The sequence below is a fragment of the Peromyscus eremicus genome, chromosome 15 (genome assembly GCF_949786415.1).
Source record: "Peromyscus eremicus chromosome 15, PerEre_H2_v1, whole genome shotgun sequence".
In the NCBI taxonomy this organism is placed as follows: Eukaryota; Metazoa; Chordata; class Mammalia; order Rodentia; family Cricetidae; genus Peromyscus; species Peromyscus eremicus.
Genome location: NC_081431.1, coordinates 53,954,608 through 54,026,696, shown reverse-complemented (window position 1 = coordinate 54,026,696; position 72,089 = coordinate 53,954,608). Strand labels below are relative to the sequence as shown.

Genomic DNA, 72,089 nt, shown 5'->3' with positions numbered 1-72,089 from the left:
CGGCCCGGGGCGTGGCTGAGACAGGGACCCCTTAAGACCTGGGATGAGTAGTGCTCGCTCTCTCTTGGCTACCTCGTAGTCTTAGATGCTGGTGATGCGGATCAAGGCAGAGTTCTCCAGAGAATCATGTGGATCGCGCCCCACCCCTCCTGGATTTCGCGACCAACTCCTTTATGCTCGTTGTGAGTTAACCCCGAATAAATTCCTCTGATTATCAGATAGACTCCATGGGATTTCCTCATTATCAGTCATCCTGTTTAAGATGGTTACTTTATCCCCTTTGTCTCCAGGCACATTGTCTACATCCTTTCCTCTGACCTATCGCTCTGTCTGCCTCTCACATATTTGTACATCCTACCTTGCCCTGGTAATTCAACGGTTTAATCCTTAAGCTCCAATTGTTTCTTTTCTTTACATGAGTTTTATGGTGTGTGTGTGTGTGTGTGTGTGTGTGTGTGTGTGTGTGTGTGTGTGCAGGTGCATGAGCACATGTGCATGAACGTGTCTGGAGGCCTAAGATTGATACTTAGGCCTTCCTCATTCTCCACCTTTATTCTTTTTGAGACATCTCTCAGTCAAACCCAAAGCTTGCCCATATGGCTAGTCTTACTACCCAGCTTGCTCCAGGGATTATGTGCCTCTGTCTTCTGCGGACAGTGTCAGGTGGGCCAGTACATCTACTACATGCACTCTAAGGATCTGAATGCTGGCCTTCTTACCCAAGTGGCCAGCACTTTTAAGTCCCGAGCCATCTCCCTAGTCCTGCTAAGTCTCCTTTCAGACCTACTTTATAGCCCCTAAACTCCTAATTATTCCATCTGAAATGATATTTCTTTTCCTCAAAAACCAGTAGCAACTGTTGACCATAATATTGATACATCAGTCAATAGCATGCACCAAGAATAGCCAAGAGTGTGTGCCTCGTCTTCTCTAAGTATAGTTCCCTCAATGTTTAAATATTATTTTTTAAAATTTGTCTCATCTATGATTTTCATCCAGAGTACAATTGTAAGTTTCTTGATAAGGGCAGTCATCATCTGTCCAATTCCCCAAAGCAATGGCTCTCCATCCCCATCCCTGGACTCGCAATGTCAGCATTACCTTGGAACATGTTAGAAATGTAAATTTTTATGTGACTCCTAAGACCTACTGATCAGAAATTCTGGTTGAGGCCCAACAATCTGTGCTTTAACAAGCCTTTGGGTGATCTGGTTGTTAAAGTTTGGGGACCAATGCCCTAGGGCATCTAAAACAATCTCTTGAATATTTATTCATTCCACATCCATTCAATAAATATGTATGGGTTGCCTACTACCTGCCTGGCATGAGGTTAGGTACCTAGCATAAGAACACAGGCCCTGCTCCCATGCATTTGTAGGCTAGTGGAGAGACAGATATTATTAAGCAATCTCATGAATAAATATAAAATGGCAGCTGTCAAGAGCTGTACACAGAAAGACACATGAAAACACACCATGCTATGAAACCTTATGGAGTGATCATGTCTGAGATATGCCTCTGAAAAAGAGTGCCACTTCAGCTACAAATGAAGGATGACTGTGTATTAGCATGTGATGAGGGACCAAGGCTCTTTCCTGACTGGGAGAAACACCTGTGCAAAGGCCTGTGTTATTGGAGGCTGTGACCGGAGAGGCCAGAGCTCAGCAAGTCAGGAAGAACCTAATTAAAGGTGAATTTCCACTATACATGGGAAAAAACGGGAGCATGGGTGAGTTTAGGGGTGCCGTGACTATAGCTATGTTTGGAACAGGTGTCAATGTGAAAGTGAATCACACAGGGGAGGAGAGGGTTTGGGAAGGTGTTAACTTCTGCTGCAATGCAGAAAAAGGAAGATGCCTGCCTAGACCATAAACAGGACGAAGAAGGAAGTAGATTGGGTGGCGGGGGGAGTAAAAATTGGCAGAATTGATGGTTGATGGATATCACAAAGAAAACCAAGTGTCAAGCATGATTCTAGGGTTTCTCTGGTTTGAATGATGAAAGAATGGTGGTACCATTCTCAAAAGTAATAAGCACTGGAGGGAAAGAGAGAGTGGGCTTCGGGACAACCAGTAGATCAGTTGGCAGAAGATATAGAAATAGAAGGTGAGTGAAGTGTGTAAGGCTCCTGGAAACACTAGAGAATGTAGGGCACCAATGAAAAGACTTAATCAGAATGGCAGACCTTTTTCCATGAAAGAACAAAGAAAGACTGACGTCCCTAGGCTGAGATGTTTTAGAAGAAAGTTGAAGTAGTCCCATCTAACAGATCCCGGACTTCCAGGGAATAAACAATGTGATCTGCTTAGAGATGGATGCAGGGTTCAGTGGTAGCTTGGGAATGAATGGAGAATAGCTAAAAAGCTGTTTGCAGGGGGTGAGATTAATTTCATCAGAGAAATACGATGGACAGGAAATATTGAGGTTAGTTAGTATTTTGAACTCCTCACAATACCTATCTTACTCATTATGCAAATTTCTCTCATGGATCCTGTTGTTGTACCATGATCATGGAGATAGTGAATGTATGTACACTAACTGAATTTCAATTTTTATCATTCAAATGTGATGAAAGGCTGGAGAGGGCCTTGGAACCTAACAGACATATGTAGATAGCTTAGTGAATGATGAGTGATGAATGGATTCTATAAACTGTTTTAATTTGTTCATGTATGAAAATAATCATAACTAGACCATTTTACATATGATTGCATATCATAGCAATGTTACACTAATTCTAACCTTGCTTCAAGGCAGTCCTAGAGTAACTATTCCAGCATTTGCTCAAAATTTTGGCTGTCACTTCCTCTCTTTACATGTTCCATTTGATGAGCCCAAATAGCATTGGGCTCAACTATAACGTCAGGGGCTAACCTCAGGGAAAGGTTCCAGGATCTCATTACTGGTGACCTGATTAGGAACGAAGGGGCCTGAGTTCTGCCTGTGGCATTGATGAAAAGTCTCTGTGTCCTCTCCCAACTCCTGTTCCATGGCAGGGTCAAGCACAGCCTGGCTCTGCCTCGCCTAGGTGATAGCATTTTCACTCTGAGTCAGGACAGAGCCCTGGCAGTTTCTAAAAGGGAAGGTGGGTAGAGATGGAGAGCTCCAAAGGCCAGAAATCTAGAATTCACTTGGAGATGACATAAAAGTGAAAACTTCTGATTCTTTGTATTCTCTGTCCTCCCTTTTCCGTTCTCTTCTGATGTCTGAATTGTGAAGGTTCAAGAGGACAATCATTTCGGAGAGAGAAAAAGTATCTTCTAAGTCATCTTCCAGTGAACAAAGGTCCCTGGGAGAGAGGGGATGCTCATATTCCCCTCATAGCTTTCAGACTCTACAGCAGCCATTATAAACTGAGTCTGGGAGGCTTTAGAGATGCCTCAGTGGGTAAAGACGACCTGAATTTGATCTCTGGAACCCACATGAGAGTGGAAGAAGAACACTGAGTCAACAAACTTATCCTTTGATGGCCAGCTGTTTCATGGCATGTACATACACACTACACACCATGCACACACAACACACACACACAAACACAACACAACATACACATCACACTCACACAACACACACAAACACACACACACAACACACACACCCCACATGCCACAAACACACGCACACACCCCACATGCCACAAACACACACACACACACCCCACATGCCACACACACACCACACACAACACAACATACACATCACACCCACACAACACACACAAACACACACACACACACCACATGCCACAAACACACACCACACACAACACAACATACACATCACACCCACACAACACACACAAACACACACACACACACACCACATGCCACAAACACACACCACACACACACTGCACACAACACAACATACACATCACACCCACACAACACACACAAACACATGCACACCTACACAACACACACACACACACAGACACACTTCCCTCACACTACACATGCACCACACACACCACACACACACCACATACACACCACACACCACACACCACACACACACACACACACACTCCCATACTCCCACACACCACACACCACATACCACACACCCTGAAACACAAGTGCACACATACAAATAAGTAGTTATCCAAAGACTATTACAGGATAATTGCTTTTCAAGTTGCTGATGACTATTCCTTCACGGGAGCAAACGAGGACAGAGCAGTGGAGGAAAGTAGCAGCAGTAAGTGGCCTGCAGGAGAAGGAAGTCTGGCGGCCGTGGTAACTTTTGAAGCATGTGTTCTTAAAAGTTTTGATCTCAGGCCCCCTTCACCTCCTTAGTATTTCCAGAGGATCCCACATCTGGCAGTTATTTCTAATCTGTTATGTTATTTTTAATAAAAATTATAAAGAAAAATTTGATCTCAGAGGGATGGACATTTGGGGAAGGAAAACACCTTGTAGCAAGCTCTCAAAAGATTATGAATAGAGCTAGGGATATTGGGCAGAGAGCTTGCCTAGCATGTAGGAAGTTCAGTCTCCAGTACCACAAGAACACGGTGGTATGTTGATGAAAGAAACCAGATAATTATGTTTCTTATTTTGTACTGCATCAACTGCACACATGCACACTCATGCACAGACTGGACAACTACATCTTCTTAAAGGACAGTGGAAGTATGATCAACTGCACACATGCCCATACACACACACACACACACACACACACACACACACACACACACACACACGCTGGACAACTACATCTTCTTAAAGGATAGTGGAAGTATGATCAACTGCACACATGCACACACACACACAGACTGGACGACTACATCTTCTTAAAGGACAGTTGAAGTATGATAGAATCTGGAAATGTAACATGAAATTCATATTCTGCACATTCATCTGAAAATGGCAAATCATATCTTAGAATTAGGGAGAAATAATTTGATGGGGGGACTGCATATCCTGGGAACCTCTTGCATCTCACAGCAGCACTTGGGAGAACACTGTCTTAGAATCTTCATGAGGAACTTGAATGACTCTAATATGGATGGATACATTCAACAAAAAGGTAATAAGCTACATAGCGACACCTCTACCTCTTACAACTATCTTTCCAGTGACTGGAAACGATGACGGAAGAGGGCAGTGTCAAAGCTGAAATCCGCATTGGTGTGACTAATCTAAGTTCTTGTTTTTTAGAGGAAGAAATGAACACTAAACAAGGCCAAGGCTACAATGGAAACGATCTTGCTAATTAGAAAGTCAGACTTGGAGTCATCTTATTGGTGGGTTTTACAGTACTGGGATCCTTTCGTTGGTGGGTTATACAATACTGGGATCCTTTCATTGGTGGTTTGTAAAATACTGGAATCCTTTCATTGGTGGTTTGTAAAACACTGGGATTCATAACATATGTAGTATTTTTAGTACTTTGATTATTTTTTAATATTTATTTTTATTTACATGTATGTGTGTCTGTGTGAGTGAATTATATAGGTGAACAGGTATCTTCAGAGGCAAGAAAGGGGCATTGAATCCTCTGGAGCCAGAGTTTCAGCTGACTGTGATCCACCTGATATGGGTGCTGGAAACCAAACTGAGGTCTCTGCAAGAGTAGTGGACATTCTTAACTGCTGAGCCATCTCTCCAGGCCCTCTGTTATTCTTCTCAACACACAGACCAACAAGAAAATTAAATCATTCCTAGCATGAAAAGACTCCTCCAAAGCCTCAAAGAACACGTACCTTTTTTTTCCCCATCCATGCCATTTTCCCACTGGACTACTGGCATATATCTGCCCTTAAAAGTGAACATCTTAGAGGTCCAAATGGCAGACAACCTTAGAAACTGAGAGAATAAAACAAGAGAAACAGCTTCCTGAAGACATTATAGTTTCTGAGAATAATACCCGTGGCTTTGTGCAAGGCACAACCTATGCAGCTATGGGCAGCACTCCTGGCCACGCTTCCAACAGTGGGAGAATGACCTTATAGATTTTCTTAGTTACTTCTCTTTCGTTCCACTGTTATAATATCTTAATAAAACATTTGTATTTCTGGAACCATTTACTCATTTATATAATATACATGGCATGGCAAACAAAAAGAAGAAAACAGAGATAGTTTCCCTACAAAACGCTTAAAAATATCTTGTTAATTTATGACATTCATCTGTTGCCCAGTCTCTGGCATTTTTTATACAATGTTTTAAAAAATGAAAGCCTCATCAACATGTAGAAGGCTGCAAATAGATCCATATCTATCACCGTGCACAAAACTTAAGTCCAAGTGGATCAAGGACCTCAACATAAATCCAGCTACTCTGAACCTGCTAGAAGAGAAAGTAGGAAGTAGTGTTGAACACATTGGCATAGGAGACCACTTCCTAAATAGAACACCAGTAGCACAGACACTGAGAGAAACAATCAATCAATGGGACCTCTTGAAACTGAGAAGCTTTTGTAGAGCAAAGGATACAGTCAACAAGGCAAAGCGACAGCCTACAGAATGGGAAAAGATCTTCACCAACCCCACATCTGACAGAGGACTGATATCCAGAATATATAAGGAACTCAAGAAATTAGACATCAAAATGCCCAACAGTCCAATTAAGAAATGGGCTATAGAACTAAACAAAGAATTCTCAACAGAGGAAACTCAAATGCCTGAAAGACATTTAAGGAATTGCTCAACATCCCTAATCATCAGGGAAATACAAATCAAAACAACTCTGAGATACCACCTTATACCTGTCAGAATGGCTAAGATCAAAAACACTGAAGACACCTTATGCTGGAGAGGATGTGGAGCTAGGGGAACTCTCCTCCACTGCTGGTGGGAATGCAAGCTTGTACAACCACTATGGAAATCAATATGGCGCTTTCTTAGAAAATTCGGAATCCATCTCCCCCAAGATCCAGCTATACCACTCTTGGGCATATACCCAAGGAATGCTCAATCATACCACAAGAGCACTTGTTCAGCTATGTTCATATCAGCATTGTTTGTAATAGCCAGAACATGGAAACAACCTAGATGCCCTTCAACTGAAGAATGGATAAATAAAATGTGGTACATATACACAATGGAATACTACTCAGCAGAGAAAAACAATGACATCATGAGGTTTGCAGACAAATGGATGGATCTAGAAAAAATCATCCTGAGTGAGGTAACCCAGACTCAGAAAGACAAACATGGTATGTACTCACTCATAGCAGGATACTAGATGTGGAACAAGGATGACTGGACTGCTACTCATATCACCAGGGAGGCTACCTGGAAAACAGGACCCCAAGAAAGACACGGGGATCGCCCAATGACGGAGAAATGGAAGAGATCTACATGAACAGCCTGGACATGAGTGGGGGTAATGAAGGGCGAGGGTCGAGGGAAAGAGAGCTTGGAGGAGCGGGAGATCCCAGCTGGATCAACAACAGAGAGGGAGAACAAGGAATAGCAGACTATGGTAAATGAACACCACATGAGAATAGGAAGAAGCAAAGTGCTAGAGAGGCCCACAGAAATCCACAAAGATACCCCCACAACAGACTGCTGGCAATGGTCTAGAGACAGCCCGAACTGACCTACTCTGGTGATGGGATGGCCAAACACCCTAATTGTCATGCTAGAAACCCCATCCAACTACTGAGGGATCTGGATGCAGAGATCCACGGCTAGGCCCCAAGTGTATCTCTGGGAGTCCAATTAGCGAGAATGAGGAGGGTTTATATGAGTGAGAATTGTTGAGACCAAGGTTGGATAAAGCACAGGGACAAATAGTCAAACAAATGGAAACACATGAACTATGAACCAATGGCTGAGGGGTCCCCAACTGGATCAGGCCCTCTGAATGGGTGAGACAGTTGATTGGCTTGATCTGTTTGGGAGGCATCCAGGCAGTGGGACCGGGTCCTGTGCTCATTGCATGAGTTGGCTGTTTGAAACCTGGGGCCTATGAAGGATCGTTTGGCTCGGCCTGGGAGGAGGGGACTGGACCTACCTGGACTGAGTCTACCAGGTTGACCTCAGTCCGCGGGAGAGGCTTTGCCCTGGAGGAGGTGGGAATGGGGGGTGGTCTAGGGGGAAGGTGATGGGGGGCCAGAGGCGGGAGAACAAGGGAATCCATGGCTGATATGTAGAACTGAATTGTATTGCAAAATAAAAAAAAAAATTTAAAAAAAGCCTCATATAAAAATAGTCATTTTCTTTGTACTGGTGGGCTTTCAAATTAAATACCTGGATGTTCTATTTATCAATGTATATTACATAGAAATGGTTACATTAAATATTTAGATTAAACCTTGAGAGACCAGTTTTTGAATGGATGTTCTACCTTAAGTTTCATGAATACCTTTAAATGTACACATTCTGTGGGTATAAAAGTTTCTTTAAAAATTACATTCCAATTTAATTTTTAAAAGCCTTCTATATTTTATTTTTAATACCACTGTGACTTCTTGTAACCTATTCTCTAGGTACACTTACTTAGTTTTTTTTTAATTGCTGTGAAGAGACATCATGGCCAAGGCAACTTATAGGACAAAGGCTTTATAGGGGCTTACATTTCCAGATGGTTAGAGTTCATGGCCATCATGGCAGGGAGCATGGCAGCAGGCAGGCAGGTGTTACATGGGAGCTGTAGCTGAGGGCTTGTATCTATCTCATCCCTAAGCACAAGGGAGAGAAAGATAATAATATAAATAAAGATGGTAATAGGGATTGGCATGGGCTTTTGAAAACTCCATCCCCAGTGACCCACCTCCTCCAACAAGGCCACACTTCCTAATCCTTCCCAAACAGTTCCACCAACTGGGAACCAAGTTTTCAAACATATGAGCCTATAGGGCTATTCTCATTCAAACCACTACAGTGGTATATCTGTGTTACGGTATGATTTAAGCTATTACAAACAATAATTACATAGCAGGGGGATGCCAATGATACAATCATAAAATGTTAATGGAAACATAAAGTAGTAACTTTCAGGTGATCACGATGTTATAAAAATACTGTAACTGTGTAGCTGTCCTGGAGGGATTACCTTTCCCAGTCTCATTATCCTATGGACTTGACCAAATAAAGTATCATATTCAGGACAACAGCTACATCACACCACTGCTTTGTATTGAGTCTACCCTTGACTCAAATTTGTCAGTGTTTTTTTCCAGTATGCTCTTGTTTCTGTGTGATTGTCCCTTGTTTCTTCTTATTTTCCCTCCTTCCTCCAACTCAGAGCCTAAGAGTTTCCAGGCTGTTTCACAGATCCACCACAGAGTCATAGAGAGAGATGAGGGGAAGGACAGGTCTCCCCATTGTCTCTCTCCTACAGCAACAACAGCAGATTTTTTCTTATATATGAAAATACTGGCTGGGTGGTGGTGGCACACGCCTTTAATCCCAGCACTGGGAGGCAGGGCCAGGCAGATCTCTGTGAGTTCAAGGCCAGCGTGGTCTACAGAGCAAGATCCAGAACAGGCACCAAAACTACACAGAGGAACCCTGTCTCGAAAAAAGAAAAGAAAAGAAAATACTGACAACAGCTCATGTGTTGAAGCATTCCATGGTAAAGTGGTTCAATATCACTGCCATAGCTCATATCTGAGCAAGGAGAACCTTGGGTCTACATGAAGCTGTCCGTTTTCTTCCTTCCCTATCTTATCTCACAGGTTCAAATCAGCATTCTGATAACTAGTATCATTTCTATTCTGATTTTTTGCCATCCCTGCATTTTCTATTCCTCCCAGCTTTTGTGCCATCTGTAGGGGTGAGTCATTTGACAGCTCTGTCCTTAAACTAACTCAGTAATAAAAACGTTGAAAATAATTCAGTCCTTGAGTGAGCCCTTAGACACCTCCCACAGGGGTATTCATTCATTAACTGGCACTCTGGGATTGACTGTCCAAATTAGTTATCCGCCAACAGAACTATGCACACTGGCCCTCTTTCGTGGAGCCTGAAATTGAGATGCAAGTATGTCTGGCCAAATGGACCAGCCTGAGAAGAGTAAATGTGCAGGAGGCAGCTGTTGGGGGACGACTTCTGGCTGGAGTTTGAATGAGTTGCTTTCTTCTTGCTGTGACCAAAACACCTGTCCAGAAGCAAGCCAGGTGAAGAAGAGCTTATCTTGACTCACAGTTAGAGAGGAGACAGCCATCATGGAGGGAAAGCCATCATGGCGGGAGAGGAAGCATGCAGCCGGCAACTGTATGGTGAAGGAGTATGTATGCAGGACTCCTCACAGACCGTGGCCAGGAGGTGGTACCCACCTACAAAGCACCAGTGACCTACTTCCTCCAGTGAGGATCCTTCTCCTAAAGGTTCTATAACCTTAAGAAATCAGCCAGGGTCCAAGTGTTGAAACGCATTTCACATTTAAACCACAGCAGGGATGATGAAGGACACTGTACACAGATGCCTGGCATAAAAGAGACCAGAGACCGGATGGTAGAACAACAGCTTTCTTCTCTTCACACCCTCTTATTTCCATCAAAACAGCCCTATTCTCATCTTTTATATATTCTCTCCGTGAAAAAGTTCACCAAGCAAGCTTTCCTGCTTTTAAAAAAAAAATTTTGAGAGCAAGAATTTTAAAATATTCCTATCTTCAAGCCTGGTTATATTTTAAAAGTTCACCTGTCTAAAAAAAAAAATTGCTTCAGAGCCTCTTATTTTAAAGTTCATTCCCTGCTCGTTCATTCCCACAGCTAGTAACATCCTCACATATTTATCTAAAGGTCATATTTATTCTATTAATGTAGAGGTGACCAATTAGATTGGTCACCACGTATCTCACAGAGGTCATGCTTAATAAGGACTATTAGCATCAATTTGGGGAAGGAAATTAATGCCTGTTTTCTCATGTGAATACTGCACAAATCAACAGCGATCCTTGGGAGACAATGGGTTGTACGAGAAATGAGCTGCAGCAAGGGTGGAGAAGGGCCCAAGAGGCCCCTGCCCAAGCACAGAGGTTCTCAGCTAGGATGGCACAGCTGGCAGAGACACTGCAGGTACCTCACAGCTGTGCTTGCACACCTTCAGGTTTGATGTCAATGTTCAGTCCATGTGTAAGATTCATATTTTTTTCTGTGTTATATACTGACATGCCAATGCAGTTGGTAGGAGGTTGTGTGGCATCAGCTAACACTTGCTGTGAGTCGGGGAGGGTTAAATAGAGCTTAACACTAATCTGGCACCCAAGAAACATTTACGCTTACTGAAATGGGAGACTCTGCTTTTTGAATATATAGGAAAGTCTACTCCGGGAAGCCCCAAATCTTACTCAAACCAATGCTCGTGAATGAAGGACAGAGATGCCAACAGATAACTACTAAATGCCTCTGTCATTGGTGGCAGGCATGGTGACTCAGTAGTAGGGAATGTCTTGCCACCATCTGTGACTTAGTTAATGTTTCTTTGAGTCTTTGACTTTTTCCCAGTGTGCCGCCAAAAGCTCTACAGAGGTTAGAATTCATAAAAATGGAAAGAATTACCAGGTAATACAAACTCTTAAGATTTAAGACAGGGAGATCTTGCCTCTCCTGTAAGGATACTAGGACTAATCACTGGAATGTGATAATGTCACTGTATGCTGTAAGTGTAAAAATGGTAAGCATTCTTCCTTCCACCCATGAAGGTTAGCACAATGAAGCACTTATTGGCATCAGAGACATCATAAAGAAGGATAAGCGACATCACATCCTCTGCCTCAAGAAAGCTATAGGGCTAGGGATGTAGCTCAGTTAGCACAGTGCTTGCCTAGCATCCCTGAATCCCTGAGTTAGCATCCCAGTATCACCTGGATGTGCTGGTGCACAACTGTAATCAGAGCAAGACAGGTAGAGGCATGATGAACATGCATGATGAACACTTGAGATTCCAAGTCAATTTGCATTGATTGCATGTTTAGCTGCAGTTACCAGACTATAAGCTTTAACAAAATGACCAGGATTTTATTGAGTTAGAACTTGGAAAATTTATATGGATAATAGATAATGGTTTGGAGGTTGGGGATGTTAATTCTTTCATCATTAACATCCCATATGCAACATGTAATGAAAAAAATAATTTGGAATCGGGCATGACGGTAGAACCCTAGAATCCTTGGGACACTAAGGAAGGAGGATCATGAATTCTGTTGGGCTATACAGTGAGCTCCAGCCATCTGAGCTACACAGCAACAGCCTGACAGAGAATGATAGAAAGAAGAAAAAGAATTTACAAGATAGATTTAGATATATGAAAAAGTAATCTAAAGCGTTTTGTAATGAGAGAAGATATTGTGTATAAAAACAGGACAGTGAGAATCAGTGTGATGTGATGTGAACAATGAGAGTTAATGCTGAGAAAGAATACACAATGAACTGGAAAGGCAAGCTAGTAATAAAACAAGAACCCTGGAAGTCTCAGAAAGAGGTTTCTGTTTAATGACACCTACAAAGGCAAAGAGTCATCAGAGAAAGATCAAGGAGTTAATTCATCAGGAAGATGTAAGAATTATAAATCTACCGAATATCAGGGCACCCAATTTTATAAACACAAATGTCATTAAACCTATAGGAAGACAGAGGCTCTTGCAGTGGATATTTCAAACCCCTATTCTCATCAACAGACAAGTCACTCAAACAAAAAATAATATCGAACCATCAGGATCAAACTGTACCATGGAGCTAATGGGATCAACAGGCATTTACAGAATGTTTTCAACAGCTGCAGAATACACATTCTTTTACCAGAACTTGGAACTTTCTCCATAATATAGCACATATGAGGCTACAAACTACCCTTAATAAGTTAAAACACATCATATTCTTTGTCTTTTCTGGTCACATTGGGATGAAACTGGACATCAACAACAAAAGAAACTGGAAAGCACACAAACAAATAAGACTACAGCATGCTTTTCAATGAAAAGGTGAATCACTGGAGAAGTCAGAGAAAATCTTTTAATTGTCTCAAAACAGATGAAATGGGAAAAACAACATGTCAAAAACTTAGGGGCAAAGCAAAATCAGTAGTTGGCTAGAGATGAAAATAATGCCTCATTCTGTGCCTCACATCTGAAAAACAGAAAGAATGGGCAGAAGAGATGGCTCCATGGTTAAGGGCAGATACTGCTCTTCCAGAGGACCTGATTAGGTTCCCAAGCATGAAAGTCTAGCAGCTTACAACCAACTGCCTGTAATTCCAGCTCCCAGATGATCAGATATGTCTAACCTCTGAAGTACCAACAATCATGTTTACACACACACACACACACACACACACACACAGAGTAAATATTTTAAAAGAAAAATGGAAATATATTTCAAATAAACAACCAACAATGTATCTCAAGGCATTAGAAAAGCAAGAATGAACCAAACCTAAAATTAGAAGAAAAGAAAAAATAATCATCAAAGCAGAAATAAACTGATAAAAGGCCTCCACACACACACACCAAAAAAACCTGAAGCCACACAAAAGATCAATGAGGCAAAGAGCTGGCTCTTTGAAAACATAAAATGAACATATTTAACTGATCTATGAAAAAAGAAAATGCCCAAGTAAACAAACTTAGCAATAAAAAATGAAACTTTAAATACCACAAAAATTGAAAAAAATTAGGGATTGTTTTGGATAAATATATGCTGATAAATTATAAAATCTAAGAGAAATGAACAAATGTCAACTTAGAAGATATGGAAAATACAGATAGATGAGTTACAAGTGGTTCAACTGAATTTGTTATAAAAAATGTTCCAAGGAACAGCCCAAAACTTTCCTGAAATTTAACAAATTTTTAAATGCTTAATATGATAATGTTTTCACTACAGCCCTTAGCCAAGAGAAGGAAGAGGTGTACAAATGGGGATAGGGGGGCTGGAGAGATGGCTCAGGGGTTAAGAGCACTGACTGCTCTTCCAGAGGTCCCGAGTTCAATTCCCAGCAACCACATGGTGGCTCACAACCATCTGTAATGAGATCTGGTGCCCTCTTCTGGCCTGCAGTCATACATGTTGTATACATAATAAATAAATAAATCTTTAAAAAAAAAACCAACCAAATAAATTATAATCTATTTAAAAAAAAACAAATGGGGATAGGAAAATAAATTATTACAATTTGCAAGTGATGCATTTCTAACATAGAAAAAGCTAAATACCTAACCAAAGGACCATTAGAACAGAGAAATTCAGGAATGATACAAAATAAACATGCAGAAATCATGGCTTTTCTACACAATAACAAATTTACTAAGAAATCTTGAGAGAAACCTCATTCCCAATGTTAATTTTACTATTACCTAATAATAGGTTTAACTGAGGAGGTAAAGGAATTTCAGAACAAAAAGTTATACATATTGAATCTGATAGAAGAGAAAGTAGGAAGTAGTCTTGAACACATTGGCACAGGAGACTACTTCCTAAATATAATACCAGTAGCACAGACACTGACAGCAACAATTAATAAATGGTACCTCCTGAAACTGAGAAGCTTCTGTAAGGCAAAGGACACAGTAAATAGGACAAAACAACAGCCTACAGAATGGGAAAAGATCTTCACCTACCCCACATCTGACAAAGGGCTGATCTCCAAAATATATAAAGAATTCAAGAAAATAGACATCAAAATACTGAACAATCCAATTTAAAAAATGGGATACAGAGCCAAACAGAAGATTCTCAAATGGCTGAAAGACTTTTAAGGAATTGCTCAACACCCTTAGGCATCAGGGAAATGAAAATCATAACAACTCTGAGATACCATCTTACATCTGTCAGAATGGCTAAGATCAAAAACATTGAAAACAGCTTATGTTGGAGAGGATGTGGAGCAAGGGGAACACTCCTACACTGTTGGTGGGAGTGCAAACTTATACAGCCACTTTGGAAATCAGTATGGCAGTCTCTCAGAAAATTGGGAATCAATCTTTCTCAAGACCCAGCTATACTGCTCTTGGGCATATACCCAAGGAATGCTCAATCGAAAGATGCATGCTCAACTATGTTCATAGCAGCATTATTCATAATAGCCAGAACCTGGAAACAACCTAGATGCCCCTCAACCAAAGAATGGATTAAGAAAATGTGGTACATATACACAATGGAGTACTACTCAGCAGTGAAAAACAATGACATCATGAACTTTACAGGCAAATGGATGGAACTAGAAAATATCATCCTGAGTGAGGTAACCCAGACTCAGAAAGACAAACATGGCATGTACCCACTCATAAGTGGATACTAGATGTAAAGCAAAGGATAACCAGACAACAACCCACAGATCTAGAGAAGCTAGCTAACAGGGAGGACCCTAAGAGGGATGCATGGATCACCCTGGGAAAGGGAAAGAGATGAGATCTCCATGAGTAAACTGGGAATGAGGGGTGGGCAATAGAGGGTAGGGGATGGGGGAATGAGAACATAAGGAAACAAGATGGTCAAACTGGACCAGGGATGGAGTGGGAGAGCAATGAAAGAGATACTGTGATAGAGAGAGACATCATGGGGATAGGGAGAAACTGGGTGCTAGGGAAGTTCTCAGGAATCCCCAAGGATGACCCTAGCTTAGTCTACTAAAATAGTGGAGAGGGTGCCTGAACTGGCTTACCCCAGTAATCAGATTGGTGAATACCCTAGCTGTCATCATAGAGCCTTTCTCTAGTAACTGACGGAAGCAGATGCAGAGATCCACAGCCAAGCACCAGGCCAAGCTCCAAGAGTCTAGTCAAAGAGAGAGAAGAGGGATTCTGTGATTAAGGGCATCAAGATCATGATGGGAAAACCTACAGAGACAACCAAACCAAACTAGTGGAAACTCATGAAATTTAGATCAACAGCTGTAGAGCCTGCATGGGACTGGACTAGGCCTTCTGCATAGTGAGACAGTTGGGAAGCTTCATCTGCTTAAGGGGCTCCCTGGCAGTAGGATCAGAACTCATCCCTGGTGCATGAGCAGGCTTTTTGGAGCCCACTACTTATGATGGGACACCTTGCACAACCTTGAGGCAGGGGGAGGGGCTTGGACCTGCCTCTACTAAATATACCTCCCCATGCGAGGCCTTACCTTCTTGTAGGAGGGAATGGGGAGTGGGTTAGGAGGAGGAGGCTGGAGCAGCTGGAGGAGGGAAGAGGGGGATCTTTGGTTGGTATGTAAAATGAGTAAAAAAATTAATTAAAAAAAATAAATAAAATACCATCACCAAAGTGGGGGAGGGGAAGAAATCTTGAGAGCAATCTCATTCACAATAGTTAACAAAAAATTTACAATACCTAATAACAGGTTTAACTAAGGAGGTAAAGGAATTCCAGAATGCCAAGTTGTACACACTGATGAAAGAAATTGAGGAAGATGCTGAGCACAGTACAATTGCCTCATGGGGTGATTCCACCCCCACAAAGCTGCTGCCTGATGAAGGAAATGGTCCACAGTGAGCAGGCATCCTACCAAATGGGGAAAGTATTTACCAGCTCTCCTGACAGGGGGTTTGCGTCTCAGTTTAGGTTTCTACTACAATGATAAACATCATGACCAAAATCAACTTGGTGACGAAAGGGATTGTTTGGCTTACCTGTGTAGATCACAGTCCGTCATGGTGAGAAATAGGACAGGAACTCAAGGCCGGAAACCAGAGGCGGAACTGAAGCAGAGACCATGGAGAGAAATGCTGTCTTCCGACTTGTTTAGTTTGCTTTTGGTGTGTGTGTGTGTGTGTGTGTGTGTGTGTGTGTGTGTGTGTGTGTGTGTGTATGTGTTTGAAATAGGGTCACACTATGTAGTCCTGTTTGCCCAGCTATGCAGACCATGCTGGCCTTAAACTCACAGAGATCCTCCAGCCTCTGCCTCCTGAGTACTGAGTTTAAAGGCATGTGCTACCATTCCCAGCACAGCTTGCTTGCTTACACACCCCAGGACCACCTCTCCAGAGGGCATCACCCGCAGTGGGCTGGGCCTTTCTGCATCAATCATTAATCAAATGCCCCACAGAATTGCATACAGGCCAATCTAATGGAGGCGTTCCTCAAATCAGGTTCCCTCCTATCAGATAAACATGATTTATGTCAAGTTAACACACACACACACACACACACACACACACACGCACACACACATACACAAAATAGTTCTTATCCAGACTATCTAACAAACTCAGTAACTTAGAAAATGAATCCAATTAAAAATTGGAAAAGAATTTGAATAGGTACTTCTCAAGATGGCTAATTAGTATGTGGAAATGCTCAGTATCATTAGCTATCATGGAAATGCAAATTAAAACTATATTGTGAGACTGTCAACTCAGTCAGAATGACTACTATCAAAAATAAATAAATGACAAATGTTGGCAGGGTAAGGGAGAGCCAGAAGAGAGCCTGATATGAGTGTGATGGGCAGAAGAAGGCTTGCACCAGAACCTCTGTGAGAGAGGGAGACTGTGAACCGAGATCTGTCTCTCCAAAGCTCACGAGTTCTCTTCATAGAGTCTGCCACAGATGGATAGAACCAGAAACAACCTTGGTCTTACTTTACTTGTTCTCTATCTTCTCCACAGCAGTCATCTTAAAAACCTGGGGCACACTTCTAGGAGATCCATATGTGACCCAAAACTTCCCTGAAGTTTAACTTTATGATTCAAGCAGTCCCTGTATTCTATTGCACTGTGTATTTGCCTTGGTTGTGATATGAATTCTTTGTTAATTGTCTTTTGGCTTATGCTATTTTGATTATACATAGATTTGGAAAGCTTTCCTGGTTTTCCAGCTTAATGAAAGTGAAGTTTCTTTTCAATACCTGAAGACAAGGCTCACCATCTCCGGCATTACATAATACTACATCATAAAAGAAGGTATTCAATATCCCTTACATGTAACCTATTAAAAAATCTCTAGCCTTGGTTGTGCTGTCATGGAGAAGCAGAAAGTGAGGATGTGGAGCAACATCTGAACAAACCATACAGCTTCCTAATGAGAATATCTTCCCACCAGCTGGAGAAAGCTCAGCCCTGGTGAGTAAGATGGCGGCAGGTACTGTGTCCCTCATGGATCCAGGGACCGACCTAACTTGAACACTGGTGGGATGAAGAAATGACAAACACATGGACACACATAAAAGGTGGGATCAGGTGGTCTAGGCTCTCTGATGGGGAAGCCATGGCACCCCAGAAGTTCAACGTGTTCCATACAGTTGAACAAGGAAGAAGATGTGGTTATCACATACAGCTGAGCAAGGAGGCAGGTTTAGCTAATCTAGGTAGGAGCAGTCCCGGAAGGGGAGCCATCTTCAGGCTGTAATCATCTAGGGGAAAAGCTATAGTGATCATTTTCTACAACATTCACACTCAGACCCAAGGGCAGCTTTGAGCCTCACTCTGAGCCTCACCCAGGAAAGGGTTTGCCACTCTCATGGGACTAAGGCATATGGCTGTGTTGATGCCAAACAGTATACATCACTCAGGACTTCACTTGCTTCCTCCAAAGAGGAATGGCAAGACACAGGTAGAATATGCCCTAGGCCAAAGACATTGGGTAGAGATAATAGGACATGAAATAGTTTTAAAAGGAAAAAGGAGGAGGAGAAAGTTATGAGTAAATTCCTTACTCCTACTTTGGATGATCACAGGGAGCTTCAGAAATGCCATCAACAGAATGAAAAAGTCTGGACATTTTCTGAAGGGAAAACGTGAGTTGAGTTTCACCCTTCAAGCAATAGCAGAGACATTAGATGGAAATGTCCCAAGAAATATATTTGGAATCATTACTGAAAGTTGAACCTTTAGGGAAGGATGTGGTTTCCAGGGATGCTCCTAGGCCTGACTGGTGGGCTGGATCTGAGTCAGCAGAGCTGCAGGGGGAAGCAGCAGGTGCAAGGCCTGCAGGAAAGAAGTTCTCAAGAGAAGCAAGTCATGGGGAAGTAAAAACTGGCACAAGAGATAATGTGAATAAAGAGAGGGAAAATGCTGTAAGTGAGTAACCATCACTTACTCTAAGGAAGGTGGGTTTTATAGCACAATAGAATAGAAGCTAAAAGCCAGACCAAAGAATTTAGGAGGAAATAGTGATAATTGACGTGCTGGATAAAGGCTGTAGAAAATTCTATGGTATGATAGCCACCTACATTTCATAATGATCATAATCCTCCCAAACAGAATGCAACACTTCAGAGCAATGAGGAAGAGGTACTAGCATTTGCCATGCTGCTACAATTCACCAGCAATGAAAGAAGACTATATCGGCAGAAACTGAACAGAAACTTCTGACATGAATGTTCCTCCAAAGAAGACCCTGACTAAAGGTCGGTCCTGTGGTTCAGTGGTAGAGCACTTGCCTAGCATACCTGAGATCCTAGGTTCAATGCCTGACACAAAACAAAACAGACAGCCATGGTGTCTAAGCTAGAAACAATATACAACTATCTTTGTAATTTCTCCTTCAGGAAATGAGAGAATGGACCGAGCTTCAGCTACACTGGTGTGTGCTTGCATAGCATGTACAGGCCCTGAGTTCAGTCTCCAGCTCTGCATACGTAATATCTATGTCTTAGTTAGAGTTTCTATTGCTGTGAAGAGACATCATGACCAAGGCAACTCTTATAAAGGAAAACATTTAATTTGCTGCCTTACAGAGTAAGAGGTTTGGTCCGTTATCATCATGGCAGAACATGGTAGTGTGCAGACAGACATGGTGCTTGAGAAGGAGCTGAGAGTTCTACATCTTGATCTGCAGGCAACATGAAGTGAACTATGTCCCACACTGGGCATAGCTTGAGCACAGGAAACCTCAAAGCCCACCCCCACAGTGGCACACTGCCTCCGACAAGGCCACACCTACTCCAACAAAACCACATCTCCTAATAATGCCACTCCCTTTGCAGGCCACTTTATTTCAAACCACCATAACCTGCAACTGGGTCACAAGCCTGTATTTCCAGCACTCTGAGAGCAAAGGTAAGAGGATCTCATGATCAGGGTACTCCTTAGCTACATTTCACTTTTGAGGCCACACTAGAATATATGAGACCATGCCTCAGAGAGAAAGGAAGGATGAAAGGAAGAAGGGAAGGAAGGAACAAAGGAAAGAAAGAAGGAAGGAGTAGAAAGGAGAAGGGGGAAGGAATGGGAGGAGGAGAAGAGGGAGGGGAAATTGTGATTGGTATGTAAAATAAATTTTTAAAGAATTAATAATAATAAAAAAAGAAAGAAGGAAGGAGGGAGAGAGGAAGGGAGGAAGAGAAGGAATTTGAGCCAATCTAGTAAGGTTCCTTCCAATACACGGAATAATTCTATAAATTTATGCATATCTGAGTAAAAAAAGTAAATACATAAACACAAGTCAAGTCTCTAGTAAGAATTTGGTTGGAAAATACTAAAGAAAGAAAACTACCAGTGTTTATATCAAGCACCTCCTAGTCCATTGTGTGCTAGGTATTTCTAATATTAAAGTTGCGTATGTGTGACTGTCTCTTGGCTAGCCTTTGGATCTGGCTCTCCTGCATAGCATGCATATTTAGCATGCCATAGTGAATATTTCTGGGTCTATATACATGCACAAGTCAATAAATTTGTGTTTCGTATTTAATAATGAACTCACTGATGTCTAAACACCTTAATATACTAATAATGCCAGTTTTAAATCAAAATATTCTCTTGGCATTGTGAAAGAACTTTTTTCTCTACTGTCCTCTTTTATAGGTTAAGTCAATTAAACCGTCCCTTCCAATAAAAAATACCTTTTGTTATTAATATTGAATGCATACATTGGTCAAACTTAGTTGAATATAATAGTTCAAAATAGAAATCCCAATTAAAAGAAAAGTTATGACCAAGCTGAAAGAAGGAGGTAACCTGCACAGAACGCAGAAAATTACTGTCACCAAATGTGTAAGAAGAACATAAGCACGTGTTACTTAATGAAAAGTATGCTTGTCACTGTACCTGAAACAAATAATTGCCATTATTTACCTGTTTGTTTTGCATTTAATTAACAGCTGGTTAATTAATAGGTGATAGGAATAAAATAGTCAACATGTACACATGCACACAACAGGATAATACTGTTGAATTTAAGAGAAAAAATATAATAAATATAATAAATAAAAATCAGTACCACTGGAAGTATAAACATATTCTTATCACTGAAGTGTGCAAATGTGCATACAAAAAATAAGGCAACTTTGTGATCATATTTTATAGAATGAGCTATCCCAATTTTTGGTATAGATAAATGTCATCGTTTCATTATTTACCTCATAACATTTTTGTAGCTCTTTAAAAATTGTCTCCAGTCTCCAGTTCACTTGGGTAAAATGCTATGAATATTACATTTAAAATAATTTCCCACAGTTTTTCTTTTAAGGAACTATTCTTGCTTTCAGAATTCAAACAACTGTTTGAAATCCTGAAATACCTCTGTGCTTTTCAAAAATCAGACTTCATAAAGGGCATTTATTCTATAGAATTAAAGTTTACTGAGTAACAAATCTAATGTTAAGTGGTACAGGCTCTCAAAAGCCTTGAATGTCAAAGTCAATGCTAACAGCTCATCATCATTTTTCCTCCTTTGGAAAAGGAGAAGAAAATGAAAATGATAAAGGCAATCTCACCTTTGAATTTCTTCATTTTTATATATTTGCCATAAACAACAACTTAAATGTCCTCAAGTGTTAACGTTTTCTGTTTCTATGTGAAAGTATGAAAAAAATTAATACATTCATGCATGATATGAAGCAACAGAGACCAGAGTGTCTTATTTGTAGCAAATTTTATTTTCAAATAACCATAAAAGGTATCCAGGTACTCTTCAGAGTAATTTATGAGATCATGCACGGTGTAAACAGAAAAAGTCCAAAGGAAAGAAACATTCCTGACGCTTCTAACAAGTGACCTGAAGGGACACAGAAACAGACACCAGAATTTTCTAGCCACAGCTGATGCCTGGATCTTTATCCTTGCCTGTTTTTGTCATTTCAGCACAAGACAAAATGTAACACAGAGAAGCAAAAATCAACAATCCAAGAAACCAGAAACTTGCCAATGGGATACATGTTTGGAGTGGTTACTTTTTTTTAATTACTGTTCACAGAGAAATGTAGCAAGCAGGGGGATAGTTTCTGATAGAAACACTTATTTTGAAACATAGTTAACAAGGAAATGAACCCTGGCAATCATATTACTGCTTACATCCTATTCAGGGACTTCCTTGAACATCATGCACAGTTCTAAACTTTCTCTTTTTGCTGTGAAGTCCAGGAAAACACAATGGGAATGTTCCCAGCAGGCAGTAAAAAGAATATTTTAATTTGGGACTTTATTTTGAAAATAAGGGAAGCCATATTAATTTGAAAAATATTACAAAGACAAAATAGGTATGACCAAAAGAGACACAAATCAGTAGCAAAATCTAAAGAGACTAAGTTCCAATTTTTTGACATTGTCTGTAAAGCAAAGAATTGTACACCAGAGGTTTATTGTTTTATTATGATTTTTCATTTGTCTTCAGAATTGACTTCTCATTACTAGAAATAGAAAATAGATTCACCCACAGGCCAATACAGACCTTCTCGATATGAAAATTTCAAAGAAGATGCAACATTATTTATTTAGTCTAGACTAAGCCCCAGTGTTCTTATTGTCCCCTGACGGCTAGTGACCATAAAGTATAAAAGGTATTGAATCTCCTTCACAGTTCATAATCTTCCTATTAGTGAAGCTACTGTGCTAGGAACACAGTGAAAAATGGAATAACAAAACTCTATTCAAAACTTCATATTTTTATAACAACAGCATTATCTCTTGAATTTCCTTATAAGCCTAAAATGATAGAATGCCATGTTTTTGTCCCAGCACTTCCCATTTCTGATGCCTCACACCACAGTGTTCTCTGCAGGCATACTGCAATAGAAAATGATACGATCTTATATGTGGCTAATAAAAGAGGCTTTCACTCTGAAAACCGTACAGTAAATTCAACTGGGATTCTGCTAAGTAAAGCTATTGGCATTTTAGGTAATGAAAATCACCAGGCTTTAAGAGCTGTGTGCTTTGGTTTCTGTGTTATGAAATTTTACTCTATTCGAAGTATCAAAAGCCTACCTACTATGTAAGTCAATATTACAATGGTATTCAACCAAAGTTCACAGATATTGTCGGTAAGAGTTTGTGTTCCTAGGATCAATTTGCCAGAAATTAGATTCATCTAGGTATTTGGGGAGGTAGAAGCTATAAAATTTGGTGCCTGCACCTGTCTAAAATGTCCTCAGTCTTCTAATCTATGCCCAACAATAAATGTGCAGTTGCCCAGACAGAAGACTGTCGTACATCATAAGAAAGTGTGTTAGACCTTCCAAGCCTGCATCACGTGATTTTTCCACTTCCCACTCACATAATTAGTGTTCTTTTCCTCTTCTAAAAAAAAATGCCTGTTTCAAATTTGTATTATTTTTTTCAGATGTCTAATTTCAGCTACGTTCCTTCTCTCTTTGGTCTCTTCCCGCGTTTCACATACCAGACAAATAGTTAAAAGTCTGCAAAACCAGGCGAACTTCCAAAATATTTCAAAATGAAACTGCCCTAGGTGACAGAACAAGGAAAGAAGGCAGAGCCTGCAGGACCAAGATTTCAGCACACTGGCTGAAAATGTGTTGGAAAATCCATTCAGGTTGCCAGCAGCACTATGGATGAGATTTCGATGAGGCATAAACATCCAAGTGACTGACAAAACCAACATGTTCCATGATCACTCAAAGCAGTTCACTTGTCGCGGTGCATTCTGGGTGCACTGTTAGTTAAATTGATACCTGCCCTTTAATCATTGTTTTTCCTGGTTTAGCATTCAGGAAATGAAAGTGTTTGAGAAAATATCCAAAGTTCTGAGAATAAATATAAGTGAGTTTTTTTTGTATGTCTATCATTTGTAAAACTTACATCTTTTACATAGGGTTTATTTGTACATAATAAAAAATTTCATAAGGAATTTTTTTTCTGGAAAGTATTCTATATGCTAATTTGTTTAACATGTGCTTTGGATGTAGAGCTAAGTAAGAGTAGCTTTACGAAATTCTTCCTTCAAGTATTCCCTTTAACGATGAAAAGAAAGCTCATTCCTAAATATTTGTTCTTCTTTCCCATTGATCCTTTGTTTCTGATAACTTGTGCAACCTGAACTATACAAAGAACAAAATGTCAGAGTTCAGAATATACTCATATACTTCAATAAATTTGCTCATTGCATAGTGAACATGTAAACTCACAGAGAATCTATAAATGTCACCCTATAATCTAAAAAAGGTTGCTGAAATTTTACATCATAATTTATTCTGATGTTTACTTTGTTGTAATTTGGGCTTACTATTTTATTTTTATCCATGTGTCAACTAAATACAATAAATGAAAATAAGCCATAAAAGTTAAAAATCAAAGAAAATAATTTCACCTAGTTCTCTAGTCTATATTTCCCACCTTGGGCATAACAGGCTGCAAGTGTACTGTCCTGACTCTTTAAGACAGTGTTCAAAATTAATTTCAACAATGTGTGCTTAACATAAAGTTAACTATGTTTGCATCAAATAAAATGTTTATTAATGAAAGCTATTTATCATACAGGAAACAGCAAAGTCAGCATTACAGAGATGTACACTAGAGGTGATAGATGCAAAAGTGCATGCAGAGCCTTCTGTTTAGAAAGGAAGGACAGACAATAACACTAAAATCACTGGGTTTGATCCCTATGCTCTCGTGAATGAGTAAAAGTTACTCTTTGAATTTACAATTGGAAAATAACATTAAGAGATAGGACTGATACACCTTAGCAAGCAGATGAGATGGATGTTTTTGGACTTTATTTTACAGTCATATTGTGCTTGACAGATGTGTGGAATTGTTTCAATAATAATTTCCTCCGAATGTGGGGCGGGCGTATTACTGCCAGGTTGCTCTGGTTGGTTTTCTACGTGGTTTATCTTGCTCTTTTATTAAACCACATGAGGTTAAGCCTTCATTTGTGTGAGACATCATAAAGAACAGAAGTTTTGTTAACATTCAATAAATGACACTTAAGTCAATCTCTCTCAATCTCTCTCTCTCTCTCTCTCTCTCTCTCTCTCTCTCTCTCTCTCTCTCTCTCTTTTGGTTCAATAAATTTTTAAATGTATGATTATCATAACCTAATAGTGTCTTTGTCTTCACTGCAGTGGATTTCCGATCAAACTTTTCCCCTTCTTTTAATACTTTAGGGAATTTTCAAACGTCGGGATGTTTGGCTGTAATGCCCCAAGATTTGTTCTCCCTGAAAAAAAATCATAGTGACAATTTATTAACTACAGAGCAACTTGGCTTTTAGGGGTCTGCAATTTCTATTTAGATTTACAAATATCCACTTGTGCTCAATAGACCTGATGTTAAATCTTAATCATCTCTAAGGTTTCTTTTCATGCACCTATGGGTCTGCTCATTTATTTTTATTCTAAAAATTGAATTGAGTCAAATCAGTGGGGCATTACTTTTATTACAAACAAGGATATTTAAGGGTAATTCAAGATTGAATCACATCTTATATACAATGGTGTGTGTATTTAACATGAGTCACAAATTTGGAAACCTAAGAACTATTCGTCTGTTTGAATTTTTTAATTGCGCTGCCATGTCTTATCTTTTACACATAGATAGTGGAAGCATACTAATACAAGTAAAACTGATGGGAAATAAAACTCCTTAGATTCAAAATGGTTTATTCACACAAATTTAATAGGATATATCACAATTGTTTGGTCCATAAATATTTAGGGGAAATAGTTTCTATACAATGCATTTATCAATAAACAAAGGAACATGGACAATTTTGCTAGACCACTTACTGTACTATAAACACGAAGCTCAATATATAAGATTATTGAATTTATCAACTATATTTGAAAGAGTGCACAACTGCTTTCTATGACATGTTTGTCCCCTCTAACAGGATACACCATAAAAAGAGTTTCAGAAATAAGAGGTAAAACAGTACAAAACTAGTGAGGTGTCAAAGGGCTTGAAACAGTTAATTTAACAAACAACACATATATCCTGATTTTTCACAAACTTATTTCCAAGTTATATCATAAGGCACATAGGAGAACTGAGTTATAATTAGTCTACTTAATAAAGTAGGTCTGTAGTACCATATATTGTTCTGTCAAAGAACAAAATTTCTAAGTATCGATATTTTTACCTGTAAAAGTGTGTTAATAAAGATCTCAGCCTTAACAAGGTTGTTTGGTCTGGTTAGTGGTAAATGCCCAAAATGTAAGAGAAATATGAAAAGTCAAGATTTAAGCTCCATAGAAGATGACCACACTTGCTAAATATATAATGGCGATCACACTCTTCTTCTGTTACAGTGTTAGCTTCTCTTCCATCATCTTTTTTTTTAAAAAATAAGCTACTTTCTGTGCTAATTTTCTAAAGACCCTGAGCAAAAGTTACAATAATGCACTTTAATGTGGGCAGTGAACTGTCGATATGTAACCACACATTTATACAGCCAGAAGGGCACCTTTAAAATCTATTAAATAGCCACTTCGACCACCAGAGGAGATTTAAGGGGTGCAAAAAAGTGGACAGTATGTGCAAAGTCATTCTTAACAATCCACTAAAGCAAGACATAGATCTTGACTTCTTCTTTATTATTTTAGGAAATCCACAATCTAGTTGGTTTTTTTTTAACTACAACAGAAGCAGATAGATGAACATTCACCACTGCCCAGACCATTAAGATTTCACCTTAAATTAAAAGAAAAAAATGCTGCTGTAAACTAGAAAGTATATTCAGATCAGCATCCACAAGGCTTCTGAGTTTATCTGCTTTAAGACTCATAACTTCACATCTGTGATATTAAAAAGATTTTTATACATAAATCAACCCGTGCCAAAATAAAATAAAGAAAAACCAAATAATTCTCATTGTTGGTATTAGTTTACTAAGTTGCTTTAAAAAAAAAAAAAAGACATTATGTAGAATGCCAGATACAATATCATGGTACAGCTGAAGCCAATTAATTATTAATTAAATTATGCCAATTTTTTACTTCTTAAAAAATTGTATTTTGCTTATTTCCATTTCTCTAGGGAGAAAAGGTTAAGTAAATAGAATAGTTTCAGAGACTGGCTAAAAAAAAGTTTTCTTTTTTTCTCTTTTTTTTTTTTTAATGTGGGAGGTTAAAAGTACAGAATTTCAAATTTTAAGTGTAATTTCCATGGATACACAAGGAGTTTAAGTTTTTTTTTTAATTTTGAAAAACAGTAAAAAGTGGAGGGGGGAGTATACAGTCCTAACAACAGGAAAAGTTACATTCCTGAGTTAGACTTCCCACCCAGTTAATCATTACTCCTTAAAATTGATGTTAATACTTTTGTTTAACTATATCCCTCACTTGAATTAATAGTTCAGGTTAAAAATAGCAGTAATAATACATTTATTTTTAAATTTTTTTAACATGAAAAATTTTAATTGTAAGATTTTAAAAAGCAACTAATTGCCTGGTTCCTTAATAACTTGATCACAGAAACAGGAATATGATTTGCCCATCGTAATACCATCCATTTTTTTTCCCTTCGAGATTCTGGAAATAAGTAACATACAATTTTAAGAGGCACTTAATAGAATGATTCAAAATCTCCCCTTACCAACTGAAAAAAAAAAAAAAACCTAATTAAAGAAAAAAAGATCAAATACACCTTGTAGACAAAATACGTTCACTTAAAAGCGACAATACTGTAAACTCATAGCCAAGTGGTGTAGATGCTACACACCAAGCTGCTACTTTATTCCCCAAATATCTTGTGGGTTAGGAGAAGGAAAAAAAAAATGTCTCGTAAATAATAAAATAATAATATTAGAATAATAATAAAAAGAGGAAGAATCCTTTTTAAAAAAGAAAAAGAAAAAAAAAAAACCAATGTTAGAAAAGGTTCGTTAAGGTAGTTTGTGAGGGGCTCCCGGATTCGTGGCTGTCCATGTTAGAGGTCACAGACGTCACTACAGTGACAGTGGGATTGGTCAGGTCTGTTAAAGTGGTCGCAGTGCCGGGTGGAGTGAGAGCGCCGCTGTCTGCTGAGGGCGGGGCCGGAAGCGACGTGCCGTCAGCTTTATCAACACCCCCATTCTCCTGCCGCAAAAGGTTCCTTCTGAATTTGGCTCGTGCGTTTTGGAACCAAACCTGCAAACCAATCCCAATTGATTTCTTTATCGATTTTTTTTAAGTTCTTTTCTCTCTCTCTTACTTTTTTCTCTCTTTTTTTCTTCCCTTTTCCTTCCTCTATTTCTCCTATTAAATATCATTTTTTCTTGGAAAGTAGACTTTTTCTACTTCTTTCAAAATAGACTAATTCGGGTAATAGAATAGAATTATTCTCTCTTAACTGTACATATTCCTGCATGAAACGTGCCCATTCAATGGGATAACTGGAGCAGAGAAACCATGGAAACAAAGACATGGAGACTAGGGGGGAAACTATACCATCCCTCAAAAGAATAGGGGAAAATGGGGTCACTAAAGGTGTCTCAAAGGAGGAACTACTCACGTGAGGGAACACCACCAGAGTTTAAGATGTTTGCTGGTCTGACGCCTAAGAAAAGCTCTACAGACAGTAATACTCTTCCCAGCCAGAGAACAGAAAATGTCTGCTAAGGGTCACTGAGCGGGAGATCACAGGTCACTCACGGCAACCTTGTATCATTCTATAATTCTTACTATAAGTCTGGGGAAGCAACTCAACGCCCAGAATAACTCTGGATTGGTAAAGTGGAAAAATTATTGCTCCAACTGCTTGCTGTGATACTAACCTTACCTTTGACTGTTCAAGAGCTGGGGGTGGGCCACCTGAATTTCGAAGGTCGTAACATTGAGTGAGCTGCCAAGAGTTTGCAGGCATGGGACAGCAGACCCTTAGAAGCTAGTACTCTAAACTCAGTGTGAGTGGACATCCCTACAGGCAACACTTGTTTAAAGTCAATGCCATTTACACAGCAATGAAGCTTGAGAGCCCATCTCTCCATCTGTAGGGAGAATGTGAGTCCTGGATGCCTCCTTGAATACCCTCCAGGAAGCCCCTGTAGGAAGATAACTACGGGAGGAGACTACTAGGAAGCAGAATAGGAAATATTCATATCCAGGTGATTAGGGAGAGAACTAGTCACTGCCAAGGGCAAGGGAGAAGATAGACACAAAGCCAACGATGAACGTGTCTTACCTGCAAAACTCTTTTGGTCAGGCCCGTTTTTTGAGCAAGCTGCTTGAGGTCCTTGGCATCTGGGTTGTGGTTGATGGCAAAGTAGGATTTCATGGTCCGGAGCTGGTGGTGCTTGAAGGAAGTTCGCATGCGTTTAGTCTTCTGTGAGGGTGGATAAGGCTGCTGGTCCCGGTCCAAGTGGTCTGCTTCGTTCTCATTACAACCTGTTGCAGCAACAGTGAACAAAAAAACGAAACTGCTCAGTGGAAACTTCTCCATTGGCTTAAACGATGTAGGGTGTTTGCTATGCTGTCATCACAAAGGCTGTCAACCAGTGGTGAGTGATAGCTAGGCAAGAAGACAGTGACTACAATCTGCTAACCTACGCTATTCGGATACAGCTGGTTCACATGATAGAAACTATAAGATAAAACCTTTTCTCTCTGCTTGATGCTCCAGGAAATGTAGGGAGTAAGAACAACCACAAAAGAGGAAGAGGAAGGAGAAGGAGAAGGGGAAGGGGAAGGGGAAGAAAGAAGAAGAAGAAGAAGAAGAAGAAGAAGAAGAAGAAGAAGAAGAAGAAGAAGAAGAAGAAGAAGAAGAAATTCTTTTCTGATGGTTTATGTGGATTTGCACCCAGGTGTCCACATTCACATGGGTTTGGGGTTTGTTGTTGTTGCTGTTGTTTGTTTTTGGGGGGTTGACATTTTGCCTATTTCTGGATTGCCATGTACTGTGTCAAGGCACTGTTCTTTATCATGACAAATGTGGCAAATATTATATATTTCAGGTCTCAAGTTTCAAGTTATCTAACAGTACAGTACATGTATACACACACACACAGGAAACAAAGGAATAATCTAAAGCGTTTTCTTATATTTGTGGAGCTTTCTCGACAAAGAATGTGGCTGAAAAAATGAGGAGACATGAAAAATGACATGTTTTTGAATGTCTTAGAGAATCATAAGAGCAGCGTATTTGAAGAGTTTCATCTAAAACTGGTTAGCTTGAGCTATGCTAGGAAGAAAACATTTTCCCTTGGAGTTATTCTAATAAATATTTCTGAAAGAAAATGATCCCAGCCTTCTCATTCACTCATGCCTGAAGCACTCCCCACAGCTCACTGTTGAGACATACTGATGGTTTCTACCCTGCTTGGTCCCCTGTGTTGTGGACATGTGTGAGCCAGGTATGAGCTGTGCCCCTGACTGGCTGGCAGGATGAGGGCAGGGTCTTCTCTGCTCTTGCAAAACCCTCCTTGGAACCTAAGGGCAAAATAAGTCAGTCTTTAAAACCAGGGGAAAAGTCCTCATCCTTGAGGTGGAAAAGTTTATTATATTTAGAGCCATTTCCTAGTTCTGCACAAGACATGTGACTACAAGATGTAAACATTCTACTAAAGATTTACTGACTTCTCTACCTCTGCAATTCAAGGACATAGCTGTCTTTGGTTCTTTAAACCTTTATTTCATATGTTCATCTGATGTATTTTCACATCTGACCATCCTGCGCTTCAAGACATTATTTAAAATCAACCTGATCGTGTCATTCTGAAGGAAAATCTTACATCTTTAAAGAAGTTACCCCTCTCCTTCTTTTTAAAGTGTTAGCTGCCTGACAGGCTCTGGTTAGAATTTCAGATTTTTTTTCTAGCAAATCAGTATGTGTATATACATATAAGTGCTCAGAAATCAGTATATATGCAGTTTTGTCATCATCAATCAGGAAACTAACTGCAAATAAAACTCATTTAATGAGAAATTATTCCCAAATATAATAAAATGAAGAACTACGAACTTTCGTGTATCCTAAGACACAATGGTGGAAAGTTACAGGAGCAGTCATACAAAAGAGCAGTGCCTGTGAGTTCTCTGGGGGAAAAGACTGTATCATATTCTCCATTGGATTCCCTAAGTCAAAAACAAGGCCATGAACTTAAGTACTCTCTTCAAGCCCTTTGTTCACCAAGAAAATTATAAGTGTATGTTAATACAAAGTCAAATCAATTTGAGATGATGTCCAAGTCAGATATACTGCCTAACTTTGATCTCAAGCTTCTTAGGCCTGATAGAATGGAAGCATATACCCACTGATAACAGAGAGGATATAGTTTACATTTTACCCTATTTCATCCCAGGGGGGATATGTCAACTTCAAATAGTCTACAGAATTGCACTTTCAGATCCTCAAATGGATGAAACAGCATCTTGTGACTATAAAAACTATGTTATCTCCAGTAAACTGAGCCATATTTCACAGCCAGATTACAAATACACCCCAGCAAAATGCTCAAAGAGGCGCATTCCAGTCATTGGAGGCTTCTTCAAATAAGATAGCATGCCTAGCCCATGTGAGCAACTTTCCCTGAGCAACACATCAGTTGTGACAAAAGCCTCAACTTGATGTTTAAATAACGCATTTACTTATTTCTGCCTCTCCCAGGATAACATTTCCTAGAAATGAATATGATTCCTAACTTAGCTATCCAGCTATTCATCATTTGAAATGAATCTAAGGAAAAATGGATAAAATAAGATTTGAGGAAATTGCTTTTCTAAATATATGTACTCTGTGTTTGGTTTTGCTCATTGTAAATTCAGTACAGCGGTTTAGTGCATTAGAAAGAATTATTGGGTCTGCTGCCACATAACAATTTAATGTGGAAGAACATAGGCATCAAGTCTTTCTTACAACGTACGATTTTCACGATAAAGAAATCCGTTTCTGCCACAATATGTCAGCTTATCCTAAATTATTTGTGTTTAATGACAAAAGCTTTATGTAAATTTGCAAGTGATCGTGTTTCTCCCCATTTCTAAGCCTTAGGGATGTTTCCCCCTGAATTATAAGAACAAATAGCTCTCTTTAAATTGCTTCAAATCTCCACCCTAAACTACACATCTATTGCTACTGAACGAGAAGAGCTAAGTGTTTTCACATTCGGTTACTTACGAGATGGTCACCTATCTAACAGGAGTTTCTGTTCTGAAGGGTTTGGAACCTTCTGAGATTTAACTGATTCCTGGGAGACCACTAGGGGTCAGTGCCAGGCTAATTTAACAATGAGAAATCTTGCACATTTACAGGAAAGAACCTCAAGTTGGGCATGGGGGCGGGGGAGTGAGAAGTAGCAAAAATCCAGTTTCTTAGTCAACGGTCAATTATCCAAACAGGACCTGTCTACCCTAGGCTGAATCCTCTCACCTCTGAAGGACTTTATTTCACTCCAACTTCAGATAAATTACCTATGCCTTTTCCAAAAATACCAGCCTGAATAATCTGATGAATATGTACAAAGAAGTGGAAACTAATCTAGGAACATTCCATTGAAAGGAAGTTAACCTCTGGCAAGCACTAACTGATCTCTGTCAAATTTCACAGGTTCTTTGACAGTGTTTGGATCATGATCACGTTTTGCGTACACGTTTTTAAAAACTTGTATGAATTTATTTGGATCCCAATTAATGCTGTTCTTCATGAAGCTTTACCTTTCAGCAGAAATGGCAATAGAAAAACTAAAGAATGTTAAAAAAAAAACAGTGAGCTTAAAATGTAGGTGACTTGTATGTTCTATATTTTAATATGTTTTAAACGTGCTGACCCACCCACCCCACCCCTGCCCCATCGGACTATGTGGCAAGCTGACATTAGAATCATAAACATTTTTTTTAAATGAGGGTGATTTTGCTTAGATTACTTTAGACCAATTCCTCCAGGCAATCTTCACCTAATCTTAAAGAAATGTGTACTATTCGCCTGTGCCTCTGGGGACATCTTGGAAAGGGTGTGAGCTTCAAGAAGCAGCAGTGGACTGGACAGCCTGGGCCACTTTTGTGCTGTCCAGGAACAGGACAATGTAGTCAGAGACTGAGCAACCCTACGGAGCGAACACAGAATCTAAACAGCTTTTTTCCTTCTCTGTTTGTCTTCAGTCAAGTAAAAACTAAGAGAAGCTAAATTCTATATTTCTGAAAGCTCTCAGATCCACCTAACATAAAGATCCAAGGCAAAACCAAATTTAGCTAATTAGATTAAATAAAACAAGCAAACAGCAGGGCTTGCTCCAAGTTTAACTAGAAATCCCCACCCCTCTGGATTCCACGGGGTGCCGGGCATCATTCTCTCCCACTAGTTGTATAAAATCCCTTCCTCCTCCTCCCATTTTCCTTCCTCCTCCTCCCATTCTGGGCTCCCCCTCCCCTCTTCATTCCCCTCCTCTCTCCTCCTCTCCTCTCTCAGTAGGACAGTCAGGTCTTGGTGAGTGGCTGGAAATTCCAATGTCATCTTCTATTAATAAAGAACAATTAGTGTTCTGCCTGTCTTGCCTTGAGGACCATGCATCAAAGAAGATGGAGTGTGCACTGGGCAATTGGACTTTAGGCAAAGCCCTGTCCCAGCTTAGCAGCGCCCCCCCCCCCCCCCAGGCTGCAGCCAGGCAAAGCTGCTAATGCCCTTGGCCAACCACTGGGCTCTACTTGCCGCCTGACACAGACCCGCCCTTAGCCTCTGTGTTGGCCCTTTTCCCTTGGTCCAGCCTCTGCCCAGATGTGAATTTGGTAAAGACAGATGTGGCCTCCTTGTACTGTGTGTCCCTTTTCTCTCTGAGACGCCATCTCTTTGTGCCTAGAACAGATTCCTCTAAATTTGGGAAAGAATCCCAGGAAACAGCCTAGCTCCTGCTCCCAGGACCACCTGAAAAAATGATGGAGTCCCAGCAGGATTCTCAGTTCAGATGTTCACCATGTCTATGACCTAGGGCAGATCATTTAACTAAGATATTGTTCCACTATCATTGAACTACAAGTCATACATGCCATACCAGACACTGAAAACTGGAAGATGGTAAATACTGGATGGTAAATACTGGTAAATACGCACTTCCACAAGTGCGTCTCTTCCAGTACTCCAAGTTCCCTGTGTGCTGAGTGTCCAAATCAGTTTGGGTCAGGGCATAGGAAATCAGAGCAGTCCAGTTCCTTGGGCTCCCCAAAATCAGCCTGGGTGTTCTGGAACCCCTTTCCCCTCTGTGCTTACTCTAAGAGCTCCTGTCTTCTTCGGGGTCTGCCAACAACCTGACCCTCGAGCATGGGAGGTGGGGACAGGCTAGCAACAATAAGAAGCTGGTGCATGGGTGTGAAGCAGATTGATAAATGATAGGTGTATCCTCCAAAGCAAGGAAGTCCTTGGGGGCTGTTGCCTGCACTTTGTTTTGAATTGAGAGGAGGCTGGCAGAGGGCAGAGGAGCAGCCTGAGATAGCACTGAGCCACCCCGGTGGACTTGACCAGGGGATTCCTCTGGTTCTCTGAGGTCTAGAGGACCTGGTGATCTCTCAGGCAGGGAGTGAGGAGGCTGTGTGAATACCCTAACCCTGCAGAGAAACAGCTGTCTCAGCTATACAGAGTGAGACCCACCCTACAGCTGCCCTTTGCCAAAATCAGAGCTTCAGTTTTTCAATACCCTTGCCAACCATGTTGCTGATTAACTTTGGGCTGGTGACCACAGCCTCTGCCCCCTCCAGACAGAGTGGAGCTGGGCTCTGAAGTCTTTCTTTTCCCCCCATTAACTATTTAGGAAAACCTCCTCCAGGATCTATAATTTGGCTCCAACAAAGGAATTGCCCTGGGGCTGTTTTGCTCCAACTGAGAGCCAGAAACTAATGGGCTCATTAACTAATGGGCAACAAGGATTTGGCTTTGCCTGTTTGAGGGAAGTCACTTCAGCCCCATGGTTATAAATTTTTTTTTCCTCCACAAGCTCAATAACCAATAACCCATCTTCTCTCCCCTTCCATCTCCTTTACTCCGTTCTCCTTTCTCTTCCCCAGACGGAGAGGGTTGTGACGGAAGCAGGGTCATGTTAGGCAAGGCACTTGTCTTGGCCAAGGGGTCTCAGCAGATCCGTCTCTGCCAAATCCTCCAGCAGTGTGAGATGGGGTGGGTAAGTTTAAGGGACCCACCTGAGTTGTAATTCACGATATCCACTCCCAGGGCTGGGCTTTTCCGCTTCCGGGGCCGCCCCTTCTGCACGGTGCCAGTGCCATTGAAGTAAGGCAAAGCCAAGCCTCCGCTCTTGGCCGCCAGCTCCGTGTAGCTCAGTTGAGGTGCATACTCCCCTTGCAAGAGGGTCTCGAAGTGTGCGCGGCAGTACACCAGGCTGTCCTTCATACCGAAATGGTCGCCTGTGGTCAAGGTCTTGTTGCAAGTGGAGCAGGTAAAGCAGCTCAGGTGATAGACAGAGTCTCGGGCGCGCATGACCATCTCAGAGGCGGAAATGCCAAGGTGGCAGCGGGCACATCTCTGCACAGAGAACCTTCTGAAAGCAAACAGGAGAGTCAGGACGCCAGCTGGTGCAAGGAGGACCCATCTCCCACTCACAGCGCCAGGGCTTAGTCTGCAGGAGCCCAAGACTTGACTGGGGAGTGCTGGCTGAGGGCCATATTGGATATCAGCTTTATTTGCCCAGTGACCTATACTGGTTCTGGTGAACCAGAACAAAAGCATCCTTACGGGAAAGTCAGAAGAACTAGGAACTTAGTAGCTTCGACGTACTTAAAAAAAAAAAAAAAAAAAAAAAAAAAAAAAAAAAAAAAAAAAAAAACAGCAAAACTCTGAACTGGCCCAACTCGAAGCGCTATTGAAAGAATATCAAGTTACAACGCCAAGTGAGAAGCCTGGCATTACCGATAACGGAATAGTACCACTCTTGGATGTAGGCGTGTGCCTGGCTATCCCAGAAAACGGGAATTCTGCAGAAGAAAGGCTATTCTTGGCGCCCCTCCTGCTCCTGTTCAGAGGGCAGCTAGGTCACTTCCACATGCTCAAATCTTTCCCAAGCTGCTGGTTTTATTGTTGTTGTTTGCTTGCTTTTTTTGTTTTGTTTTGTTGGTTTTTGTTTTCTTCAATCTGGTTCTGGCTAGCCATTCGGGGAGCAGTAGCCTGTACATAGCCATGAACTATGTCATCCACTTGGTCGCCGCTGCCCCGGCCAATAGTAGGGAAGTTGACCAATTCACATTAAGGGGGACCAACAGAACAAAAGTCTTGTTCGCCAGAGACCTTCTCCCAGATTTCTCAGCCGAGTTGTGTGGCTGGGAAGAGCTAGGAACCCTCATAAAGCTCTCTGCTGCCTGGGATCCTTCTCCCCCATCCTCACCCATGGCGTGCACACAGCTTTCAGGAAGGCATAGGTAAAGAATTTCCCCCATCTCAGAAATAACTGTACCCTGGACGGGCAAAAACAAAACAAAAACAAACAAACAAAAGAACAAAACAAACAAACGAAACGAAACGGGCATAGAGAGGCGAGGCGACTCCGGATTCCCCGCAGGTGGCTCCAGCCAGGTGTATTGGGTCCGAGGAGTGTGTGACGGGTGGGGGGCGGGGTGGGAGTACCTGTAGTAATCCTCCTTGCAGTAAATGCTGCCGTCCTTGGCGAAGCAGGTGAGCTCAGACTCCAGGGCCAGCTTACATTCACAGCACTTCAGGCACCTCAGGTGCCACTGTTTGTCGACCGCCAGGAGATAATACCTGTCGGAGATCTTGCCTCCGCAGCCGGCGCACAGAGCTGGCTTCTCGGGGCTGAGCGGAGGCATGCCCTGTGAAGCAAGCAGAAGTCAAGGCTGATGGGAGGCGAGGCGCGGGGCGCTGCCGCTTGCCGCACAACCCGGGACGCCTTTGGCAGAGCGAGTCCCCCAGCACAGGAGCGCATCATACCAGGGGCCACGGCACACAAAAGCAAGAGTAGGGGAAGCATGCCCAATTTCTCCCTTTTCACCGACCAGTTAATTCCCTTTCTTAGGGGTTTGCCTGGACCAGCGTCCCGGTCCTCTTGGCCCGGTGACCCTAGCACCCGGACATTTAGAGCCCAGAGAATGGTTTGATAAGTGTCCCAGAATTAGAATAGCGAAGGCTAAAAATTTGTGACTTTCAAACAATACACAAAATAAAACAACAGAGCCGTGGCTGAGAAGTAAAAAGAATTCTGAAGTACACGAATTTTTTTTAAACACAAACAATACTATAAATCAATTTTTTTCTGAATTTTAATAGGCGGAGTAATTTGGCCGGCATTGTTGTGATTCGGACATGCTTAGCAGATGTTGCTATTCTGTAAGTTCAAGGCCGTCGCCCTGTTCCCATAAGGAAGTGAAGTGTCTGTCCCGAAGGATGGACCCCATCCAGTCTTGTCTGTACACTCACTCTTTTCTCTAGCCAGCATAAACAACACAGATCTTTCTCTTGAAAATGTGATTCCCAAATGAAGCTTTCCACCTAGGTCCCAACTGAGGCTAGCTAAGTCGGTAAAACTCACTCTGAGGATCCCAGTCGAATTTGGTTGCTGTTTTTTATTTTTAAATAAAATAGCCTCGAAAGATGAAAAGAAGTTACTCGCTGGATCCTTTCCTCAGACTAGCAGAAACAATCCGGGCTTCCCCTACTACAACTTGGCGACACGGGAAAGTTAAATTTCGCCTTTTACTCAGATCATCGGTTCTCACTTAATTAATGGTACGAAGGGCGATAGTGTGTTATTTAAGGAGACCCGAAACCTCGCTGAGTGGCTAGAACCATCTCGGGTCAGGTTGAGCTACAGTCCCCGCAGTGACAAGAAAGGTTTACACAGTATTTTTCGTTAGGAATCATTTCTGCAGACTTCTGTAGTTTTCTCCTTCCAGTCCATAAGTGGAGAGGGGAAATGCTTAGATTAGTATTAATTTCACGAAGACATAACTGCTATTACGAATTGTAACCGGCAGTGGTAGCTGATTGCTTCTCTTGGGTTTGCAGAGTTCGTGTTCTTGCTTTTAGACTAGGGGGCCGCTCCTTCTCATTTTTATTCGATTTCCCGCTACACAAGACACCCTCCCCATAAGAAAGAGGAACGCAATTGTGTGACCAGGGTAGCTGAACCGGCATGCCAGAGGCCCTAACCATCTCCAGATTCGGGTGTTGAGTTCCGAGCGTTCGAAGAACTGAAAACCCACCAGTGCGTCTGGGTCTACTCGGAAGGTCTGGTCTTCCTCCATCCCAGAGACTGGATTCCCAGGGCTTCAGCCGTGCGGGCAAACGGTCCCCTAGAACCTGCCTGCACCAAAGGCTTGCCCTCGAGGCGGCGGATCCGGCCTTGCGGCCGAGTCACCAGAGACCGGAGTTTGGTGCTGGCAAGGAGCAAGCCCGCTCCTTCCAAGGCCCGCTGCCCTGCGCGCTGGCGATCGGCCGCTACAAAGACCGGTGAACTCAGAACCGCAGCATCCCAGACACCTCGGTTCGGAAAGGGACCCTTGCCTAGCAAGCAGACCTCTCGAGAAAACCTAGCGATTGTCCCCAGGAAGATGTCCCCGGGACCCGCCATCCCCAACCTGGGCAGGCCGGAGACTCTGAGTTTCTCCAGCGCCGCACCGGGGCCGGTCCTTACCGCGTCGCGGCCGTTGAGCTGAGTGCCTTTGGCCAGACGGGCCTCGGTCTTGGATCTGCGCTCCATCTCCTCCATGATGCCTTGGATGTGGCCTCCGGAGATCCCGTGGAAGAGCATGGCTGGGGGGCGGAAAGGACACGAATTGTTTTCGGCTCGGCACCCCACTATTTCCATAAACACGCGCCTAGGGCTCTCAGTTCATCCGCGTGAAGAAGCAAAGAGGACCCGCTACAGGGCTGCGCGGTGACGGAGCGTAGAGACGCGTGGGGACAGGAGGGCAAGAGAGAAAAGAAGAAAACGACAAACGACAGAGTGGAAATAGATCTATTGAAGAGGGAAAAGACCCTAGTCAAAAAAAAAAAAAAAAGGTGGGGGGGGGGGGACGGGGAAGGAGGAAAAAAAGGTCCGGCGCTTCCCAGAAGGAGATGTGCAGAAAACAAACAAACGCGCGGACGGAGAGGAGAGCAGGAGAATCTTACTGCAGTGAGAGCTCGAATTACTAATGAAAAACAACTGCCGCGGGGCTGGGGGGTGGCGGGGGGGGGGGGAGGAAAACAAAATCTGAGGAAGAAAGAAAAATAGTTTTGAACACAAAGAAAGAAAACGAAGTGTTATATCCAGCGTCCCCGGCTGCCGGCAAGTTCCCAGTGCCTGTAGGTTGGGTTGGGGACTGCTCCTGCCGGAGCTGTGTCCAATTTGTTAAGAGACTAAAGCCAGCCCATTTTTGATAATTTAGTAGGAGGAGTCCTCTCCCTGGAGCTGCCACGGATTTTTATTCAGACAACAAAGACCTGTCATACTCCTCTCAACCCCCTGGTGATGGGCAAGCAGGGACAAACATTTCAAAGGGGTGGGGGACTGCAGGGGGAGGCAGAAGGAGGGGGCCCTTACCCCCACCCTCCACCCCCACACGCGCGCCTGCACACACACACACACACACACACACACACACACACACACCGTTCCAAGAGTTCTCAACAGTCCTGTTTTGAAAAGGGTAAAGGAGCCCTTATTGTCCAAGTCCTGGATGGAGCAGGCGGCAGAGCCAGGCTCATTTGATCCCAGTTCATCAGACCCCAGCCCAGCGTACACAGAAGATGAGCTGCGAACCTTAAGTTTCCTTCTCCTCGGCAGGCTTTTTTAAAATCCCCCACCCAGTTTCACAAGGCTGTCACCAGGAAGGTATCAAACCCGCAGTCTTACGGGCACCGCAAGGAAATCGCGCCTGTAATGCCTGCCCCTTTCCTCTTCATCCCTTCTTTCTCAACTCACTTTTTAAAGCACTCCTCTGACGGTTATCTACTCGCCTCACCTCTCCGAGGGCAGGAGGAGGCACCATCAGGCTCCGAGGCGTCCCCCCTAAGTGAAAAGGGGCGTGGAGAACCTACTTTTCCGGGTTACTACTTTGGGAGAAGGGGTGGGGGAAAATACATATAGAGTCTGAAATTTTTGAGTGTAGAGGCCAGGGCATGGTTTTGTAGACCTAGATAGTCAACAGAACTCTGACCACGGAGGAGGACTGACTCTTTTACGTAATTCTAGATCGAAGGCAAACTAGTGGAGATTCTAGTGTCCCGTTTAAAATTTGTCAAAACTTGCGTGGGACTCGAGGGAGCTGGGCGCCCGATCGGGATAGGAGGAGGCATTGGCCGCTGGCGTTCGGCACACTTCGGTGGGTGTGAAAGGGGCTCCGGGTGGAGGCTGGGAGGTGAGAACTAACAGGCAGGATGGCAGACTGCTCTTCACAAGAGATGGTATTGTTCTGTCGCCCTCCGTTCTTGCTAGCGCGGCCCTTCCCCTCCCTCTGGTCCCGTTAAAAAAGTGTCCACAATACTCTGATAGTGTGGATTCCCTGAAACGGCCAGAAGACCCCTAGGATCGCGGAGCGAGGACCAGCGACGGGAACTTAATCTGAAAGAGAAGAACGCCGCTCTCACCCCTGCCTTCGCGGCCGCCAGCCTCGGTTTCCCCACCTCTCGGCCGCCTTGCCGGAGATCATTGGGGCTTCAGTCTAGACACCCTGAGCAGCGGCCCGGCAGCAGGCCCGCCTCCCTCCACTCTGCCGGTTCCACGTGGAGCTTTAGCCCAGTCTGGAGGGAAGGCTGAGAAGAAACTGAGGGAAAGGGTTATCGGAGGAAGAGAAGAAAGGAAAGAACACAGGATGAGAGGACGACTTAGGAAGGAGGGAAGGAGAGAAGGAAGGAAGTGAAAGAGGAAGGAAGGGAGGAAGAAGGAATGCAGAGAAGGAGGAAACCACCCTGGTGGAGCAGTCTAACTTCCTGTACCAAAGCTTCGCCTGCCTTCGGAGGCTCCTGGGGTCTCCTCTTCCATGAAACTCAAGCCTCCACTGTTTCTCCATCCTTTTTTTTTTTTCTCTCTCTCTCTCTCAGGGTCAAAATAATGTTATTTGCAGACTGGACGCTTTTAAGGTCCTCTGGGTACCAGAATACAGCTCATAAAACACAATTTCACACAAAAAACGAAGCCAATCAAGTGGAGAAAACTAAGCTGAAGAAACACTCCTTCCCCCGCCCCCCATTTTGGCAGCCCTACCTGACAGCAGGGCGGCTATTTACTGTAAGTAATGTAATTAGCCCCTTTGGATGGAAATCAATGAGCTCTTCAAACCCACGTGCACACACGAAGGGCCCCAAGGAGGGACCCGGGGCAGGGGCCCTTTCGGAGACAGCAGGTCCTCTTACAAAGGGGCAGATTGCCTTCATACAAGTCAGCAGTTAAAATGACTCCGGGGGCCCAAGGAGGAGGAGAAATGGGGGGGGGGTACCCAAAGAACTACTCAATTAACCCAAGGAGGCTCAAAGCACCAAGTAAATACAAGACTGTCGTCCACTTTGCTTAGTTCCCCCCCACACACACACACATCCTTCCTCACTGTCAAATAGGGGTGTTCGGAACTGGCTTTGGCTATTGGATTTTGGTCCTGAACTCTTCAGCAAGAACATTAAAAACAAAAACAAACAAACAAAACAAAACAAAAAAAACAGGACTTCGTGAAAGGGAAAGTTTAAAAACACCTCTTAGAAAAAGCCATAGCTTTGGGAAGAGTCCCTAGGGAAGCTGGGCAATGACATCTTGTCAGCCTTCGTTCATTCACCCTTTCATCCAATCCACTTCCTCTGTACGTATCTTTGAAGCATCTATAAGGGCGAGACAGGCAGAGTATGTCCTGCCCTCAGCACCCTAGCTGAAACAGAGCTAGGACTGCTCTTTCTTATAAAATTCAGGTTATAAGTTCCAGTGCCCACAGGGATTGGCCACTTCCACAAAGACCAGAACTGCCAAGATTTTTTTTTTTTTCTTGCTCTGAGAATGAAGGAAGTCTTTGGAAAGGTGGAAACGGGGCAGGGTCTGCTGGAGTTTGGGAGGTCCCAGTTAGTTTGGGGGAAATAGCTCCCCATAGGTCCAGCCTACCCTCCTCTCAGGGCTCTTCAAAAAGAAGCCCTGAAGGGGTAGAGGCGTGAAAAATAGCCTAAGATTTAGCTGTGTCACACAGGAGTGTGCCAACCTTTTGTCTAGGACTATAAGTGACTGAAATAGGGAACGCATCCTGGCAACTTTGCCAGGTGAAAACACTCCTTTTACCCAGGAAGTGTTTCCCTTTCTCCCAACTCCAGGCTGAATGGTTGGCACATGTTCCATAAAAGTTAGAGCACTAGCAAGATCAAGTCCAGAGACTAAGACATCACCTCCATTAATGGGACAGGTGCATGGTGTGGGGGCTCTCTTCCCCACACTCCCAGAAGGATCTGGAATCTTCCTTCTAAGTCCAAAGTAGTGCTAGAGATATCAGGGCAGAGCCCTGGCCTGGCACCGCGGCCCACCCCACCACCACCCCCCAGCATAGGCAATCTAATGTGTTCTTTTCTGTTCTATGGCTATCCGTGGGGCTATTGTTACAACTTTCAGCAGAGTGGGACTCTGGATTCTAATGAGACAGAAGATTTTAGATTTAGAGTACCAGATGACATTATTTCCAGAGGAGACTAAAGGGCCATTGTCTAGGCTCTGGCATCTCACCTGGGAAAAGGTCTCTGGCTTACAGAGGCTAGAAGGGGAAAAGTGGAGATACCCTGGATTGCTCAAATAGCTGCCTAGCTTTAGGCTGGAGAACAGAAAATAATCCAGCAAATGGCTCATCATTTAGCTTTAAAAGACTCAAGGTCTCTTTAGCCCTGGATTTTGGTGACCATAATCTAATGCTCACAAGTTTGACCCTGAACGTTAGGCCACCCCTTCAGATCCTCAGAATATTCTTGTTTGGAAAGGCAAAGCTGTGGAGATCTTGTCTAGAATTTGGCGTGTGTGTGTGTGTGTGTGTGTGTGTGTGTGTGTGTGTGTATCTCAACAGCCAAGAGAAGTCATTGGTGTTATGGAGCTAGGAGACCTGCTTTCCTTGGTGGCGCCATCCGGCCTTGGATGACCAGGCTCCTCCGGCAAAGTCCCCAAACCTTTCTCTGAACAGCCCAGACAGATCTTTCGATGAGCAAACCTTCCCCACAATGATGCTGGCAGGTCCAGTCGGCTTCTGCTTCAGAGAGCGCCTCTGACTCAGTCCTATCAGTAAAGTTTGCCTCAAGACAATTGCAAGGGAGCCTTCAGGGTTGTGGCGGCAGGAGCCGGGAGGCCTGGGAGATGCTGCTCTCGCCGCAGCCCAGCTGCCACACCCTCACCCTTGCCTGCTGCTCTCAGGGACAGACGTCTATGCCGGGTCAGGGCCGGGCAAGCCTAGACCCTGGGAGTGCTCGAACACCTGCGGCCTCAAAAACCCTTGTCAACTGCTTGCTATCTTCAAACCTGTGTTCTTGAATCTTGCTCCCCCCCCCCGTCACCCCCAACAGGGCTGCCACCTCGTCTAGAATATCGAGCTTCTGAAACTTGAAGCCCCTTTACCTGAAGCTGGCTGTGCCAGTGGCCCTCAGAGCCCCCACAACAAACAATAAACGCTAGGCAGCGCAATGGATCGGGGATGAACAACAACGAGATGTGAATAAAGCCAGCTGCCATTCAAGCCTTACAAGGTACTTGCTCTCAGCAAGGTGAAGCCCCGGCAGCTCCGCCGAGGGTCGCGAGTCCCTCGTGCCGGTGTTTTTCCAGGCCCAAGACACTCTGACCTCTGCCCAGAGCCCTGACCCTAGACTCCAAGAAAGTCAAAGGCGTTCAAGAAAAGAGCGCGCAGCGGCGAGGGGATGGGCGGAGGGGGCGGGTTCCGGGAAGTCCTGAGCCAAAATGTTTTCCAGCCTCCAAAGCAAAGCTCAATTTTAAGACAATTACGATCCTTCCACTCAATGAAGGCATACTCATGCGCTCTTTCGCTCTCTCTCTCTCTCTCTCTCCCCCCCCCCCGCCCCCTCTGGAACACAAGCGGGCCCAAGAAAACAGTGGCAAGGAAAATACAGGGGAACCTGGCGAGAACTCACCTGCCTCTAAAGTGGTGCCGTTCAGCATCCTTACTGCGAGAGGAGGGTGGTCGATTGCGCGGTTAACTGCGGTTGTACTGTCAGAAGAAGAAAACCTGGTGTGTCAGCTAGACATTACTGCCCGGGCTCCCCAAGAACCTCCTCCCCTTGGTGGGGCCGGTCTCAACCTCTTCTCTGCTGAGATTCGGGGACCCACGCAGTTATGGCCAAGCTGAGCTTCCTTTCCAGAGCTCGGAGCGGTCCCCCCAACACACACACTCCAGGGATAGAAAAGCACTCCCCCACTACACGCGGAACCTAAGGGGATGTTACCTTGATGTCCCGGTGTCAGATGATCCTCTCAAGAACTTGGTTCTTGGAGAGGTGGTGGCCAGAGGTGGCGGTCAGGGGTGCGGGCCAGTCCCCGCGTTGCTCTCTGTTAATCAAATAAATAAGCCAGTGAATGAACATAGGCTCGCTCTCTCTCTCTCTCTCTCTCTCTCTCTCTCTCTCTCTCTCTCTCTCCCCCCCTTCCTCTTTTCCTCCCTCCCTCTCTCCCTCCTTCCCTCTTTTCCTCCCTCCCTCTCTCCCTCCTTCCCTCTTTCCCTTTTCTCCTCCCTTCTCTCCCCAGTATTGACCTGAATCTCTCACCTCTGACCTTCAGCCTCCTCCACCTGTCTTTTATTTTCTGTTTATGCTTTCTCAAATCGGAAAAGGCGGGGGTGGGGGCGATGGCAGAGGGCTCAGCCTCCGGCCAGTGCCCCAACACCCTTTCTGAGGCCACGCTCAGCCCTGCCAGCCTCTCAATAATCCGAGGAGGTGTTAATGGAAGACTTGGCGGCAAGGGAACCTCATAAAGCCACGAGCATCCCGAGACTTGGGCGCAGCCGGGGGGGGGGGGGGGGGGTGTCGACTGGGGGGCGGGAGGGACGGGCGGGAGGGAGGGAGGGAGGGAGGGCTGGAGCCCCGCAGTGCACCCTGGGCTCCCGGACCCCCAGCCTGCCTTTGCCTTGCTGAAGCTGGTACCTAAAAGATGCTGCCGCCAGCTGGTGCCTGCTGCATAGACGGTGAATGGATGGTAGCTCCTGGGGAAACTGGGCTAAGCTATTGATTGCTCACTCACGGTCCCCGCCTTCTTCTTCCTACCCCCTTCGCTCAGCATCGATGCTCCTAAGCTCCGCATTGGAAAGCGGGTTGGAGCAAGTTGGAGAGCGTTCTGCGCTGGAGGGCCGGCCGCCTTTGTGACCGGTCTGCGAGGGGGCCCAGGACACCTGTCCCTTTTGAGTCCTTACTAAAGAGCGACGGCTGAGATTCACCTTCTAGAAGGAAATCTGCGCTCAAACTCGGGCACTCAAAAAAAGGCTATCCAGGGATGCTGTGGGACCCGGGACCCGGGACCCGGCGGGGGACACTGTTACCTGGTCTAGGTTCCGCTAGGACTGCGTAGCCCCGGGGTTCCCTTCCAGCCGCTGGTAGAGGAGAATCGGAAGCCAGACCTCTGCCAATTATTTACCCCACTCCCCACCCAGGGCGCCCCTCGCAGTCGGAGATGGGGAGGCGGGGGATTAGCCTGGGCTCCCGCGCCAGTGGGGAAGGAGGTGTGAGCAGAGAGATTGGCAGCTCCGGAACGCCGGTCAGCGCCGGCGCCGCCCTCCCCCACCCGTCTGCTCCCCAAAGCCCGGGCGGTCTTAGCGGTTCCTTGACTTGGCATGGGCCAAGGGCGGGAGGGGCTGAAGGCATTTGTGTGCCTGGAAGCCACCAGCGAAAATTGCGGACTTGTGCGGGGATGGAAGCCAACCGGTCCCACAATCTCTCCACAGTTTGGGGGCTTTAAGGAATGGCTCAGGAATGGTGTATCCAACACCCCCCCCCCCCCACACACACACACACACAGCTCTTCCGCGTGCTCACTCTGCACCCTACACCGCAGGGTGCTCTAGGGACCGACTGTGCCCCGTGTTCGGGAACACTAACTAGACTTCGTGTACTAGTCCCTCGGGCCAATCAGTCTATCTGTCCCACCCGTTTACCGAACCGGACCTTCCCAGGCTCACTCCGGCCTATTCAGCTTGTTTTTTTCTAGTGTACCCTCCTGGTGGGGACAAGACTCTTGGGTCCAGCTTTATACTCGTAAGTGAAGGAGCACTAGAAACTCTTTGGTGTTCTGTCCTATTGCAGAGCCTTTTAATTTCTTCGGGTACCCGTTTCAGGTATTTGATAAGGATATTATATATACATGGTGTGTGTGTGTGTGTGTGTGTGTGTGTGTGTGTGTGTGTGTCACACACACACACAGAGAGAGAGAGAGAGAGAGAGAGAGAGAGAGAGAGAGAGAGAGAGAGAGAGAGAGAGAGACATCCCCCCAAGGAGAATCATTTTGGAATCTGGAAACACATCTTAACTACTGTAGGATGTAGGATAGTGAAAAGGTAACACAGAGCTTTAAATTCTCCACAGGTGACAGATGTCAGCTCACAAGCTTTAGCCATCACGGGAAGGTAGAGAAGATGAAGTGGCTGGCGAAGGTGAGGAATGAAGGGTGGTGAGTGGAGAGCAAGGTTCCTTGGGGGCCGACCTGGGACCCTGGGACTTCTAACAGCTGAGGACCGCAACATAGCAAGTGTCATGCATCAGGTAGGTAGGGAGGGAGCCTCCTCCACTAATCTTGTCTAGAGAAGAATCAAAGCCCCACCGATTTTTGATGTTAGAACCTTGTTGAGCAAAGGACTTTGCAAACGCCTTTGGAGATGGGGCACTTCGCTGAAACAAAGATCCTTGGTAGAGGCAGGGCAAACTTCAGGATCTCATTTGTTGCAAACACCCTACTTGGAACTTGAAGTTTCACTTGAAAGGACAAAATTATTTCTCATCTCGACCTTCTTAATCAGTGGGGACAGTGCAGCTCTCAAAGAGAGAGCTGTGTGCATCACCATTCACAGCTAGAGAGGACCTTCTCCCAGCTGAGAGAAGAATTAGCCCCAGAAATCCATCTCCACCCCTGCTCTAGTAACCTTCGTTTCCTTTGGGTCATTCTGTGTTAGAAGCAATCCCAAAATCAGTCTCTCTTGATTTACTGTGCCCTGGGGCAGAAGAAGTCTCCAGAAACCTTGAGAATGGAGCTACACCAGAGTTGATTTATATGGGGGTCATTGCTATTTCTGGGCATCTCCATGTGTTTGTATCTATGCATCCAATAAGAGACCTGCATTTCTACTTTACAATGTGTGAAAACAATATAGCTTAAACCCTCTGCAGCGAAGTCCATTTATGTGGCAATATTGTGTTTACTGTGGGAGCACCTGCCCTGCTGCCCTACTGTTACACCATGGTTCAGGTGCATCTCTCCAGAACCGCAGCAGACCTCTACGCCTGGCATCAGGTGTAGGTAAGAATAAATGCCTCCGCCTCCCTCCCTAAGCCAGCAGCTGCTGGGCTGCAAGTTGAGATCCCAAGAATTGCCAACCTCCATGACAGCTCGTTTTGTTGTTGTTTTTGTTTGTTTGTTTGTTTTTTCAAAGATTGTAGTAAGAGGAAGAAAGAGCAGCCAGGGGATAAAACACTTCCCTGGGAATTCCTTCCATCGACCAAGGGTCTTTTTCTAAACAGTCTCTTAAGTAGGACTCCTTTTCAACATAATCTTCCCTTCTTCCTTTCCTAGGTTCTTCAGAAAGATTACCTTTTTAGACTATATTTCTTTAGACATCATCCATCTGCCACCCAAGAAACTATCTGGTTAATCTTCAATTTTAGTTAAAAAGTAGAAATAAGTGGTTGCTCCTGGATCTAAGAACAGGAAAGAAAGGGACTGCAAGGAATCCTTAAGGCTTTCTGAAAAAAGTAACTGCCTTCAGTCTCAACTACTATCTTCCTCAGAATAACTTGTGGCTCTGACAATCCCAGGTCCAATACAGTAGCATTTTGATCCAAGGAAGCTGCAGGCACCCTACATCCATCTTGGGGGTGCTCTCTCCAGAGGGTTAGAGGACTGGAAGAACTGAACCATCCGACATGGTCAACAGGCTTTGGGACAATTTAATATCAGGCATGAAAAATATGTAAATAACAAAGTAGTAATTAAAGAAAACCAGAATCACTAGAAACTTGTTTTCACATATTTTATAGCTAAGAAAGACTGTTATTTGGGGATGAATATTGGAGAAGGCACTAGAACCTTTAGTTGCTTAAGATCTGAGAGTCTCTGAGTGGTCCATGTCTGAGGGCCAGCTCTTGGGCACCAGCCTCATTTTATCACATACCTTTTCCACTGGCAAAGGGCCTCCCAGTGGCTGCTGCCCTGCATCAGAAGCAGAGAAGGTGTGAAAAGAACAACCCCTGGGAGATCTTGCTTCACTGAAGGCTGGACTCTCACAGGGGAATCACTACAGTGGACAAAATGGATGCAGAGCAAGAAAGATGTTCAAAGGCAGATTTGCCTCAGAAGTGTCAAAAGAAAATGTGGAGGACTGAGTAGAAGGAGAATGAAGAATGGCCTAAGGGAGGCATGTCTAGTGGTCTGACACCTGCACCCCCACACACACCCCCAATCCCCCCATCAAAATGATCTGAAATTTACACTGAAAGAACAGATGGACAATGAGTATCCTCTTGCTCGAGGACGGCATTTCCGGGGTGTTCATATGCTGCACTACATGGTATTATGTCCATCTCCTTAAGTTGAAGATCTACATAAAATGAAGAATGCACTTGCTGTTTGCCAGCAACTTCCTTGAACTGTTGAGAAGACATTGGGAGAAGCAAAGCTAAGGAAAACCCATTGCTACTCCTGTGAGTCAACTGCTGCTTTCATGTGATAGGACAGCTGGCCATTGTTTTCTTCTTCAACGTACGCATGTGATCATGTAGTATAAAGAAAGGAAGGTGATGTCCGTTTTATGCATGTTCTTCTGAACAGATGTGCTTAATACTAAACCAGTGTTCAAATATTTGTAATAGAATGCTAGATTAAGGTTTTATTTTTCAAAAAACAAGTTCAGTTTGACAGAACAGAGACCAAGTTATTGTCAAACATAAAAATAGGAGTTGAATCGCTTCTTTTTAGATGGATCTTTCACATTGACTTGGCCATATGGACACTGAAAAAGAAGGACAACAAATTATTATTGAACTATTTAACACTCTTGTGGGAACATACATTTCCCCTGGTGGGAAGAAAAGGGGGCTGTTAGCCATGTTTTAGGTCATTTGATCTACCATGTCTTAGGTACTAAACAACACAACGGGAACTTCAGTAAATAAACCCTAAATTAGGGTCCAAGAACCATTTCCTAAGTACATCCTTCCAACCTCAAGAATTTTACTGTCAAACCCCCATTCTTACAAAATCCATGGGTCCTACATTTATGCAAAGCTCTTATGCATTTGATTAGGAACAGCTCATGGCATAGGTCAGAGTATCCATAAAAGTGAAGACTGACTCTTAAAACACTGTCTACAGTTCATATGTGTATTTGGTGTCTAGCCTTTAATTAGAAAGTGGGCTAGTGAAAGGAAATGACATCTTCTTGCAGGAAAAACATACAAAGTATTCTGTAAATAGTTGTTATCTGTTTATAATCTTAACCAAGTAACAATATACCTCAGTGGTATGCCTCCCAATAGAAAAGAAATGCTCTGATTTCTTCTTTGCTCAGAACAGAGGAAGGAATAGTTCACTCACTTTGACCATTAAACATGGGCATGTATCTCCCAAAATAGGCATACTCAGATCTGCAGCAGTAACTTTGGAGTAAGGTAGCTTCCCAGTTCCTTTAAATATCAACTAGAAGGAAGCCGAGAAGGAAGTGTGGAGGAGAAAAGGGAGGGAGGAGGAGAGAGAGAGAGAGAGAGAGAGAGAGAGAGAGAGAGAGAGAGAGAGAGAGAGGATATAAACTACAAGAGATTAAGCACTGGAGAGCTGCCCCAGGAAAGGAGGCTGTGAAGCAGGCAGTAGAATGCAAGGGGAGGAAGTCTCATCATTTGAAAGAGAGCCATGTCTCAGCGATGGGCAAATTTCTATTTCTTAAGATAGCAATATTTCTAGGATTTGGTCTGCAACATTTTTGTTTGCTTGTTTTCCTTCCTGCCCTCTGCGTTTGCCTAGTGAATACAACTTCTTTCAGATTTCATGAAAGCTGAGCTCCCCTGAATTTCCAGTCTGAGCATTTGGAGGAGCTGATGCTTGCAGTGAAACCGTACGAAATTCCATTAACTTTAAAGGTCCTGTGTTGGCACTAACAGCTTCATTGTCCTTTGCTGAAACAGCTTGTGAAAAGCACACTCTAGGTCTATTTAGCTTTTTTATTTGACTTGTTGTTCAAATAATAGGTATTTATGAAGTTACAGAAGCTCAGCAAACTGCTTGGGTAATTTGAGAATTGTTACTCACGTGTCTGCAGGCAGAACCACAGCAAGCACCTCTCTGCAAGTGGGCCAGCCTTGTGAACACCACATAGCCAGTAGCTGGGTCCACATAGCTGAGCTGGCCAGCCTGCAGAGTAATAAAACAATGTCTTAATCTTTGTTAATGTTCATCATATCTCCCTAATAATAGTTTTAGTCCAAAAATACTGTAAAAATAAAAAAAAGAACAATATTAAATTTCTTCCCCAGTAATTGTAGTGGCACTTGCAATTAAGGATGCATTTCAGCATTATATACAATCTAACTATATGTGGTTAGAGGAAAAAACACACACAGTTTGAGTAAAATGAGAAGCTGATGGGAAAACAAGAAGTCCTCTGTATGCAATAACTACGTAGCCACCGCTCTGATATTTTTCATTCTGCTTCTGGGCAACAAGCTCAGTAACAGGTGATTTAGATGATTTTAAGAGCTTAAGAGGCTGAAAATGAACTTCACTCAGGAGTTGCAGTTACAATTTCAGTACTCACAATATGTGGATAATGATTTAAATTCACAGAAAAGGCGCTAATCAAACCCAAACAGCCCTTGCAGAAAAGCATTACCTTTGCTATTATTAAACACTTTCTATGCCTTCACGATGTGTTACTCCACTGCATGGGCCACATTCATCTCCTCTCCTCCCTAGCTCCCAGTATTGTTAGTTCCAGTCTTGACTGGAAAAAGTATTGTTTTGCCACATTAACACTTACTGGTTTAACAAGCTTGACCAAAAGCAATTTCCAGTATATGACTTCAAATGTCAGGGAAGCATTTTCCACCTACATACAGGTATCACTTTAATAATGTTTCTTAGCCTCCAGATTTTACAGAGGGAACTTCCCTATGAGCATTTATGGAACACTTTCACCTTTAGTAACTTCAATGTATCACTCTTGCAGATAGACTCTCATTAACATATGCGTGAAGGCAGCAGGTCTTCAGGCATACATTTTCCTCTTTTCTTTTCTTTTCTTTTTTTTTTTTTTTTTTTTTTTTTGAGACAGGGTCTCACTATATGGTCTTGCCTGGCCTGGAACTCTATGTAGTCCAGGCTGGCCACAAGCTCACAGCAGCATGTTGGATGAACAGTGTGTACCAGTATTACCAGCTATGGCATACATTTTTTAGTCTTGAACAACTTCAGCTGTTAGGTGTCGTATTTAATGACATCACTTATTATTGGTTGACAATTAGACCAACTTATTTTGGTTCAAGTCTAGGTTCACTCTAAGGCATCCCCACACAGATAGACCATGACACTAAGAATCCAGTAAGTCTCAATGATGCTCTCAAGGGCTTCCCAAATCCTTGGGGCCCTATGACACTAGGTGCACTCAACACTATTTTAGAATGACTATCGGGACCTCACTTCCTTTTCTTTTCTCTTCCCCATCTCCACAAAGCTTATGTTTGAAGGCCTGGAAGGCAAATAAAAACACTGCAAAGTCTTCAGGAGCCTTCACTTTTCTTAGCTTCTGTGTGCTTTCTGGGGACAATTATCTGGCAAGCCACCAGGCTGCTCCTACACGGATGCTCTCCTGTTCTCCATGTGGATATGGTGCAACTCTGAGTTTGTGGCCAACTATACACACTTCATTTGTCCACATTAAATGAACCTCAGATAATGATGGCAACAAAGACGAGGCGAATGTGCCAACGGTTTGACTGGAGAGCAAGACATCCACAGAAAGCAACACGTCCAGTGATGATGTCCTCAGCAGCAGGAGAAAGCTCAGAGGGCTATCTGCCTTGAGGCACGGAAAAGTACTCTTGCTTGGGAGCTCTGGTGTGCGGAAAAGAGAAATATCATGCTCGTTTTGGGGTTTACTTATGGTCTCCTGGACAGTCATGTAACCAGTGAAACTCACATTGATGAAAATGTAGTGGGTTCCCTAGTGAAAGGAAGTTCCTTTCTTTTCCCCGTGTTGGGTGAACCAGTCTTTACATGCCACTGTTGTTTGTTCTGAAGACTTGGTTAGACTTCTGGGTTTTATCCACCATACTTACATGGTGACTAGTGGAAACAAACTGCATGTGTTATATTTAAAATAAGAGTATAAGCAAGAATAATCACATGCTGCCAATAATCTCTTGATGAATCTTTATTTACTTTCAACACCTGAAAGGGTCAGTGGATTCTCAGGGCGTACTGTTGTCAAGGAAGGGATGTCAACCTTAGGAAACCGTGGAAGTTTTCCTCTCTACTCTGTGGTTCAAGGCAACCTAAATAACACTGGTCTTACAAAGTACTAGCCACACAGAGAGCTTAATATGCAGGTTTATTACAAATCATTTTTATATCATTATAGGACTTAAAATAGAAAAATGCTATCTTCATATTCTTGCAGTCTGAGTTGTCAGGAAACTGCGGGGAGATAAGGTTGGATATTAGTGGTAACAACCAGTTATTAAATCCACAAACCAGAAGAAAAGGTTATTCGAGAATGCCTAGGAAAAAATGCAAACTTGCCCGATAGTAATCTCCTCTACTCACTTGGACTGGAGGCAAAGGATGAGAGAGGACATAGCGCAAAAATGTAAAGCGTCTGTCTCATGTTTTCATTATTAAAGTCACTGGATGGCAGGCTGCTCAAGTTATCGTGCACAGGCAGCGTGTCTGTACAACATGCTGCTCAGTCCTCCCATCTTCAGTTCCTTAACAACCCTTTTCCCCACCCAACACACTCACACACTGGAGGGCACACACACACACACCTGAGATAAGCCTTTACCTGGGTCATTGAACAGGGCACACACACACACACACACACACATATACACACACCGAGACAAGCCTTTAGCTGGGACATTGAACAGAGCACACACGCGCACACACACACACACTTCAGAAACCGAGTCCCACTCTCAGGGCAGACCCCTCTGTCCGGAACGCAAGTGTGCGGCCAGGTTTCTCGCGGGGCCCTCCCAGCGGACGCCCGAAGCCGACCCGCCCCAGGCCGGAGGCCCCGGACCGACAACTCCAGCACCTCCGCCCGGGGCCGCCTCGGGGGCTAGGGGCCGAGCACGCGCAGGCGCAGAGGCGGCGGGGCAGGCCGGCGCGGGCCTCACCGCGCAGGCGGCCCGGTGCAGCCCGACGATGTGCAGTTCAGCCGCCGTTAACTCTTGGCTCGCCGGATGCTTCGGCTCTCCTTCGGGCGTTCCCTGCGAGCTTGGAGGGGAGCCGCTGCAGCCTCCTTCGGAAGCCGAGAGGAGGGCTGAGCTCAGCTGCTGTCGGAAGCCTTCAGCCCAAGGCGGTGGCCTCCCGAGCACCGCGCGGGCCAGCGCCGGGAGCCCGCAGGCCGCCATGGCGCCGCCACGGTGGAAGGCGGAGCGGGGCCGGGGTGGGGCGGGGCGAGGCGGAGAGGGGGCGGGGCCGGATAGCGGGGCGGGGCAAAGCCAGGGGGCGGGGCGGAGAGAGGAGGCGAGCCCTGTTCGGTGAAGGCCGGGCTGTCCCTGGGTCTCCAGTTTCCTCTACTTGGCCCCTTTGCAGAGGAAAACATGAACCTGAAGACTGGAAGAAGGTGCCCTCTCCCGTTCTCTGTTCTTAAATTCTCTGTTTTTCTTCTGAGATAAAGGGCGAGCATTTTAATTTCCCGTCAGGCTAGCTCATAGTCAGCATAATCGTAATTGTTTAAAATAAATAAATAAAGGGAGCCTTGTTACTAAGCACCTTCAGCCCGTGTGGAAAAGGCTGCGTGTTTGCTGGTCATGTGTGGAGGGAATAAAGCTGGAAGCACAAACCTGGTGACTTGGTTAGTTGGCCCACTCTAGAATGAAAGTTAAGGAAAAGCCTCATACGAAGAAAAGGTGCTGTTTTCACGTAGGGAGGTTTTCGGGAAGGAAAAAAAAAACCAAACCTAAAATCCTGTCTGAAAGACAAAGTTACATCCGTACTCCCACAAAGTTAATTTGGGAGTTAGCACGAGCCCAAGAGATAATTTCATGTGTTAATTAAATTTAACACCACCCCCAGCCCTTGACCCCACAGCCTGAGTTTCAAGAGAAGGAGTGTTGAGGAGTTTTGTTAGTGATCTTCAGTATAAAGAACCAAGGACAAGAGTTGATCCTTGGTAGCTAAAGTGGGTTAGTTGGACTGGGAAAAGGTGTCTAAGCCACTACAGACCATACCAATTCCTTTTTACAATGTCTACATTTGCTGTGTAACCCTGAAATCACAATTTGATGCTGTTAGTCACAGATTGAAGCAGCTCTATTGGTACATTTTCAGTCTCAGTGAATTAATAAATTGGAATCCTGTGTTCAAATGTTTCGTTTATATTGGAGTAATATATTTGAGATTTGGAGACTGCCCCGAGTTCTGAGAGACCCTAAGGAAAATTGGAAAGATGGGTCCAAAGTTAAACTCATCTGAAATGAGTATCATTAAACATGAAAATTTAAGTATAAGTGCCATTTCATCCCCAACCAACATCTCAAAAATGAATTTATCGGCTCAGCTTTATTGCACTGCTATTTAAAATTAAGGATCGTATTACGATCAACCCATGTGAGTCTATTAAATAGTTAACAGAATTTATTAAAATATAGATTGAGGAAATGCACTCACAAATATAGAACGGAGTAGACAGCTGAAGTCGTCCTCTGATCTGACCTGGAGCGAATCCACCTCGCAGGCAGGAGCAGGGAGAAGGGGCATATGACCCTTCTCTCTTGCCTTATAAGATGTCACATACAATGGCAGGAAGCACCACCTCCTTCAGACCCTATAAGGTCATGGGGGGAGCAAATACCACTACGGGATTGTAATGTCCACATGATATCAACTCAAAGGATGGGGACCACATTTTACAGAAATGACATTGAGAAGACCAGGTTGAAATAGAAACTGCAAAGAGTCATCCTGTCTAGGAAGAATAACTGTTACATACACCTTCCGGTTCAAAGAGAGAAGTGTCTAGAGAATGACTGAACAGGAGAGATCCCCGTAGTAGCATAATAGCTCTTCATGCTGACCGTGAAGTTTGCACAGACTTACATGTGGGAAGATAGCATAGAACTATACACACAGTATTCCAATATCACATTTCTGTTTTTCGTATTGTAGTGCATGTAAGATGTAAGCTTTGGATGAAACTGGATGGAGGGTATATATAGAACCTCTCTAATGTATTTCCAACTCATGAATCTAAAATTATTTAAAAATTAGAACAGTAATAAATTAGATAAATAATTGTTTCCAGATTACTGAATACACAGAACCTTTCTTCATTATCTCCTTTGTTCCAATTTTAACAGTCACCTTGATGCAGGTATGATGGTGCGTACCTATAATCCTTTGCTCAGGAGGTGAGCATGAGGATTATGAATTTGTGGCCAGCCTGGGCTATATACTGAGTTCCAGTCATAAGAAGATCCAGTCTAAGGAAAAAAAAAATCATCCTAGTTAGTCAACGCCTATGGGCATGCAAGCTGAGGATGTTCTTTGTGTCATTTACATCTTACCACTGTTTTCATTCTTACGGATGCATCTTTAAAAAATAATCAAACTTGAAAATGTAATTAGAAGAGATGAGAAAATATCTCACTACTAATAATTCCCAGGTACTTTGGTAGTTTAATTATGACATCATTTACATATGGAGTAAATATCTGCCTTTTTGCCATTTTCATTTGGTCTTCTGTATCATATCAAGTTACCTTTCCTTGCACCTCTTATTTTAAAAGCCCTTGCTGGCCTTGAGTTTTAGTGTGGTGTAGTGTTTTTCTGTGTCTTGGCAGCCACTCCCAAATAACAATCCAGAGACTTAATATTAATTATAAATGCTCAGCCAATAGCTCAGGCTTGTCTTCAGCCAGCTCTTATAACTTAAACCAACCCATTTCTATTCATCTATGTGCTACCCTGAGGCTCATTTGCCTCATCTATGAACTTTCCATGTTGCTTCTTCCCCATCTAACTCGTGATTCCCTAAGACTCGGCCCTTCTCCCCAGCATTCTCTTTGCCCCAAAATCCTGCCTAGCAATTGGCTCATCAGCTTTTTATTAACAATGAGAGAAATACATATTCATACATATTTACAATGAACAAAGTTTTTTTTCCACAGCATTTTAGCTCATTCTTGTGTATGTTCATTTTTTTTCAGATTCCCTTCGTTCACAGTAGGCAAAACTGTATGAAAATGAGATCATCACGTCCAACCTCAGAAGGTGGATGTGAATTTTGAATGAGAATGATCCCCATAGTTTCATATGTTGGAGTATTTGGTACCCAGTTGGTGGAACTATTTGGGAAAGAGTAGGTAGGATGTGTGGTCTTGTTGGAGGAGGTATGAAACTAGAGGTGGGCTTTGAGATTTAGAGAGCCCACATCATTCCCAATTAGCCCTCTCCCTCTCTGTTCCTCATGCTTATGGATCAAATGTAAATTCTCAGTTATTGCTCCAGAGTCATGCCTGCCTGTCTGATGCCATGCTCCACATCATGACGATCATAGACTATAACTCAAAAACCGTGAGCCACCAAGTTCAACACATTCTTTTATAAGTTGCCTTGGTCATGGTGTTTTGTCATGATTCTAGAAAAGTAGAGGAAGTTCTTATTTTACTATGAAGCTATTATAGCTGAATTTTCAAGCAACATGATATTAGGTAGATTATATAACTCTTCCCCAAATTTGGGGTGTTTATGTTGGCATTAAGCATGCTTGTCATGTTCAAGGGTAGGTTTCAGGGAAATATATTCCCTTAGAATTCATTTAAATTAATTTGTTTGTTTGTTGTTGTTTGAGAAAGGGTTTCTCTGTGTATCCTGGCTGTCCTGGATCTCACTCTGTAGACCAGGCTGACCTCAAACTCACAGAGATCCACCTACCTCTGCTTCCTGAGTGCTGGGAATAAAAGTGTGTGCCACCATTACCCAGCCTACATTAATTTTTAAATAGGTGTGTTAGGACTCTGGGTTGCAAGATTACACACACACACACACACACACACACACACACACATACATACATCATACAACTCAGACTGGTTAGAATAAAAGGACTGTGTTTATACAGATATCCATGAAGCATAACTGGATTTAGCATTTGATGAATTAACCAGAGCATGGCTTTCTCTATTTTCTGCTTCAGTGCTAATTCACTTTCGACACAGGCTCTTTTCTTGTTGGTGGAAAGTGGCTGCAAACAGATCCTAGGGTATCACAGATTTTCATCTTGTCTTACAAAGAAAAGCAGACCTTGCAGTGAAGCTCTAGGTCAAGAGATGCTCCGGCCTCCTAGAAGTTTTAGTAGTCATCATCCGTTGTGGGATAATTTGATCTCACTCTGACACTCCCGAGACTACTAATAAAGTTTACTTTGACTCAGAGGGTGGAGCTAGCTACTAGCTGACCAAACTTAGCCTTGGAGATTTTGGAGGACCAAGGACATGACACAGGAAGTAGTAGGGAGGGGCTTAGAAAGTTCCCAGCCCTTTTTGGATCAAGGAAGGAGAGAAAGAGGAGGTCACTGGTCACTTCTCTGCCATTTCTCTGATCATTCAGGATCTTACCCCAGTATCTGACTCCCAAGTTTTTATTGATAAAGAATAATTAGATAAATGCTTCAGTTTTCAGTGTAAATCTCCTTGCTTCAGGTTTCCAGATGGTTTTTCAAATGGCATTTAATATTAGTTGTCTCTCCCTCTGTCCCCTCCATTACTCTTCCCTCTGGCCCTATTTAATATGAAAGGAATCTAAATAGAGTCACCAAATAATAGGGAAGACAATGACCCAACCAGACACTTTATGCTACCAAGCAAAACCTCCACTGCCAGGAATGGATTACATTTTATTGAATAGTTGTTAAAGAGGATCCCATGGAACCCCTTAAACATCACAAACTATTTAAAGAGCTATTCTTTTGTCTCCTGATGGTAAGGCCCTATTGCTGAAGATAATACTTACTGTCTTTGAACACAGAAATCAGTCTGGTACTTAACTAAAAGCTTCACCCCTACTGACTAGTGATCATGGTACTGGAAGTCACTCTGCATGCTACCATAGGAGAAACATCCTGTGATCTACAAGAGCAACCTGCCTGCAATATATACTGGTGTAATAGTGTCACAAATGTTATGGGAGTAAGCAACCGCATTCTGATTGAATTTAAGGCCAACTCCATGAGATGGAACCCATCCCTTATGTTGCTAAAGTGGCCGAGAACCTGAGATTAGATATATCATGGGACAGGGATGGGGGGACCTAATACTATTATTCTGCTAAAGGAACATAACAATAAAATTACTCCTAATGACATACTGCTAAAGCCATAGATCATTGCCTTGCTCAGCCCACATCAGAGAAGCTTCTTCTTGCAGTAGATGGAAATTTATACAGAGAACCACAACTGGACAATGTGAAGAGAACGAAAGACTTCAAAGCATTCAGCCCTAAATGGGATCAAACCCCTTCCATCAAGGCTCAGGAATCCATACAGAAGAGGAGGTAGAAAGATTGTAAGAGCCAGAGGTAATAGATTACTCCAAGCATATAGTGTCTTCCAGAAACAGCAGACTTATAGACACGTGAACTCACAGAGACTGTGTCAGCATGCACAAGGCTTGAATAGATCAGGCCAGATGGAGTTCCAGCTCCGTAAGGGGGAAGCAAACATGGGGTCCCACCCCCTACCAAGAAACTATCTGCAACTGATACCCACGGTCAAAGGGAAAATCTTTTTTTTTTTTTTTGGAGAGTCACTGTGTCTATCAGTTTATCAACCACACTCCAGGGGAGACCTCATATCCAGGAGTAGTTGACCAAGACAAAATGAACTCAGTAGTATTTTTGTGGACTTTTTATTTGCTTTGGCTTTAAAAAAAAATCTCATTAGTTGTTAGCCTGTTTGTTTTTGGTTTTAATTTTTATGGGGGTATCTTGTTTCTTGTGTTTTTGTTTTGAGAGAGAGGGGCATAAAGTTAGGTGTGTAGGGAGGTGGGGAGGATCTGAGGGAAGGGAAACATGGTCAAAATACACTGTATGAAAAAAAAACTTTTTTTTTTAAAAAAATCCTTGCTTCATAAGAAAAGCACCAGAGCCTCCGATCATAGGCAGTAAGGCAGTTTATTTTACAAAGGTGTAAAATAAAAAACTGGTGTTGACTCAGAAAGGCAGGCATGCTGACTGTGTGCAGAGGACGGTTGGACAGTGTAATGAATGAAGCAAGCCTCCTTCCTGCCTCTCCTCTCTGGCTGGGGGTTGGGGAGGGCAGTCCTATAGACCATCTATGTCCTCCTTGCCCCTCTTTTACTTACCTTTGTCATTTTCTCAGGAAAACACTCTACATGGGCTTCATCTCTCCATTTTACATCCTTCTGATTTTCAAGCTTATCAGGTGTGTGACCCTGTAGGCAAGACTTTTAGCTTTTGAGGGCGGTAAGTTTAGCAGAGTTTGGGTAGGTTGGGTGTAGCTAGACTATTAGGGTTCAGTAAGGGTCTAGTATTTTCTGGCTTGAGGCACCTCTGAAAATGACCCATCAGATTTTATTTCGTACAACCAGCATCATGTTCATTCTTTAATTAGTCTTAAGGAGAACAGGTTATACTTAACCAATCAAGGTTAATCTAAACCTTCCTGTGGGTAACCCTCCTATCCCTGTCTGAAAGTGGACTTTATTAGCTGGGTGGTGGTTACACAGGCTTTAATCCCAGCACTCGGGAGGCAGAGGCAGGCGGATCTCTGTGAGTTCAAGGCTAACCTGGTCTACAGAGTGAGATCCAGAACAGCCAGGGCTGTTACACAGAGAAACCATGTCTTGAAAAACCAAAAACAAAAAGTGGACTTTATTAATGCTGAGGGCACAGTCAAGAAATATCCACTATGGTGTGATTTCCAAAAGCAAAATAAATTCATCAGCCCACCCACTGATTTCAATGTTTAAATTTTCATCTTAAAAGTTGTCTTGGGATCCCTTTCCTCCTACTGGGTTGCCTCGTCCAGTCTTGAGGTGAGGGTTTGTGCCGGGTCTTATTTTATCATGTCCTGCCATGTTGGGTTGATATATCTGCTCTTTTCTGGGAGAAGAGGAGGAGGAGGAATAGATCTGGGGGAGAGAGGAGTTGGGGGAAGGAACTGGGAGGAGGGAGAGAGGGGAAGTTGTGGTGGGTGTGTATTGTATGAGAGAAGAATAAATGAAACTTAAATTTTTTAAAAACTGTTCCTCTGTTTTACCCTGGTTGTCCTTTCTTGACCTCTCATTTATTATACACGCCCTTTTAGTTTTGGTATTGCATCCTCAAAACACTCCAAACAATAGGGAACATGCCTTTTCTGTCTTCTCACCTCTACAGCCCATCATGCACTTTTGCACGTGGTACTATGAAACAGTAATGACCAGACGACCCGTGGGTGCGTAATTAAGTCATTGTTTGTCTTTCTCTTAAACACTAGTCAGAAATGCCATCTGGAATTGAAAATTTTCTGTACATAATATTGCATATTTGAACAAATGTATAGTATTGTAAATAAATGTTTTCGAAGAACCTAAGTGAAATGATATACTAAGTCTGGAATGTTACTAAATAACTGGGCTATTTTGGTGACAGTACATATGCATACATTAACATAGATCTGATCTGAGCCCCTAAATTGCTGCCTCTTCAAGTGATGTTTTTCATTATGAATTTATTGAACTGTGAGTGGACAATTAGTGCTGGAACCACAGAGCTCACAGTACTCTCCTTGTCCATATACTGCCTGTTATATTCAGTTATTTTGGATGCTGATTTACGTACTTGATGTTTTTCAACGAGCTGGATGGTGTGTTATGACATGCCATGCTGCATGCAGATGCATCTTCACTATCAATTTCTATGATTGAGAGCAAATGTTACATGCCCCTGAGGTTGCCCGTGGGAATCTCCTTCCTTTTCTTCCCCCATTTAATCAGAGATTGGATAGCACATGTTATTTCACAGAGCTGGTCTTAGAAAATTCTTCAGGGAATTCTAACCATTTCTGTTTGTGAGCTTTGCTGACTTCGCAGAGGATGCTGCTCCACCAGCATCCCGTGCCTGGAGCATAGCTGCACTTGACTCCCATCCTTCCATTGGGTTCCTGTTATCCTGGACAAGTGTAGGTGAGCCCTGGAACATAAAGGAATCTAACCATTTCATTTCCCTGGCACCCCTCTCTCTTGACTGTTGTAATGAAAAGCAGTCTGGCTTCTAACTCCCATTGCCTGCCTGCTTCAAGTCTCTCAGATGACTGGCCAGTCCAGTACACTCATGTGGTACCTACTTGACCAAGAGATCCTGAACTCTTTACACACACATCCCCACCTCCACCCTCCCGCCAACCAGGTTCATCACCAGGTGCTGTCAGTTTTGTTTGTGTGACATCATTGCACCTGCCCTTCCTTAGGTCCCAGCCTGTACCTGCTCTGGAAGCTTCTCTGTCAGCCGACTTTGCTCACGGTTCCCAGTCTTTTCTGCAAGATGTGTGAACACTCTTTCACAGCTCCCCTAAAATCTAAAGCACAACTACATTTGCACTCTCCTCTTATATAATTTTGTTTGAGATTTTTCTTTTCCTACTCCTTTACTGTTGGGTCTTTAAGGATAAAGATGGTCTTACTTATTTTTTTTTTATGTATAGTGGCACAAATACATAAGAAATGCTGCAAAAGAGCGGGAGAGAGAGAAGAAAAACTGGCCTAGTGAATGGATGAATAAGTAATGGCATTGAAGTCCAGTTGTGAATCACATCATCAAGAAGTAATACAATTGCATTTTCTCCTAATATGCTATGGTGAAGAATCAGCTCTGGGTTTTCCCAACACATCAGTTTTTCTTAGGCTATTGTTCTGAGACATAGTATACTAAGATAATAAAGTAACTGTGACTTTATTTGGCAATCTCTTTAGCAAGTCTCCCTGAAACAGTCATTGGATTAATGGTGAGCGCAGTGTATGGGCTGCATTCCAAATGAAGTAAGTACATGTTGACAGTGAAGTGAAGCCTTGTTAACCCTGAACAATCATTCCAATTATAAACTACATGCACACAATCACTGTCCCATGAAATATCCCCACTAATTACTTCTAGACCCTTTTGTTATGCAAGCATTAGAAATGAAACCCACAATTGTGTCTGTTCAGTGTCAACTGTGGAATCAAAAGAGTATTGCTAAATTTTTTTTTTTAAAAAAACAATAATTTTTAAATTGTTAAAAGACGTAGATTCGATTTGTGCTTTTGAGCTGTATGGATAGCACAGTTTTCCAGGCTTTCCTACATAAGAACACATTTGTAACAGGCATCTTGGCTAGGTCTGTAAACGCAGCATACAAATCAGAGAGCTGTTCCGTGCACACTTACTGCTGCCTGAGGGAGAAAGCATGTCCACTGTTCCATGACTGGAATGAAAGGCACACTGAGCTTCAGGTCAAATATCCATGACATTGACATGTAAGACTAGTCTACTGAGTACGATACATGTTAATATCTTCCCAGTGGTGGGTAGGAATGCTATGCCTCAGTGATCAACACAGCACATGCAACCCCTTTAGGTTTTCCACAGGTATAAAAGCTGATGCAACCTCCCAAGCCGTGGAGTGTGATTCTACTTTGGCCGTTAAATGGTAGTATGGTCATATTTATACAATTTATTCAAGATGTCGCCCATATTAGTTGCACAGTCTGATCATATTTCTTTTATTTATTTTTAAAGATTTGCTTATTTCAATTTAATGTGTATGAGTGTTTTTACTGCACATATGTATATAGACCATGTGTGTGCTTCAAGAGAGCATCAGATTCCCTGGATCTGGAGTTACAAACAGTTCTGAGCTGCCATCTGGGTACTGGGAACTGAGTCAGGCCCTCTGCTAGAGCAGTGAGTGCTCTTAACCACTGAGTCGTCTCCCCGGCCCACTACTTATTTATTTTTTGAGACAGGTCTCATTCTTATAGCCCAGTCTGGCCTTGAACTCTCAGTGGAGTTAGAAATGACCTTGAACTCTTGGCTCCACCTCTCAAGCTAGGATCACAGGTATGTACCACCACACTGGATTTAATGCAGTACTAGAGGTCAAACCCAGAGACCCACACATTCTAGGAAAGCACTGTAGCAATTGAGCATCACCCCCAGATCTGATGGTATTTCACTATGGCACACTTTAGACAGCATCCTTATGAACTAAATGGTTTCCATTACTTTATGGGGCCAATAATAAAAGATAATTCAGAACTTCATGACTGATTGAGCACTCTAAGATACATGTTGTATCTACACAGTGAGTACTCAAACTGTGAACTATTTGAATGTTATCATGCAATGTCATCGACCAGAGCTAAAGTCCTTGATTAGTAATGAGAAGATGTACATTATGCCTACAATTTTATTCTAAATTTAAGAACAGTGACTAAGCTGTGTGTGGTGGCACATCCCTCTAATCTCATCACTGAGGCAGTGGCAGGCAGATGACTTTAAGTTTGAGGCCGGCATGGTCTGCGTAGGAACAAGCCAACCAAAGTGAGACGACACAGTGAGACCCTTCAAAAAAAGAAAATCCCAAAACATAATAAAATGAATAAATAAAAACAGCGACTAAGCCATAAGACCATGTTTTTATTTTGTTCTTGTCCACCACTCTCTCTAACTCCTGCCTTCTATCCTTCCCCTCTCCTGCTGGTCCCTTGCCTCCCTCAAATGGTGCTTCTCTTTTGCGTTCATGAGCAAATACAACACGTATCTTAGAGTGCTCAATCAGTCATGAAGTTCTGAATTATCTTTTATTATTGGCCCAATAAAGTAATGAAAACCATTTAGTTCATAAGGATGCTGTCTAAAGTGTGCCATAGTGAAATACCATCAGATCTGGGGGTGATGCTCAGGTATTTCATTATTATCTTTTTCTCTCCCTCATCCTTCCCTTAAGGTCCTTTCCTCCCCTTTCATAGTTCTCTCTCTCTCTCTCTCTCTCTCTCTCTCTCTCTCTCTCTCTCTCTCTCTCTCTCTCTCTCTCTCGTGCAGGCACCGAGGGACAAGAAGGGGAGATAAGGAAAGATATACACTTAAATCTAAAGTTCACTATCAAAGAAAACATGTAACACTTGTCTTTCTGAATTTGGCTTATTCTGCCTAACAGAATACTCCCATTGCACCCATTTTCCTACAAATGCCAGCTTCCTTTTTCTTTGTGGATGAACAGAATCCCATTGTATATACATATGGCATCCTCTTTAGTCATTCACCTCTTGAGCTTCTGAGGGGGTTCCATTTCTTAGCTATTTGAATAGTACGGCAGTTAACATGAATGTGCAAGTATCTTTCTTGTGGGACATAGAATCCTCTGGCTACACATGAAGGAGATGTATAGTGGGGTCATGTGGTGTGATGTTTAGGTGCTTGAGGAATCTACACATTGATTCCACACTGGCTGCTCCAGTTGATGCTCCCATCAGCACTGTACAAGGATTCCGTTTTCCTTACATCTCTGCCAGTATTTGTCACTGTTTGTTTTTTCTTGATAGTGAACATTTTTACCAGAGCGAGATGGAATCTCAGAATTGTTTTAATTTGGATTTCTTTGATGGCCAAGAAGTTGAATAGTTTCCAAAATGTTGTTACCCATCTCTATTTCCTCTTTGGAGAAATGTCTACTCAGTTCATTAGCTCATTTATTAGTTGGGTGATTTGATTTTTTGGTTTTTTAATATATTATAGGTTACTCCCCTGTCTCATAATTGCAGGGTCTTTTTCTCCACTCTGTAGCTGTCGCTTCGCTTTGGCGATTGTTTCCTTTGTTGTGGAGAAACCTTGTCATTCCATGTGACCCCACGACATGTTTAAAAAGTTCTTGCTTATGTCTGCATATCGAAATGTTCCACCTGTGTTTTTCTCTAACACCTTCAAAGCTTTAGATACTACATTATGATCTTTGATCTATTTTGAATTAATTTTGTCAAAGATGAAAGACGTGGATCTAGTTTTATCCTTAAACAGGCAGATATCCAGTTTTCCCATCCCCATTTATTGAAGAGGCTGTTTTCCATTGTATGTTTTTGGTACCTGTCACTGCAACTGTGTGTGTTTTTCCTACATTCTATTCCACAGGTCTGTGTTTGTGCACCTACAGTGCTGCTGTTGTTGCTCTGGCTGTAGGGTAGAGTTGGAGATCAGATATTGTGATGCCTCCAATATTGCTACTTCTGCTTAGGTTGTTCTAGCAATTTTGGGGGCCTTTTGTGTTTCCATATGAATTTTAGGAACATTTTATCGGTCCTGTGAAGAATGAAATTGAAATTTTGACGAGGCCTGTACCAAATATACAGATTGATTTTGATGATGTAGCCATTATTGCAAAGTTAATACTGCCAACATAACCCCTGGTTGTCTTGGGACGCACTACATGGATGAAGCTGGACTTGAACTCACAGAGATTCACCTGACTCTGCCTCCCCAGTACTGGGATTGAAGTCATGTGCAACAACTATGCTTGGCTCGATTCTGCTAATCCTTGAGTATGTAGGCCTTTTCATCTTTGAATGTCTTCTGCTCTGTGTGTGTGTGTGTGTGTGTGTGTGTGTGTGTGTGTGTGTGTGTTTAATGCTTTGATAATTTCCTGCATGTATACACTGAGTTTGACTTTTTGTCCCCCATTACTGTCTCTCATCCATCCATCTCTCCCAATGAAACTTTTTCTTCCCAATCATCTCCCTCCTAATTTGATACCTTTTTAAATTTTAATTAACTTAATTAATTAATTCAGAGACAGGGCCTCACTATGTCTTCCTGGCTGGGCTGGTAATATCTTTTAAAATTGGACCCACTAAGTTGAAATAAGTCTGCTTTATGAGCATGAGTTGGGGATTGTTTTCTCATACACAGGCTATTGATTAGTGGCTACATCCCTGAGGAAAAAAATGGCAGTCCCCCCTCTTGCTTTATGCTTCAAAAAATAATTTGCCATACAACCAATTTAACTATCAAATTCCACTTGCTCCTTCTTTTAAATAACAGGCCCCATTCCCTTGAATTTTTGTTGCTCCCTAACATTGCTGAATCTATTATCTCTCCAGTGTCTGCATTGTTACAAATGCTTCCGGAATAAAAATTACTGCTTCTTTTCTTTTTTCTCTTTCTCTCTGATTTATATTTAGCACTGATGTCAAAATAGTAATATTTACATGGCAGTACTGGCCTTACTTAATAGGTTTTTTTTTGTTCGGAGGAATTTTGTTTTTATCTTCTTTTTGACTAGGTTGTTACTCTGTAACCTGTTCTAGCCTGGGAATTCATGGCAATCCTTCTGTTCCAGACTCCCAAGTACCAAGATTATACGTAAAAGGTACCATTCTTGACTTAATTCACAAACCATTTTCATTATCGTTTTCTGTTTCAAAAATTCTCCGTGTTGCTACTTTACATATAGGGTAGTGTATGAACTCATTAGCTCGACATTTGAGAGGCTCCCACACTTTGACCCCTGCAGAACCTTTCCACTCTTTTGTCCTGCTGCTCTCCAGGTCAAGCACTCTGCTGTAATCAGGCTAGTCTCCTCAGTTTCCTCTAAATTATCCATGCTACAGACAGGCAAGTCTGTCTCCCAATGATTCCCTCCCTGATCCCCAGTTGTATTTCACTGTCCATGCCTCCTCCATGTGTCCCTGAGGTAGACACTGCCCAGTCTTACATCAATTTTGAAAACTCCACATTTCTAGCTATTGATAGATTTATGTAAACATGGGACCAGTGACCATGAGAGGTAATTCTATCTAGAGCCCATTGGGAAACAAGGAATTTTTTTTCCTGTATGGGATAACAAGGAATTTCTATTTTGAATATAGCACTGTAAATATCCTTTAAAAACCCACTTATGAAATATCTCATTAGTTAAATAACACCATATTTGTTTTTTTAAATACAAAGACGAACCTGCAAAAAGCAGGGGAAATCTGGGCACCTATATCTAAAACCTAAACCAAATATCAGAGTCTATTTGTCTGTGGCACTACTGCTATCCTGGAGAAACCTGACCATCTTGATGAGCACGATATTTAGGTTTGTGCAGCTGAGTGGAGCCAGGACATAGACCATGGCCCTTGCCAGATGAATAGTTTGGAAAAAGGCCCTTTGTGAAGTTGAACCATTCAGAGAGCTCCACCCTGAATCAGAGCTGGGTCACTGACTTTTACTTTGTCAAGGCCCAACATTAGCAAGAGGAAGGATGTTATGAAGCAAGCCTCCTCCTCAGCAGGAGGAAGGGACGAAACTTGTCTGTCTGTGTTTGCATTGTCCTGAACATGGACAAAGGGGACTGTGCTTACAAATAAGCTTTGGGTTAAAAATTATATATTTTCATGAACATACAAATTAGGATAATAACAAGACCTTGTGATAGGCTGGTGGGACCCCCCTTAGGTTGCCCAAGAGAACTGAAAACAAATAAGTTCGTTCTAGAGAATTATAAACTTTACTCTTTATCCCATAAAAACTGATATAATAACAGTCTTGATGGAAACAAATCCATATTTCTCAAATACAGCACACAAGGAATCCAAGCCTCATGGACCACAAACAACAACAACAACAACAACAACAACAACAAAACCCCACAGATAGCAAAAGGAAATAATAATGGAAACCTCCAATAATGGAAATACTGAATAGACAATCTGATGGAGAGCTGGTCTTAGAATCATCTGTCACTGAAACACCCCTAGGTGTTTAAGTTCAGCATATAGAGCTGTGCAGAATCTGCCTACTATATATATAAATATATATATATATTTATATATATATGCAATATACATATTGTCATCTCTAAATTATACAATGTACATACCATGTGAATCATTGTTATACTGTGCCCGTGCTGTTTTGGGAAAGACAAGAAACCATTTCTGTACATGTTTATAATAAATGCATTTTGAAAATAGTTTTGTGTGTGTATAGTATATGCGTGGGTACACATACATGTGTGTGGAGACCAGAGGTCAACCTTAGATACTCCTCAGGCGCTGTTGACCTTTAATTTCTGTGACAGGGTCTCTCAGTGACCTGGAAGTCACTGATTAGGCTAAGCTGGCTGGCCAGAGAGTCCCAGGGATCTTCCTGTCTCCACATCCCCTATGCCTGGCTTTCTCCCTTGCTTTTGAGGGGATGAAAATCAGGTCCTCATACTTGCCAGCACTTTCGTGACTGAGTCGTCTTTCCAGCCACAACAAATGTTGTATCAATGGTTGGTTGAATCTGTGAAACCCATGGAAACAAGGGGCTGGCTACCTTCAACCCTTATTCTAACTTTTAGCTAAATTCACCTCTATTTGCATATGTACATGATCTTACCATTTTTTTTGTCTGTGTTCTTTAAATACTTGATTCTTTGATATGATTTCATACATATATAATACATTCTGGCTACACTCGTTCTTCTACCGTCTCTGATCCTCTTCCCTCCCATTTCCCCAAGTCCCCTTTCCACTTTCATGTCCTCTTGTTTGGGTTTTGCTTTTGCTTTGTTACTCACTGGCTTTAACCAAGGCTGCCAGTGTGGGTAGGGGTTTAAAAACTACCCACTGCAGTGTGAGTAACTAACTCATGCCTACATCACTGAGGACAAGACTGCCATGAGCTCCCCTGAGTCAGGAAGAGCCCCGTAAGCCCTTCCCCCATCTATAACTAAATGGGGTCAGTCTTACAGCCCTATGCAGGCAACCATGGCTATTTTAAGTTCATCACTACCATGGCCATGTCATGCCCATATGACAGTGACAGCATTTTGTGGTCCTCCTTCCTATCATTGGACTCAATATAATTTTTTTCAGTTCCATTCATTTTTTTTCCCTGAAATGTTCATAATTTCATTTTTCTTTATAGCTGAATAATGTCATTGTATGTATGTATGTATCATATTTTCATTATCCACTCATTTGTTGATGGGAATCTAGGCTGATTCCACTTCCTTACTACTGTGAATAGAGTAGACTCTCTGTAAGCTTAGCCATCACAAGTAACTTTATTCATTTTATTATGTGTTTGTTTTCAACTTTCAAAGAGAAATTTGCAATGTATTTCCTTAGTGTAGTTTTTAGTCAGCAAATAGCCTTCTAACTTAAACTGACTCCTAGATATTTAATCTGCTATAATTATATGAGATGCATAGTATTTCATTAACCTCAATCTTGTTCCCCTATGGAAAAGAGTGGGGGGAAGAATTATTTTTCCTAGTCAAATATAGACCTTTACAAATAATTTTTCTACTTTTAAAAAATTTCAAGTGTTCCCTTAATTGATGTTATAATTGAGTCTCCAGAAGCTCTCATAAACTATGTTTGAAAGTGGTTATATTATTCCCACTTAAAAAAAAATCAAATTATCAGAAAATTAAATGAGCAAAATTCTTATAGCTCTCATTTAGTCTCTACATATTGGATACAAGCAGTCTCTCTGATTATTACTGTGGTCGACATAAGATAAGCTAATCGAATCTCCATGCAAGGATCAAAATGGATTGAAAAGACCAATTAGTGGTCTTCTTGGTCCATGTGGAGAACAAGAGTATCCCAAGTGACTGATGAAGAAGAGGAGTGAAAACAGATCCACTTTGTTAAGTGGAATTGGGAGACATTTGGAGGGTGGTATGGAAACCTAGCGCAGGGGAAACTTCCTGGAATCTACGAGGGCAACCCAGCAAGGACTCTAGTAATGGAGGATATGGAGTCTGAACAGGCAAGCCTTCCAGTGGTGGGACTCAGTTACATTTAGTTAAGTTGTTGGCCTAGAAGATCCTGTGGAGACCTCTAAACAACCCACGCTGATGCTAAGACATAAGTTCACTCTCTGAAAACTGACAGCAGGGCTCCATTGCTGGGGACAACTTCCACACATTAACATAGAGAGGTTGAGCTGGTACAGTCCTGGAACCTTCAACCCTGCATCCTATCTCTTTGGTGTGAGAAAGTACTCTATACACTACAGAAAGAGGAAACCGGACTGTTGTAGAACATTATTTTAAGATGTGTTAACATTTATGCTGTGGAACATTTGTTTAATGATACAAAGATGTGTTGCATTCTTTTATGTTGCATTTGTTTAATTTGTGAAGCTTGTGTTATTTTGCCTGGCTAAAACATCTGATGATCTAATAAAGAACTGGATGGTCAATAGCAAGGCAGGAGAAAGGATAGGCAGGGCTGGCAAGCAAAGAGAATAGATAGAAGACGAAATCTGGGAGGAAAGTAAAAGAAGGAACAAGAGAACAAGGAGAGGAGGATGCTAGGGGCCAGCCACCCAGCCACACAGTCAGCCATGGAGTAAGAGTGAAAGTAAGATTGCAGAAGTAAGAGAAAGGTAAAAGTCCAGAGGCAAAAGGTAGATGGGATAATTTAAAGTTAAGAAAAGCGGGCAAGAAACAAGCCAATCTAAGGCTGGGCATTTATAATTAAGAATAAGCCTCCATGTGGGATTTATTTGGGAGCTGGGTGGCAGGGCCCCCAAAAGAGCTAAGAGAGCAAAGAGTAAAAACAAACAACTGCACTGGACACCAACCCAGCCACAAAACCCTCCATCTACAATCTGTCCTGCCTGTAAGATGTGGTATCACAATGGAGGCTCAGACTTATGTGAGTGGCCAACCAATGTCTGGTTTAACTTGAGGTCTACACCATGAGTGGGAGCCCATGACGTACACTGCCTGGATGACCAGGAACCAGAGACTGGATAGGCCAAAGACTTAGGGTAGTACCAAAGAGGACTGGCAAACAAACAAACAAAAAAACAATGAAACGATCCCTAATGATATCTGCTATACTCTTAGAGCAGTGCCTTGTCCAGTTATCATCAGAGAGGCTTTCTCTAGCAGCTGATGGGAGTGGTCACAGAGACCCACAGCCAGACATTATGCAGAGAGTCTAAATTAGAGGTCTCCATTAGGTCCCTCCCCTCAAGGAACCCCATGAAAGAGGGGAAGGGAACACTGTAGGAATAAGAGGGGATAGAGGACATCAGAAGAACACAGACCACAGAATCAACTAAGCAGGGCTCATATGGGCTCACAGAGACTGAAGCAGCCAGCACAGAGCCTGCCTGGGTCTGTACCAGGTCCTCTGTGTATGTGGTATTGCTGTTAGCTTGGTATTTTATGAGACTCTTGGAAGCAGGTATATTTCTGACTCTTTTGCCAGCTCTTGAGACTCTTTTCCTCCTAAAGAGTTGCCCTTTCCAGCCTCGACACGAGGACTTTCACCCTGACTTATTGTATCTTGTTTTGTCCTGTGTGGCTGTCGTCTCTTGGAGGCCTGCTCTTTTCTGAAGAGGAAACCGACTGGCAGTGGTTCTGGGAAAGGTGGGGTATGGGCGAGCAAGGAGAAGTGGAGGGAGGACAAACTGTGGTCAGGATGTATTGTATGAGAGAAGAACCTATTTCCTTTTCTTTTTTAACATAATATTTGTATTGATTATTTAGAAATTTCACGTAATGCACCTCAGTCACATTCGCTTCCTAGTCCTCCCGGTCTCTCTGCCACCATTGTAACTCCCCTCAAAACAAAAGAAGAAAAAAAATTCCAATTTGTGTTGCCCACCCTCACCCCTGCCATAGCCACCAACTATGAAGAGCTACACTTGAGCAGCCCTATCACAATTTTTAAGAGTTTCCTTCAATGGCTGCCTGTTTAGACTGTTTCTATGTCTCTCATTCTCAACTGTGAGTCCATAGTTATCAATACCACAGCAAAAGAAGTTTCCTTGCCCTTTACAGTCAG

General features: G+C 42.8%; 2 protein-coding genes across 5 annotated transcripts; both read right to left on the bottom strand.

The window, feature by feature from the left end:
• Positions 1–25,167: 25,167 nt before the first annotated feature.
• On the bottom strand, positions 25,168–44,025 carry Lhx9 (LIM homeobox 9). Of its 4 annotated transcripts, none has more exons than XM_059280766.1 (6): positions 43,998–44,025; positions 38,560–38,678; positions 36,537–36,739; positions 35,102–35,457; positions 29,166–29,368; positions 25,168–25,224 (listed from the first exon to the last, which is right to left on the bottom strand). In XM_059280766.1, the coding sequence occupies exons 1-6, from the start codon at positions 44,023–44,025 to the stop codon at positions 25,168–25,170; spliced, it is 966 nt and encodes a 321-aa protein (XP_059136749.1). The 4 variants fall into 4 exon arrangements, with proteins under 4 accessions (XP_059136749.1, XP_059136748.1, XP_059136747.1 ...); XM_059280764.1 differs by lacking the exon at positions 25,168–25,224 and adding an exon at positions 27,875–28,132; XM_059280765.1 differs by lacking the exon at positions 43,998–44,025 and having other exon boundaries at positions 38,560–38,744.
• Positions 44,026–48,919: 4,894 nt separating this feature from the next.
• On the bottom strand, positions 48,920–53,721 carry C15H1orf53 (chromosome 15 C1orf53 homolog). The gene is made up of 3 exons (XM_059280473.1): positions 53,448–53,721; positions 50,362–50,463; positions 48,920–49,069 (listed from the first exon to the last, which is right to left on the bottom strand). The coding sequence occupies exons 1-3, from the start codon at positions 53,682–53,684 to the stop codon at positions 48,998–49,000; spliced, it is 411 nt and encodes a 136-aa protein (XP_059136456.1). The 5' UTR covers positions 53,685–53,721; the 3' UTR covers positions 48,920–48,997.
• Positions 53,722–72,089: the final 18,368 nt, after the last annotated feature.

Excerpts from the sequence above, each read along its gene's own strand:
- C15H1orf53 (XM_059280473.1), bottom strand. The coding sequence starts at position 53,684 with ATGGCGGCCTGCGGGCTCCCGGCGCTGGCCCGCGCGGTGCTCGGGAGG. Across the intron at positions 50,464-53,447 it reads TGCACCGGGCCGCCTGCGCG|GCTGGCCAGCTCAGCTATGT; the intron begins GTGAGGCCCGCG and ends ATTACTCTGCAG. Across the intron at positions 49,070-50,361 it reads GTGGTTCTGCCTGCAGACAC|TGTCCATATGGCCAAGTCAA; the intron begins GTGAGTAACAAT and ends CTTCTTTTTCAG.
- Lhx9 (XM_059280763.1), bottom strand. The coding sequence starts at position 38,733 with ATGGAAATAGTGGGGTGCCGAGCCGAAAACAATTCGTGTCCTTTCCGC. Across the intron at positions 36,740-38,559 it reads AGCTCAACGGCCGCGACGCG|GGCATGCCTCCGCTCAGCCC; the intron begins GTAAGGACCGGC and ends CTTGCTTCACAG. Across the intron at positions 29,369-35,101 it reads TATCGTGAATTACAACTCAG|GTTGTAATGAGAACGAAGCA; the intron begins GTGGGTCCCTTA and ends TTGCTGCAACAG.